General features: G+C 42.0%; 3 protein-coding genes and 1 long non-coding RNA gene across 7 annotated transcripts; all 4 read right to left on the bottom strand.

Moving 5' to 3' along the window:
• Positions 1-21993: 21993 nt before the first annotated feature.
• On the bottom strand, positions 21994-25552 carry hoxb2a (homeobox B2a). The gene is made up of 2 exons (XM_088316108.1): positions 24787-25552; positions 21994-23387 (listed from the first exon to the last, which is right to left on the bottom strand). Exons 1-2 carry the CDS (start codon positions 25268-25270, stop codon positions 22564-22566), a joined length of 1308 nt encoding a protein of 435 aa, XP_088172234.1. The 5' UTR covers positions 25271-25552; the 3' UTR covers positions 21994-22563.
• A 2867-nt stretch (positions 25553-28419) lies between these two features.
• hoxb3a (homeobox B3a) lies at positions 28420-58694 on the bottom strand. 4 transcript variants are annotated; one of them, XM_088316104.1, is made up of 3 exons: positions 58524-58694; positions 38002-38684; positions 28420-32157 (listed from the first exon to the last, which is right to left on the bottom strand). In XM_088316104.1, the coding sequence occupies exons 2-3, from the start codon at positions 38561-38563 to the stop codon at positions 31283-31285; spliced, it is 1437 nt and encodes a 478-aa protein (XP_088172230.1). In that variant the 5' UTR covers positions 38564-38684; positions 58524-58694; the 3' UTR covers positions 28420-31282. The 4 variants fall into 4 exon arrangements, with proteins under 4 accessions (XP_088172230.1, XP_088172231.1, XP_088172229.1 ...); XM_088316105.1 differs by lacking the exon at positions 58524-58694 and adding an exon at positions 45337-45359; XM_088316103.1 differs by lacking the exon at positions 58524-58694 and adding an exon at positions 41446-41559.
• On the bottom strand, positions 58689-67995 carry LOC148323048 (uncharacterized). The gene is made up of 3 exons (XR_015846585.1): positions 67863-67995; positions 67561-67750; positions 58689-58781 (listed from the first exon to the last, which is right to left on the bottom strand). It is a non-coding gene; the product is annotated as an uncharacterized LOC148323048 (long non-coding RNA).
• Positions 60376-63806, bottom strand: hoxb4a (homeobox B4a). The gene is made up of 2 exons (XM_088316110.1): positions 63299-63806; positions 60376-61988 (listed from the first exon to the last, which is right to left on the bottom strand). The coding sequence occupies exons 1-2, from the start codon at positions 63717-63719 to the stop codon at positions 61714-61716; spliced, it is 696 nt and encodes a 231-aa protein (XP_088172236.1). The 5' UTR covers positions 63720-63806; the 3' UTR covers positions 60376-61713.
• Positions 67996-72089: the final 4094 nt, after the last annotated feature.

Genomic DNA, 72089 nt, shown 5'->3' with positions numbered 1-72089 from the left:
CTTTATATAATCACTATTGAAACCGTTTTTTTGCTATTTAAAAAATCCTGCTGGGCCAGTCTAGAAGGAAGAGGAAGTAGTGCACAATGGAAGCAGTACACTGTGTACTGGAGCTGGAGACCACTGCTGACCTCGACTTGAGACTTCAAAGTCCACCGACATACCTTCTTTTGAGCAAGCAGAGTATGGGGACTCTAAGTTGGGCTCTCTTATCATGGGGTTGTTGTCAATTAGGTGGTTAAAACGCTCCTCAGTGGCAAAGCCTCAGGGGTGTATCAGTGTCAGGTTCGCCAATTTAACATTTCATAAACACAAAGCCCGAGTTTTTGCTTCGGCAACCACAGAAGCCGTATTCCGCTTGGCCAGTCGGTACCTGTCAGCTGCCTCCGGAGTCCCACAGGCCAGAAAGGCCCGATAGGACTCCTTCTTCAGCCTGACAGCATCCCTTACCGCCGGTGTCCACCAGCGGGTTCGGGGGTTGCCGCCACGAAAGGCACCGACCACCTTACGTCCACAGCTTCGATCGGCTGCCTCAACAATGGAGGCACGAAACATGGTCCACTCAGACTCAATGTCCCCCGCCTCTCCCGGTACGTGGGCAAAGTTCTGCCGGAGGTGGGAGTTGAAACTCTTTCTGACAGGGGATTCTGCCAAGCGTTCCCAGCGGACCCTCACAATACGTTTGGGTCTGCCGGGTCGGACCGGCATCTTCCCCCACCATCGGAGCCAACTCACCACCAGGTGGTGATCAGTTGACAGCTCCGCCCCTCTCTTCACCCGAGTGTCCAAAACATGATCGATCATCGAACTGCGGCCAAGGGTGTCCTGGTGCCAAGTGCACATATGAACACCCTTATGTTTGAACATGGTGTTCGTTATCGACAATCCATGACGAGCACAGAAGTCTAGTAACAGAACACCGCTCGGGTACAGATTGGGGGGGCCATTCCTCCCAATCACGCCCTTCCAGGTCTCACTGTCATTACCCACGTGAGCATTGAAGTCCCCCAGCAGAACGAGGGAGTCTCCAGGGGGAACGCTCTCCAGCACACCCTCCAAAGACTCCAAAAAGGGTGGGTACTCAGAACTGCTGTTTGGTGCATAAGCACAAACAACAGTTAGCACCCGTCCCCCTACCCTAGTGTACAGGCGCCAAGCCGGGGGGCAATAAGTATGCCCACACCTGCGCTGCGTCTCTCACCTTGGGCAACTCCAGAGTGGAAGAGTGTCCAACCCCTCTCAAGTGGACTGGTACCAGAACCTACGCTGTGTGTGGAGGTGAGCCCGACTATATCTAGTCGGAATTTCTCTGCCTCGCACACCAGCTCAGGCTCCTTCCCCACCAGAGAGGTGACATTCCATGTCCCAAGAGCTAGTTTCTGTAGCCGGGGATCAGAGCGTCAAGGTCCCTGCCTCTTGCCGCCGCCCGACTCACACTGCACCCCACCCCTTTGGCCCCTCCCACAAGTGCTGAGCCCATGGGCAGGGGGACCCACGTTGCCTTTTCGGGCTGTGCCCGGCCGAGCCCCATGGGTGCAGGCCCGGCCACCAGGCGCTCGCCGACGAGCCCCATCTCCAGGCCTGGCTCCAGAGGGGGGCCCCGGTGACCCGTGTCCGGGCAAGGGAAAACGTGGTCCAATATTTTTGAGCATCATAAGGGGGTTTGGTGAGCCGTGCTTTGTCTGGACCCTCACCGAGGACCTGTTTGCCATGGGTGACCCTACCAGGGGCAAAAGCCCCAGACAACTTAGCTCCTAGGATCATTGGGACACGCAAACCCCTCCACCACGGTAAGGTGACGACTCGCGGTGAGGACATGGAAAACGACTTCCAGACGGTTTCGAAGAAATTCTGGTCCACCATCCGTCGTCTCAGGAGAGGGAAGCAGTGCACCACCAACACTATTTATAGTGGAGATGGGGTGCTGCTGACCTCGACTCGTGACGTTGTGAGTCGGTGGGGAGAATATTTCGAAGACCTCCTCAATCCTACCGACATGCCTTCCTTTGAGGAAGCAGAGCCTGAAGACTCCGTGGTGGACTCACCTATCTCGAGGGCTGAAGTAACCGAGGTGGTTAACAAGCTCCTCGGTGGCAAGGCCCCGGGGGTGGATGAGATCCCCCCGGAGTTCCTTAGGGCTCTGGATGTTGTGGGGCTGTCATGGTTGACGCGCCTCTACAACATTGCGTGGACATCGGGGACAGTGCCTCTGGATTGGCAGACCGGGGTGGTGGTCCCCCTTTTTAAGAAGGGGGATCGGAGGGTGTGTTCCAACTATAGAGGAATCACACTCCTCAGCCTCCCTGGAAAGGTCTACTCAGGGGTACTGGAGAGGAGGGTCCGTCGGGAGGATGAATCTCAGATCCAAGAGGAGCAGTGCGGTTTTCGTCCGGGCCATGGAACAGTGGACCAGCTCTACACTCTACAGGGTCCTTGAGGGTGCATGGGAGTTTGCCCAACCAGTCTACATGTGTTTTGTGGACTTGGAGAAGGCGTTCGACCGTGTCCCACGGGGAGTTCTGTGGAGCGTGCTTCGGGAGTACGGGGTACCGAGCCCCTTGATACGGGCAGTTGGGTCCCTGTACCACCGATGTCAGAGTTTGGTCCGCATTGCCGGCAGTAAGTCGGATTCGTTTCCAGTGAGGGTTGGACTACGCCAAGGCTGCCCTTTGTCACCGATTCTGTTCATAATTTTTATGGACAGAATTTCTAGGCGCAGTCGGGGCGATGAGGGGATCCGGTTTGGTGACCTCAGTATTTCATCTCTGCTTTTCGCAGATGATGTGGTACTGTTGGCTTCCTCAGGCCGTGATCTGCAACTCTCACTGGAGCGGTTCGCAGCCGAGTGTGAAGCGGTTGGGATGAAGATCAGCACCTCCAAATCTGAGACCATGGTTCTCAGTCGGAAAAGGGTGGAGTGCCCTCTCCAGGTCGGGGAGGAGATCCTGCCCCAAGTGGAGGAGTTTAAGTATATTGGGGTCTTGTTTACGAGTGAGGGGAGGATGGAGCGAGAGATCGACAGGCGGATCGGTGCAGCCTCCGCTGTGATGCGGACGCTGTATCGGTCTGTCGTGGTGAAGAGGGAGCTGAGCCAAAAGGCGAAGCTCTCGATTTACCGGTCGATCTACGTTCCTACCCTCACCTATGGTCACGAGTTGTGGGTCGTGACCGAAAGAACAAGATCTCGGATACAAGCGGCCGAAATGAGTTTCCTCCGCAGGGTGTCTGGGCTCTCCCTTAGAGATAGGGTGAGAAGCTCGGCCATCCGGGAGGGACTCAGTGTCGAGCCGCTGCTCCTCCACGTAGAGGAGCCAGATGAGGTGGCTCGGGCATCTGTTTAGGATGCCTCCTGGACGCCTCCCAGGGGAGGTGTTCCGGGCATGTCCCACCGGCAGGAGGCCCGGAGGACGACCCAGGGCACGCTGGAGAGACTACGTCTCCCGGCTGGCCTGGGAACGCCTGGGCATCCCTCCGGCAGAGCTGGAAGATGTGGCTGGGGAGCGGGAAGTCTGGGCTTCCCTGCTGAAGCTGCTGCCCCCGCGACCCAACCCCGGATAAGCGGCGGATAATGGATGGATGGATGGATAAACACAAAGCAGCTGAAGATGCGTGAAGTTGATTTTCTATGTGTCTGCATGTCTTGAAAGATTACTTTATACATCTGATCAAAAATGCGTCAAAGCATTACTCAGCAGAAACACAACTCAGTCTCGTAACAACCGCTTAACTTGAAAATATTGCACTGCCACAAACAGATAAGTGAGGTGGAGGCCATCCTATTGCTATCTTCCTTTAACATTTTTATTGGGGTGGTTTTTATGAAGACCAATTATAAAAGGAAAAGCAAGTTTCTTAATTGCAAAGCAAGAACATTTCACCTAGATGTTTATTGCAATCTATTAATACTATTGCGCTAGTTTTGAACTACATGGGACATGCTTTGAAGATTACGGCACTGACGAACCGGGAAGGGACCTGCTCTGCCGAAGTCGTCTTCATGCAGCGCCTTTTCTGATTTCCTTATATTTCAGCACTTCATTGAACTACTTGTTGGCCTGTTTGCTATTTCTGTTCTTTCTTTTCTGTTCCCAATTCCCCGAATTAGGTGATGGCGATTCACTTGGAAGTGGCTGTACTGAATTTACACCAACTGACCGGTACAAGATCGAAGGCTCATCTTCGGATATGCTGCCATGGATATTACGGCCCTGGATGAGGACCCACTCCACTGAAGTCATCTTCCTGCAGCACTTCATTCAATTGACTCTTATATTATCTCATCTATTATTGCATAGCATCATTGTATGTGTCAAATGTTGCCCAGTTGGCATCCATTGCAGCCTGGTCATCCAGGAAGGGGGATTCCCCCATCTGTGGTCCCTTCTCAAGGTTTCTCACTTTTCCCCTAATGAGGTTTTGTGAGTTTTTCCTTGCCCTCCTGGGGGTTAAGATCGGGGATGTCGATTGTGGCTATGTAAAGCCCTTTGAGACTGTCTGTGATTAAGGGCTATACAAATAAAATTGACTTGACTTGACTTGAACTACATGAATATCCTACCAATAAAGCAAATGTGTGATAACTATTTCATAATTACTCTGATAATTGGATTCACCCAGAGCTACGAAATGCTCTGGATGTTGTCAGGCTGTCTTGGTTGACACGCCACTCAACAATGAGTGGACATCAGGTACAGAACGTCTGGATTTGCAGACTGGGATCGTGGTCCTTCTTTTTAAATCGGGGGATTGAGGGTGTGTTCCATCTACAGAGGGATCACACTCCTCAGCCTCCCTGGGAGGTTTATTCAAGGGTGCTGGAGAGGAGGGTCGAATGTCAGAAGAAGCAGTGGTTTTCGTCCCGGCTGTGAAACTATGGACCAGCTCTTCACCGGGTCCTTAGGGTACTAGAGCATGCACAGCCAAGTGTGAAGCAATTGGGATGATAATCAGCACCACCAAATCTGAGACCAAGGCCCTCTGTCGGAAAAGGGTGGAGTGCCCTCTCCAGATCAGTAATTTGGGGTCTTGTCTTGAGTGAGGGGGGGAAGTAGAGCGGGAAATCGACAGGCGGATTGGTGAATTGTCTGCAGTCATCGTGTAGAGCAGGGGTCTTCAATCCTGTACCTCGAGGGCCGGTGTCCTGCCCGTTTTCCACCTCTCCCTGGTGCAACACACCTGAGTGATCGTTATCTAGCTTCTGCAGACCTTGCTGATAATCTGATCATTTGAATCAGCTGTGTTGCAGCAGGGAGAGATGGAAAACCTGCAGGACACCGGCCCTCGAGGAACAGGATTGAGGACCCCTGGTGTAGAGGGAGCGGAGCCGTAAGGTGAAGCTCTTCATTTAGCGGTCAGTCGATGTCCCAACTCTCACCTATGGTCACAAGCTGTGGTCGTGACCGAAAGAATAAGATCATATTAAAGATAGGAATAAGAATAAGATCTCGGATACAAGCAGCCTAAATGAGTTTCCTCAGAAGGGTGTCCAGGGTCTCCCTTAGAGATAATGTAAGAAGCGCAGTCATCCGGGAAGGGCACAGAGTCGAGCTGCTGCGCCTCCGCATTGAGAGGAACCAGATGAGGTTGCTGAGGCATCTAGTTCAAATGCCAGATGGATGTGCCTCTGGGAGTAGTTCCCGAGGATGACCCTGGGCTCGCTGGTGAGACTATATCTTCCCGCCAACCTGGGAAGACCCTCGGATCCCCCATCACGAGCTGGCTAAAGTAGCTGGTCAGAGGGAACTCTGGGTTTACCAGCAGATGTTGCCCCCACGAACCGACCTTGGATAAGCGGAAGAGCATGGTGATGGTGAAAAATAAGATGATAGTACATTCAACTTTGATTAAGCTATGCAGCTTGTATCAGCATTTGTGACATGTTTATAAATGATGGCGCCACAAAAAGGGACATTGTATAGGATGTTTTTTCCCCCAATGTTTATTCATTTGAAAAATTTATTAATTTCAATAATATGCAAAAAAAAAAGTTCTATCACATCATCATATATACCTTACCTTTACACTTGTACCTTCAAAATGAAGGCAATTCTGTGCCCTTTACATTTTTATCTGTAAACATTTAGTCTATTTTGAAATAGAACCTACTACTGTACTCGCGCTATGAATAATTTGAAAGTAAATACAAATACAAAAACGAATCCAAACATATTTCACTCTTCTCAAGTAGCAGGAATTTTTAATGCAAACGTCGTTGTTAGAAAAAAGAACTGTGCTAATATAAATTCAAATACACTCGTATTTGGTTTTTCAAATGTTTTTAAGTCACATCTAATTATCCTGAGGGCGGCACAGTAGCCGACTGGTTCGCACGATGGCCTCACAGTGAGAGACGTCATCGGGCGTGGGTTCAATCCCGGCTCTGGCCATCCTGTGTGGAGTTTGCATGTTCTCCCCGTGCTTGCGTGGGTTTCCTCCGGGTACTCCGGTTTCCTCCCACATTACAAAAACATGCATGGCAGGCCGATTGAACACTCTAAATTGCCCCTAGGTATGAGTGTGAGCGCGGATGGTTGTTTGTCTCTGTGTGCCCTGCAATTGGCTGGCAACCAGTTCAGGGTGTCCCCCGCCTACTGCCCAAAGATAGCAGGGATAGGCTCCAGCACCTCCCGTGACCCTTGTGAGGAGAAGCGGTACAGAAGATGGATGGATGGATGGATAATTATCCTTAATGTTTTTCATAATTACGGCGGAAGCCTTAAGGTGGGGAGACAGGTGCTGTCTGTTATTTGTGCTCATGCACCAAACAGCAGTTCAAAGTACCCATCCTTGTTTTGGAATCCTTGGAGGGGGTGCTGGAGAGGATGGGGACTCCATCCTTCTGCTGGGGGACTTCAATGCTCATGTGGGCAACGACAGTGACACCTGGAAGGTCGTAATTGAGAGGAACTATCCTACCCGATCTGAACCCGAGTGGCGTTCTGTTACTTGACCTCAGTTCTCATCACGTATTGTCCATAATGAACACCAATTTTCAAACATAAGGATGTCCATATATGAACTTGGCATCAGGAGACCCTTAGCCGCAGTTCGTTGATCAACTCTTTAGTCGTATCATCGGATTTTCAGCCAAATGTTTTGGACCCTCGGGTAAAGAGATAGGCGGAGTTTTTAACTGATTTCCACCTGGTGGTGTGTTGGCTCTGATGGTAAGGGAAGATGCCAGTCCAACCAGGCAGACCCAACCTAAACAGCAAGCTGCTGCTGACCTTCTACCACTCGTCCATCGAGAGCCTGCTGACTTACTGTGTCTCCATCTGGTACGTCAGCTGCACTGAGGCAGACAGTGTGAGGCTCCAGAGGACAGGCAAAACAGCGCAGAGGATTTTTGGCTGCCCTCTCCACTCCCTGTCGAACATCTACACCACCCAGAGCCTCAGCAGAGCTCACAAGATCAACAACGACAATGCTCACACGAGCTCACAGGACCTGTTGCCCTCTGGCAGGCGCTACAGGTGCATCAAAACAAAAACTAACAGACTGAAAAACAGTTTCTTCCAGAGAGCCATCTCCATACTGAACTCTCGCGCAAAACTACCCTTACCTTATAAAACTGCAACGTAGCGTGTTTTATTTATGAATTTAATTTCATATTTATTTTATTATTTAATCTTTAATTAATTTAATTGATATCCATCCATTCATTATCTGTACCGCTTCTCCTCACAAGGGTCGCGGCGGTGCTGGAGCCTATCCCAGCTATCTTCAGGTAGTTGGCGGGGGACACCCTGAACTGGTTGCCAGCAAATTGCAGGGCACACAAAGACGAACAACCATCCACGCTCACACTCACACCTAGGGGCAATTTAGAGTGTCCAATCAACTAGCCATGTATGTTTTTGGAATGTGGGAGGAAACCCACGCAGGCACAGGGGAGAACATGCAAACTCCACGCAGTAAGGCCAGCGCCGGAATTGAACCGATGACCTCCAGCATTGTCATACACCGTGCCATCCTTTAATTGATATGTGTCATGTCTCATTATCCACACCGCTTATCCTGTACAGGGTCGCGGGCGGATGCTGGAACCTATCCCAGCTGACTACGGGCGAAAGGCGCACTACATCCTGACCTGGTCGCCAGCTAGTCACAGGGCAGACATAGACACCAACACTGAGTGGGAACTGAACCCACGCTCCCCGCACACAACTCGGGCGAGTGTACCACTACACCATCAGTGACCCTTTAATTGATATATTTAATTAAATTATTAGTTATATTGCACTGGTACCAGTTTGCATGCCGAGCAAACAGATCCACTGAACACGCCATCGAAACTGCTCTGCATGTTGTGCTGGGCCATCTGGAACAACAGCAGAGCTATGTCAGGATGCTATTTGTGGACTACAGCTCGGCATTCAACACAATCATACCAGACATCCTCATCTCCAAACTGGACATTCTCGGCCTCCCTGCCCTCACACACATCTGGATTAAGGACTTTCTGACCAACAGACCCCAGACTGTGTTGCTCGGCCCCTACACGTCCTCCACCCGAACGCTGAGCACCGGTTCCCTTCAAGGATGCGTGCTGAGCCCGCTCCTATACCCCCTCTACACCTATGACTGCATCCCGGCCCACGGTAACAACACCGTCGTCAAATTTGCAGAGGACACGACAGTGGTCGGTCTGATCTCGAAAGGTGACGAGGCAGCCTACAGGGAGGAGGTCCAGAGACTGACGGCTTGGTGTGAGGACAACAGAGTGCAACTCAACATTGCAAAAACAAAGGGGATCGTCATCGACTTTAGGAGGAACAAGACTGTGCCACCCCCCCTCTACATCAGAGGTGAATGTGTGGAGAGGGTCCACACATTCAAGTTCCTGGGAGTACAGATCTCCGATGACCTCTCCTGGACACACAACACCACAGCAGTGGTAAAGAAGGTCCACTAGCGTTTGCACTTCCTGAGGGTCCTCAGGAAATTCAACCTGGACAAGAAGCTGCTGCTGGCCTTCTACCACTCGTCCATCGAGAGCCTGCTGACCTACTGTGTCTCCACCTGGTACAGCAGCTACACTGAGGCAGACCGAGTGAGGCTCCAGAGGACAGTCAAAACGGCGCAGAGGATTATAGGCTGCCCTCTCCCCTCCCTGTCGGACATCTACACCACCCGGTGCCTCAGCAGAGCTCTCAATATCATCATCATCATCATCATCCACACCGCTTATCCTGTGCAGGGTCGCGGGAGGGTGCTGGAGCCTATCCCAGCTGACTACGGGCGAAAGGCGCACTACACCCTGAACTGGTCGCCAGCCAGTCACAGGGCAGACATAGACACCGTCACTGAGTGGGAACTGAACCCACGCTGCCCGCACACAACTCGGGCGAGTGCACCACTACACCATCAGTGACTCGCTCTCAATATCGTCAAAGACAATACTCACCCGAATTCACTCCTGTTTGACCTGTTGCCCTCTGGCAGGCGCTACAGGTGCATCAGCCTTTCCAAGATGGCGGCGCGCATGGACGCAGCGGCTAACAGCTCCCCCTCACAGTGCTCCTTTTTACTTTTTATTAGTGTTTGCTTGCTCTTATTGGCATCAACTGAGGCACAACATCGATATACCCGCCAGGACATCGTGAACATTGGATATCGATGCGAAATAACCATCACAGAGGAATTTTGCTATGATCGCAAAATTCCGAACGAACTGGCGAGGCTGCCCGGCTCACCGTGGCTGGTCATCGGGGGCCGGGAGGCGGCGCAGGCGACGCAGAGAGAGGAAGCAGAAGCGAGGCTGCAGGTCCGGTGTCTTGCAACGGCTGCGACGGCAGCCCCATAGGCAGCCACTACCGAGTCTGCACCTCACCAACGCCAGATCCGTGGTCCACAAAATCGACGACCTGGGATTACAAATCCTGGGAAACCGCTATGTGCGCGATAGCAGTGTGATCGTCGTCACGGAAACCTGGCTGCACGCAGACGTCCCCGACGCTAGCATCCAGCTGGCCGGGCGCTCGCTACATCGCGCGGATCGGACGAGGGACACCGGTAAGAGGAGGGGCGGGGGGCTCTGTGTTTACGTGCATGAGAACTGGTGCAGCGATAGCACGATCGTCGAGAAGCACTCTTCCCCCGACATCGAGTTCATGTCCGTTAAATGCCGGCCTTATTTTCTCCCGAGGGAGCTAACGGTAGTGATTGTCACAGCTGTTTACATCCCTCCCGACGCTAGCACTAGCACGGCGCTCTCGCTACTCGCGTGCGTCATCAATAAACATCAGCGGGCCCACCCTGATGGCGTTCACGTAGTAGCGGGAGACTTTAATAAGGCCAATTTAAAGACTGTACTCCCAGAGTTTCACCAGCATGTCAAGTGCCCAACGAGGGGAGACAACACTCTCGACCATGTGTACTCGAACATCAAGCACGCATACAGAGCCCTCCCACTCGCCCCTCTCGGCCAGTCAGACCACCTGTCCTTGCAGCTCGCACCTGCGTACACCCCTCTCAGGCGCAGATTCAGGCCTACCACAAAGACTGTGAAAACCTGGCGTGACGACGCCATGAGTGAATTACAGGACTGCTTTCATGACACAAACTGGGACCTCTTTGATCATCAGGACCTTGATGTCTACACGCATTGTGTACTGGACTACATCAAGTTCTGCATGGAAACTGTGTCCCAACATAAGACTATACGGACCTTCCCAAATGCGAAGCCCTGGATGTCCAGCAGGGTTCGCTCTCTCCTCAAGGCCCGTGACGCTGCCTTCAGGTCAGGCGACAAAGCCCAGTACAGGGTGGCTCGTGCTGACCTGAGCAAAGGCATCAAGCTAGCCAAGGCAACCTACAAGGGGAGGCTGGAGGCCCACCTTGCCAGTAACAGGCCACGGGAGGTGTGGCAGGGTCTACGGAGCATCACCAACTTCCGTGGCAGCAGCACGACCTCTGTAGATCCGAGTGCATCGCTGGCAGAGGAGCTTAACTGCTTCTTCGCTCGCTTTGACTCGCCCCAACCGTCACACCCCCGCACTTCAAGCTCCAACTCCCCCCCACTCATCGTAGAGGAACACGATGTGAGGCGCGCGCTCCTGGCGGTCAACCCCAGGAAAGCTACTGGACCCGACGGAATACCAGGCAAGTTCCTCAGAGCATGTGCCCACCAACTGTCACATGTTTTCTGCAGGATCTTCAACCGCTCCCTGGCTCAGGCAGCCATCCCCTCCTGCTTGAAAACTTCCACCATTATTCCTGTCCCCAAAAAGTCACCAGCCGTCCACCTGAATGACTACCGTCCTGTTGCTCTCACACCAGTCATTATGAAGTGCTTCGAGAGGCTGGTTCTCCAGCACATCAGGGACTGCCTTCCTCCCACTCTGGACCCCTACCAGTTTGCATACCGGGCTAACAGATCCACTGAGGACGCCATCGACACTGCTCTGCATGTTGTGCTGGGCCACCTGGAACGACAGCAGAGCTATGCAAGGATGCTCTTTGTGGACTACAGCTCGGCATTCAACACGATCATCCCAGACATCCTCGTCGCCAAACTGGACACTCTCGGCCTCCCTGCCCTCACACGCATCTGGATTAAGGACTTTCTGACCAACAGACCCCAGACTGTGTTGCTCGGCCCCTACACGTCCTCCACCCTCATGCTGAGCACCGGTTCCCCCCAAGGATGCGTGCTGAGCCCTCTCCTGTACGCCCTCTACACCTACGACTGCAGCCCGGCCCACGGCAACAACACCATCGTCAAGTTTGCTGACGACACGACAGTGGTCGGTCTGATCTCGGAAGGTGACGAGACAGCCTACAGAGAGGAGGTAAAGAGACTGACAACTTGGTGCAAGGACAACAGACTGCACCTTAACTCTGCTAAAACAAAGGAGATTGTCGTCGACTTCAGGAGGAACAAGACGCTGCCGCCCCCCCTCTGCATCGAAGGCGTGTGTGTGGAGAGGGTCCACACGTTCAAGTTCCTGGGAGTACAGATCTCCGATGACCTTTCTTGGAGTCACAACACCACAGCAGTGGTAAAGAAGGTCCGCCAACGTCTGCACTTCCTGAGAGTCCTCAGGAAATTCAACCTGGACAGGAAGCTGCTGCTGGCCTTCTACCACTCGTCCATCGAGAGCCTGCTGACGTACTGTGTCTCCACCTGGTACAGCGGCTGCACTGAGGCGGACAGAGTGAGGCTCCAGAGGACAGTCAAAACAGCGCAAAGGATTATTGGCTGCCCTCTCCCCCCACTGTCGGACATCTACACCGCCCGGTGCCTCAGAAGGGCTCTCAACATCGTCAATGACAATACCCACCCAAACTCACACCTGTTCGACCTGTTGCCCTCTGGCAGGCGCTACGAGACGACCATTGCACTGTCTTCTTTATATATTTGTCTGTATTATTGTTGTATTGCACTGGAGAGGGGAGCCCTCTAATCTCGTTGCACACTTGAGTACAATGACAATAAAGGGATTTCTATTTCTATTTCTATTTCTAAATCAAAGACTAATAGACTGAAAAACAGTTTCTTTTCGAGAGCCATCACCATTCTGAACTCTCACACACACACATGACCACCCTTACCTTGCAGAACAGCGACATAATGTGTTTTATTTATCCAATTTCGTATTATTTTCCGGCACATTATTTATTCTCTTATTTATCTAATTTATATATTTGATTAAATTATTGTTGTATTGCACTGGAGAGGGGAGCTCTCTAATCTCGTTGCACACTGTACAACGACAATAAAGGGATTTCTGATTCTGATTCTGATCTGATTCTGAAAGGGAAACGCTCAAATCTCGTTGTCACTTGAGGAGTAGGGTTTGGACCCAGAAGCAGACAGGAGACGGAAGTGGCGACGTAAAAGTCTTTATATACAAAAATTCCAAGTAACAACAAGCAGGCATGGATTCAGAACACTTGGAAGATGGCTGACATCCTCACACGAAGAAAGCCTGACATACTGACGATGTGTCACTGAGTAACTTGATCTTAAATACTCCAAGCATCAAGCCTATATGACATCATAAAAGAACAGAGCATAGCAACTGTGTAGCAACAGATACATGAAGACATGTCACACACTCGTTGTACACTGAATACAATGACAATAAAGAGCATTCTGATTCAGATGAATGAGTGAAATGTGCTGTATAAATAAAATAGTATTGTTTTGTATTTTTGTCCTAGTCATGGAACAGTCTCGGCAGGGGCTTCGAGGGTGCATCGTCCAACCAGCCTATATGTATTTTGTGGTCTTGGTAAAGGAGTTTGACGTCCCCTAATACGGGCTGTTCAGTCCCTCTACCATCGATGTCAGAGTTAGGTCCGCATTGGAGGCAGTAAGTCAGACTTGCTTTCCAGAGAGGGTTGGACTCCGCCAAGGCTGCCCTTTTTCACAGATTCTGTTCGGAACTTTTATGGACAGAATTTCTCGGCACAATCAAGGCATTGAGAGGGTCCAGTTCGATGGCCTCAGTAGAAGCATCTCTGCTTTTTGCAGATTATGTGTTACTATTGGCTTCTTGATGACGTGATCTATAACTCTCGGAGGAGCGTCGTATAGCCAAATGTGAATTAGTTGGGATAAAAATCAGCACCTCCAAATATGAAACCCTGGTCCTCAGTCAGAAAATGGGGAGAGCCCTCTCCGGTTCAGGAAGGAAATCCTGTCCCAAGTGGTATTTTGGGGCCTTATTCAGAAGTGAGGCTATGAAATCCACAGGCGGATTGGTGCATTATCTGCTATAATGAACCCCCTCTATCTGTCCGTCATGGTACAGATTGAGCTGAGCCAAAAGACGAAGCGGTTGATTTCGCTGTCAATTTACTTTCTTACCCTCATCTATGGTCACGAGCTGTGGGTCATGACTGAAAGAACAAGATCTCGGATACAAACGGCCGGAATTAGTTTCATACAAAGGGTGTATCTACCTTAGAGAAAGGGTGAGAAACTCATCCGTCCTCCGAGAGGTACTCAGAGTGGAGCCGCCGGTCCTCAACATTGAGGAGCCAGAAGAGGTGCCTCGGACATCTGATTAGGATGCCTACTGGACGCCTCCCTGGTGAGATGTTCTTGTCATGTTCCACCAGCAGGAGGCCCCGAGGATGACCCAGGACACGCTGGAGAGACCATGTCTCCAGGCTGGTCTGGGTATTGCTGAGGATTACTCCGAAAGAGCTGAAATACGTGGCTGGGCAGAGGGAAGTCTGCTCTTCCCTGCTGAAGTTGCTGCTTCCATGACCCGGCCACGAATAAGCGGCAGATAATAGATGTGGATTTGGATTCGTGAGTCATTTGTTGGACAAAGCCCAGCTGGTTGGATATGCAGTAATTTGAATTCTTTCTAGGTAAAATATATATTTGTATACCTTGCATAACTGCATGAACCCGTATTGCACTGTACAACTATGCTTACTTTACTAATGACTTGCACTGAATCATCCAGGAATCAGTCTGGACGGGGGCAGCTGATAGCGTGCCTTGCGCACACCTCCCAATGAGCATCAGTCATGTTGTAGCGGCACTTGAACTTAATGTTTTTATTAATGGCCACATTCCTTCCTTCTGTTACACCATCGCAAGGCTCCTGAGCTTGCACTGATGTTTGCGTGGACGTCTCCTCGGTCATGTGGGTCATTCTCCAGTGCTGCGGAAATCGCGAAAGTGTGCCTGAGCGGATCATCCGCATCCCCCTGGCCTGCCCGCTCTGCTGACAGTCCAAGACACCCTTCCATGTTCCCACCGCAAAACAAAAATCCTCCTCTCATCCTGTATGGAAATACTTGGCTTACTTGTTCCCCTAATAATTTTATACTTTATTATTAAGTTTAGAGTAGACGAAACAAAATGGAAACTGCTTGATTTGCCAGTTTTCACCCTTGTATAAGATGCAACAGGTGTATGACTACCTGCCTTGTATGTTAATGGAGTGACAAATTTCACAATGGATGATAAGAGCGAGTCTACTTCATTTTTAATTCATTCACTGCTGTTAAGAGGCAGCTATGTCAATTGCATAAAATTGGTAGGGATTGAGTTAATGCCATACCATCAACTGACGCCCCATTTGCGAGCTACTGGTCAAATGCGAACAATGCAATGGGCACCCCTGGTTTAGGCCTGCATGATGTAGAAATGAAAGATTGTGAGTTTTTGTGAAACGCTGTTGCCATGGCAATGTTCTCTTCGGTTAAAAGTGTATTAGTATATTCATGATATCAGTAAGATTTTGCATGTTTTCACAATAATGTCCTGAGTTTTTGATTTTGACTTTTGTGTTCCACTCAATAAATATTCTCAAAATTATATTACTGGAGAACTTTTTTTTTAATCAATTTAGCTTTGCCTTTAGACAAAAAAATACAATTTGATGCGATCCACAAAGTGAACTTCAAAGGCAAAAACTGTTGATTATACAACAAAGCAATTGTTTGTTCATATTATTGTAATGTTTTCATTTTAAAAAAGTAACCTGCAAAAACTAAAAATTGTTCCATAAATTCAGAAAATTGCTCTTCAAATTAAGTCAATATTTTCTCTGCCGTGCACACACAGAAAACACAGCGCTGAATTATTATTATTTATTTTAGGAAAAAAAATATTACGGGTCTTGGGTTCAGCAACGGGTGGAAGAAAAAAATTCTGAATATATGATTAAAAGCTAAAAAAAAAAACATTCATTCTAAGATGGTCTAGAGCTAAAACTCCCATTTATACAACAATGATTTGATGGCACTGACATCAACGGTGGATAATGTGTAAAGCAACAATGGAAAATGTGTTGATGTAATTTTTAAATTATTTTGAGCCTTTACCACATTATTATTTGTGCCACGATGAAGAAATAATCACTCTTTAATTTTTAAGCTATGCAGCATACCCATTTTAAAGGCAGTTATTATAAAACAAGTAATGCGAGGTTACTTCAAGTAATTTTGACCTATTCAATCCAGTTTATGAACAGGCAATCAAGTTTGCTTTTCAAGACCAACCAGTGCTGATTTACATTGATTGACAGATTTAATCAGGTGTTTCACCAAAGTCTCTTCGTGTCTGAGTGTCGAATGTTTCCTCTTGACATTGTCAATGATAAAAATTCACTGCTGATTTTTTTTGCCACCCCTGTTAAGTGGGTTATCTGTCACACCTGAGTTATGCAATAGCACACACCCAGGCTGAAATCATAACAGTGACGGTGAGTCTGATACAAGAGATAAAGGACAACTACATATTACACAGTGGCAGCTCGTCGACAAACGGTGACAGCTAGAAGAACGATATTATTAAAACACACAACAAATCTCTCTCAGTCGATCTCTCCCTCTCTCTTTCTCTCTCTCTCTCTCCCTGATTCTCTCAATCTTCTTCTTGCTCTCACTCTTCCCTACTCGCTTCCATTTCTCTCTCTCTCTACCACTCTCCCACCTCCTGTGCTTCTTTGTCAATATATATATATATATATATATATATATATATATATATACATACAGTATATGGCGGCATGGTGGCCCGACTGGTTAGCACGATCGCCTCACAGTGAGAGACAGCATCGGGCGTGGGTCCTGCCATCCTGTGTGGAGTTTGCATGTTCTCCCCGTGCCTGCGTGGGTTTCCTCCGGGTACTCCGGTTTCCTCCCACATTCCAAAAACATGCATGGCACTCTAAATTGCCCCTAGGTATGAGTGTGAGCGCGGATGATTGTTCGTCTCTGTGTGCCCTGCAATTGGCTGGCAACCAGTTCAGGGTGTCCCCCGCCTACTGCCCGAAGATAGCTGGGATAGGCGCCAGCACCCCCCGTGACCCTAGTGGGGAGAAGCGGTACAGAAGATGGATATATATATATATATATATATATATATATATATATATATATATATACAGTGAAACCCCGCTACTTCGCGGTTCACCTTTCGCGGGTTCAGTGCTTCGCGGGTCTAAAAAAAATATTCAAAAATTAAAAACTTTTTTGCCCGGGCACGATCCGGGTTCTCCATTCGCTCCGCTCCGCGGGGGCATTGTAGTTTCGCCGAGCGGCACGACGGGGCGCTGGAGCAGTTAGACGGCCGGCGTGCGCCGAAGAAGAGCGTGGGGCAAGAGGAGAGTGGACGAAGAAGAGCACGTTCCCGCGGGCACGATCGGGGGCGACGTTTCGCGCGGTTCGGACCGTACCAGAGCTCCGGCCGGCGTGCGTGGCAGTTAAGCCGAAGAGGAGCACCTTCCGCCCGGGCACGAGCGGGGCGACATTTCGCTCCGTTCGGGACCATACGAGAGCTCCGGAGGAGGCCGGCCGGCGTGCGTGGCAGTTAAGCCGAAGAAGAGCAGCTTCCGCCCGGGCACGAGCGGGGCGACATTTAGCTCCGTTCGGGACCGTACGAGAGCTCCGGAGGAGGCCGGCCGGCGTGCGTGACAGTTACGCCGAATAGGAGCACCTTCCCCGGGCACGGGCGGTGTCAAGCGGCCCCTAAGTTTAACCGAATGGAAGCTCCGGGGGAGGAGGGCGGGCGTGTGTCACAGTTAAGCCGAATAGGAGCACCTTCCGCCCGGGGCACGAGCGGGGCGAAATGAAACCGAGTTCAACCGAACGGAGACACGCTTCGGGGGAGCAGGTCCGGCGTGCGTGACAATTAAGCCAAAGAGGAGCACCTCTTCCACCCGGGCACGAGCGGAGCGCGAGGCTGTCAGTTATGAATGAATAAATGAATAAATAAATAAATGAAGAATGCCACCTTTCATTTCACAGGGCACACCGGACGGCGTACCAGCAGGTAAAAGTCGAAGTAATTAAATAAATACAAAAAGAAGTAATTGAATAAATACAGAAATAATGGCTGGGGAATAAAAAAATAATTAGTTTTAATAATAATTTGGGTTTTTTTGTTATAACATGAATTTCACTCTCTCTCTCTCTACCCGTATTCTATATGGTGTACTGTATACAGGGGGGTATACTGTATACCTGTATAGGTTTTTTTTTAAGCACTTTTGAAGGGGCGCCGCTACTTCACGGATTTTCAGTTTTCGCGGGTGGTCTCGGTCCCCATTAACCGCGATAACCGGGGTTTCACTGTATATTTTTATATATATATATATATATATATATATGTATGAATAGACTATGCAATCAGGGTTTTGGGGTTTTTGGGGTTGATCATCAATCTGCAGATTTGAAAAAAAAAAAAACGATACTCGATCAGCAATTTGACCAAAAAATGGAGGAATATAGGTATTAAAACAACTTGTATATTTATTCTCCACTCGACACCCGCCATCATGAAAGTGCATTGGAGAAAAATAATAATTTAACCCAAAAAATGATTTATAAAAATGAACATTAAATAGAACAATGTTTACATTTTTACAACAGCTCCTTCTCTGATAATGTAAAAAAATGCATGAACGTCGGCAGTCATTCAGGACTTTTGCTAGAACTATTAATATGTTGGTTCAACAGCTATAATCAATAATCAATCACATGTACTAGCTATGCAAAATAGCCTATGCTTGCTCATTTTGGGATTCTATTGGAAGCTGGCTATATTGTACAAATCCTCATGGCCACAGACCACAATGATTATTTTGTCCCACATTGTTTCTCCACATTTTAAATGGCATTTATTGTATTATCTCAAGCACCTCAGTAATGCCGTCCTCCTTTTGTGGCAATACTGTGTTGATAAAAACGTCAGTTTTGGCTACATCTGGATGGCAATGCCTCTGCAGTGTCTTAACCTCTCAAAGGTTATTCTCTTAGGCATGGCACTGTGCGGGATTATTGTCATCCATTTGATATGGGTTTTCCAAAGGCTCATCTAATCTCATCTTCGGCATGTCTTTTTTTTTTTTTTTTGCCCCCTTTTCCCCCGGCTGGGGGATTAGGTGACGGTGACCCACTAGGAAGTTTAAGGCATTGACCAACTGGGCATGCACCTGTTCCAGTGATGTCGTCTTCCTGCAGCGCGACATTTGATCAATTTATTTATATACTTTGGCATCTAATTTAATTATTTGTTGGCCTGTTTACTGCCGGTTCTTCTCTTTTCTGCCCCCTCCTTCCCCTGCTTGGGAATTAGGTGATGGGGACATGCTTTGAAGATTACGGCACTGACGAACCGGGAAGGGACCTGCTCTGCCGAAGTCGTCTTCATGCAGCGCCTTTTCTGATTTCCTTATATTTCAGCACTTCATTGAACTACTTGTTGGCCTGTTTGCTATTTCTGTTCTTTCTTTTCTGTTCCCAATTCCCCGAATTAGGTGATGGCGATTCACTTGGAAGTGGCTGTACTGAATTTACACCAACTGACTGGTACAAGATCGAAGGCTCATCTTCGGATATGCTGCCATGGATATTACGGCCCTGGATGAGGACCCACTCCACTGAAGTCATCTTCCTGCAGCACTTCATTCAATTGACTCTTATATTATCTCATCTAATATTGCATAGCATCATTGTATGTGTCAAATGTTGCCCAGTTGGCATCCATTGCAGCCTGGTCATCCTGGAAGGGGGATTCCCCCATCTGTGGTCCCTTCTCAAGGTTTCTCACTTTTCCCTTAATGAGGTTTTGTGAGTTTTTCCTTGCCCTCCTGTGGGTTAAGATCGGGGATGTCGATTGTGGCTATGTAAAGCCCTTTGAGACTGTCTGTGATTAAGGGCTATACAAATAAAATTGACTTGACTTGACTTGACATGTGAATAAGGACCCCCCCAAAAAATGGTCTGTTGAATTGACTTAATTGTAGTTTGTAGTTGAGCAAAATAAAATGATCCAGACACATTTTTCAAGTAGATGTAAAGTCTACCTAAAACATGTAACTGCATCCACATGATTATACTTCAGGCAACCATTTGACAAAATAAAATTGAGTAAATTCAAATTTTTATTTTTTCAATGTAGGTGGCTAACTAATACTTCCTCAAAGCCATTTGGCTTCGGTGTATTGACTCTACATGTAATTCCATCGCAAGAATAGCTCAACTCACATTCAGCATGACCGCAGTATGTGAATGTGCAAGGCTGGATGTTCAAGTAACTTACACTGCTATCTTGAATTAATACTTTTTTTCATCATTAAAATATTTATTGGACTTTTTAGCAATAAAAAAAACTACAACAGCACTATTACTTTCTGATAGGATGGTTTTGGTGAAGGAGGGGGGAGGTTCTGCCTCCCTATGCAAAGGCTTTCCACGAACACAGCACAAGACAAGCCTAAAACTAGATTTGCTTTCGGGATCACATTTACACTATGGCAGCAGACAACAACCACAAAGTGAACAAGGTTGTGTTTGCTGTAATGTTTTATTTCGAGGATCCGATTAATGACAATTGATAAATGGTGTGAATGATGACATTATAGTCAATCAGCGATTTTAAATACAATGCTAAATATTGACAGATTTTGATCTCCCCAATAAGATCGGTGTAAAGTCTAATAATTGGTCAATAATGAGCATGCACATGTGAGAACTGACCAATAGATAGGTAAAAGAAATATTACATTTACCAAATGTTGACTGTTTTAGCCTGACACCAGTGAATATATCAATTGTATTACCATATTGTCAAGTAATTATACCCAGTTTGATGTATTAGTTAGTGTAGAATCACAGAGAAGTTGAGTACATATAGGGACGGGCATCTGCTTTCTAATGTTTTCTTTGATTCTCAAGAAGGTCTGTTCAGTATACCCACCCAGTCGAGCTAAAGGATTGTTGAACGGTATTTTCTTATTTTGTTTATTATACTGATATAATAGCTCTAGGGGAAATTCAACAAATATAGCATTGTGTTGTTAAAACGACACAGTTAAGGTTCTGAAATACACAAATACTGTTAGAGGTATAGCTTTTGACTGTGCTTCATTGTCTCTTGTTACCCTGATGGATTGCATTCCTAATCAAATTGCATCAATACGTCATACTACAGTTAGCTGGATATACTCTGAGTTCTTAGTGTGCACTGAATAGTACAACTATTGGCTATTATGCAGTATATTCTTAATCATTCGTTTAGAACAATAAATTGGCATTACAAAGCAATCCAGTTATTATTATTATTATTATTATTTTAGATTCTTTGTAATATTGTAGTGGTGATTGTTGGTGGGGCGATTGTAGTACAAGTAGTAGTAAGTCAATGCAGCTGTAGTAAAAATAACAATGACGTTTTCTCTCCCTGGCTCTCTTTCGCTCTCCCCCACACCCTAACGCGGACTCATAGACATTCACAAACGCACGCACACTCACAGCGCACACAGCTTGCCCTGTAATGGCTGCCATTGCTCATTGTTTGCATCCTGCTTTGTCTGCAGCGCCATTTTAACTCTGCAGGAGGAGGGGAAGCAGTCAAGTTAGCATAACATTAAATTCACAAAGGCTGCAAGATGTTCCCATACCTCGTGGATATCAATACATTCAGCTTTTTATTATTATACAATCAATATACTATGTAATAATATATAATATCATTATATAACCGCGGTATTATTATTATTACTTCGAAAAACTACTGTACTATAGAGAACACAGCCAAGACCAGTGTTCCAATGATTTATAGCATAGGCTAACAGAATTCTCTACATTCAAAATCACAATGCAGCAGTTAGTTGGGGTTTTCATGGCTGCATCTGTTTATTTGACTCCCAAATCATACCGGACAAAATTATGGTAAGAAAATTAGGACAAACCGTGTCCTCACTCTGTTATTTTCAGTCTATAAATCTCCCATGAAAAATTATCATTATAATTGTTATTATTATTAAAAACAATAACAATAATACTAATCATCATTATTGTTATAATTATTAGTAATAGCAGTAGTAGTATAATTAAATAATAATAATAATCATAATCATAATAGTTGATTTTATTATTATTAGCACAATAATTTCAATGATACTTTACCTAAAGGGTACAAAATGTAAATGTTCAAAAAAAACTTGCTCATATATTACCAATAGGAAAGAATTTGAACCTATAGACACCTTAGAAACAAAAACTACAAACGCCACTTTGTAAATGTATTTGTATTTTTTATTATCATATTAGTATTTCACTATGAAAATATGTATACAATAAATAATTTGGATCTCACTATTAAAGAATCTTAATAAATTAACTCGGGTTTCAAAACTCGAATCATCAACACAGCTCCCCTCTTCACTCGGGTCACAGTAAGAGATTTTTCGTGTTTGTTTCCTCAGTCGAGATTTTCAAAAAGCAGTCCTGCGATACCAAGCAGTTCCTGAGAAGTTTGGATGAAAAAAAAACACACGCATTCTAAAAAAAAATCTAACAACTAATAAATATCCATATAAGTTCGCATTCTTGTAACGAGAGCACACAAAAAATGCATTCAATATTTAAATTTAAAAAATATTTTCATTTTTCTTAGTAGCTCTATGTGGTATGAGTCAAAAATAATACTGGTGAAAAGGATGAAAACTTATTTTTAAATATCAACGTTTAAAAAAAAATCACTATTGAATCATTCAGGAATGTTGTCGTGTTTTCCCCAGCAATGCAGTTCTTCTTGTGAGCCCTCGTTTTATTTGCGGTAATTATGAGAACGAAAAAAAAACTCTAGAAGTTAAGATGTTGTAGGTCCATGGTGCACAGTGTGCTTGTGAACAAGTTGAAGTCCTCTTCCGAAAAATCCACCGGGCTGTCCATTGAACTCTGAAGGCTGGGTGACATGCAGACGTCCCCGGTAAAGAAAGTCAGGTCGGGTAGCTCCGTGGACGCCGAGATTGACGCGTCTGGTTGCTCGCAAAATGGTGGATCAGATGCTGATACTGTGCTCATCTCGTTCAAATGCCTTATGCTCGTGTTATCGTTGGATTTTTGAGTGGTGAACGGCTCCGGGGAGTGGTATTTGGCTGCAGAGTCACAGGAGCCAGCCGCATTCGACAGCGTTGGCAGGTCCGAGCGGCTCGATAGGCCTCCCTCCTCCAGCGTGGGATGCACATTGTCCCCGCTGTCAAGGGTGTGGGCGGTAGGTGCTGCGGCCGAAGATGGATTACTGCTCCCCGCCTCGCCATCCGATAACTCCCCGGTACCAGATGCCTCAAGCGGCTGGCTTGAGTATGGTGACGAAGCATCCGCTCCTTCAAGCGGCTCGATACAACTCGGCTCGCCGGATTCTTGGTTTCCTTCTCCCCCGTCGCCGCCGCCATCACGGTGGTGTGTGGTCTGCCGCTTGTGTTTCATCCGCCGGTTCTGGAACCAAACTTTGACCTGTCGCTCGGTTAAGTCCAAAAGAGCGGCAATTTCCACTCTTCTCGGTCGGCAAAGATACTTGTTGAAGTGAAACTCCTTCTCCAGCTCCAGCAGTTGCGTGTTGGTATAGGCGGTGCGCAGCCGACGGGACCCAGCTCCTCCGACGTCCACACCCGCCTGATTTGGATCTGATAGGAAAAACGCATGAATAAATGGCGCGGGTTAATTATTTATTCAAATGTGTTCAAATATATTGATTTCACCATTCGTGCCGTATTACAATGCGCGTCAATCTTTCTCCACTGGGATTGGATGAAGCAATTAAAATATTATTATTACGTGCACAATTTCCTCCCTTCAAAATAAGCCGTTTCAACGTCTGGCAGGAATAAATCCCACCCAGGCCCTCACCCCTGGGGCTCCTGTATTAAATAAAACTGTCATAAAACACCCGAATGTATCATAAAATACGCCCTCTAGATATATTCTTGGACTAGGACTAAATGATAAAAAAAAATGCCGACAGGAAAACGCAAGCATAAAGCGAATCATATAGCTAACGCTCCTCTGTCGCCAGTGGGATAATGCGGTCCACCCATAATGTGATCAATCGTCTGTGTGCAATCTACATCCAAGAGGGATAAAATAAATCAGAGTAAATCTGAGAAAAGCAGATGCAAAGTGAATATTGTTATGAATATTGTATGTTTAAACAGTCCAAAACGGGAAACCATTACAAAAAATGCGGAAATTTGTACACATACAATAGGATATAAATAGTGTGTACACGTGATTGTGGGCGCGCGCGCGCACGCTTATGTGCGTGTGTGTGTGGGGAGGGGGGATTGGAGTGCGTGTGGTCGCGCGCGCCCGAGTGTTTGTGCGTGCGTGATTTAGGTGTTGATATAAAATATATTAATTGGATGATTTCCAATGGGGTTTAACTGAAAGCCAAAAAACATAAAGGACTTAAGGATTCCCACATTTTATTTGTGTGGATAGCACATGCAGACAACCCCACCCACCATTCATGGACGGAATATGCGTCGCATTACATCTCCATTCATGGCTATACCTTGAGCACAAAATAAAGGTCATTTTCGGGATGAGTATCTCTTACTAAATCACAACATATAATGATTGTAATTATTCGAAATGATGCACGAAGAAAATGTACAGAACATTTCGCTAACGTTTACGTGCGATATGTAATAAACCCATCCCATTTAATTATTGACAAAACAAGAAATATGATTATATAATATTTTCAACGCTAAGAGTAATCCCTCTCTTCAAATAGCCAACGTGGCCATATAAAAGCCAATGAATGACAACGTACAAGGCAGTGCACAGACAGCATAATGCAGTTGTCTAAAATGGCTCCCCTGCTGCTCCAGCATCACTGCAGCAATTCACAAGACGCACATTCACACAACACTGCTTGAGACAATGCCATCTTCGACTGATATACATCCGAGGCAATTGCTTCAGTGGAGATTAACGGTGATCAATCAATCAGTTTAAACACATGCAAGTCATCCCTCACAGCACGGGCATAAGCACGTGCATATCTCAGCATATACCGACCTGTGGGTGACTCGATGCCCGCCGAAGCGTACCCGGAGGCGGTCGGTGACGGAGACGAAGAGGCGGATGGGATGATGGATCCGCCACTACTGGAGCTGCTCCCTGATTTCTGGCATTTTTTGGATGACTTCTTCTCCTTCATCCAGGGAAATTCGGGAGCCAGCGGTCCTGCGGGAGAGGATGCGGTCGGGGCGGGGGAATGGCCAGGCGGGCATGGCTGCTGGGTGAGTCGGTGGTTTGTTTGGAGGCCATTGCTAACAGAGGTTCTCCGGTTCTGTTGGTTCCTTGAAGCTGGTCTTGGCTGGCTGGCTGTGCAGGGGCTGAGGCTGGGGATGGTGTTCTCGAAGGGAGGCGGAATTACTGTCGACTCCTTGATTGATGAAGTTTGAAATGACTCCAGGACGGCAGGGAAGGACGTCAGGCACTCTGCTAGCGACGGTTGGCTGTTAATAAAACCGATCTCTCGTTCAAATTCAAAATTCATAGCTCCTTCAAACAGATATCACTGTCTAACGACGAGACCCCTGAAAAATTCCTTCCCCAAAATAAAAAGCAAAACACACACACACGCACCCACACACGTACACATTCATGCGGACTCCAACATCCCTGAAACAGCTTAAAATGAAACAAAAATTAAAAAAAGCACAAACACGCAAGCTTCGGCCGCGACGGCGTAAATTCGTGTGGCAATATAATAATTGTGTATATTGGTGATATTACTAGCATGGGGACCGGGGTAGGCTAAACTGAACAACTATGGGGTGAAAATGTAGCCAATTCCTGGTCACGTGACCCCACAGAACCAATTAGAAGCCTAGGCCTGGCGGCGGCGTTGACTGTGGGAAGCTGCATAATTATTTTGTACAAAATGTGGCAAACGGGGCTATACCACAACATAATGCCATTGTTTTCAGCACGCCGGGGGGTAATTCGGAGGCGAGGAAGAAGCCCGAAGGCTACCGGTAGCCATGTGGACAGTGTAGGCGACCTGTCGGTGGATTTCAACCATAAGACCCACACAATAGAGCGTCGCATTTTCCTGATGGTGGACGACGGTCAACATTCGATGATCGCCACACCGTTTACAACATGGCTCCTTCAAAAATACTACCTACACGAAGCCCCGGATCATTAATCTTATTAAGCGTGACAGACGCCGAGAATTCCCGTTATTGATATGTTGGGAAATGCACTTATTGCATTTCATTTTGCATATACAGCAATATGGCAAGATCTAATTATGCCGAGAATGTGAAAAATGTTTACGTGTAAATGGGTCACATTTGCTCTGTTTTTTTAAACAAAAAACAAAGAATATTAGAGATGTTTTATTACTCAGCTGTTTCCAGGGCGCAAAATTGGGTGGGTGTTTTGATTTTAGAAGTCATCTTTTCGCATCCTTCGATAATTTGTAGTGAGATACAGAGGTCCCCCAACCCCCTCCACACTGTGAAGTGTGTGTTAAAAAAGGTTGGTGTGTTTACGGAGGGAGAGCGAGTTCACAGCGAGGTCGGTCTTTCATCGGAGGGGTGTGCACATGTCCCTGTTCGGTATGGAAACATAACATTTTAATATAGCTTTACCGAGTCCATCACAAGAGTAAAAATGCCATTTGAAAATTTGGCTGCAAATTGTGACAGTTGGTAAAAATTGGGAACTCCAAAGATTGCTTGGGATATTTCTGTAGGGCCAAGGGAGCCCCCGGTGGGTGGCGGTGATCAATCTTTCTCTGACTGCAAAGAGCCTGACGCAGCTACTTCTTTCCTTAAATCACGTGCAATCGTCCCTTTCACTCCACATATTTTTAAAAATATTATAAGCATTCACTGCGAACATATAATGCACGTTTTATCCTTATATTGGGTATAAACTATAAACCTTGAAGACAACCCCCATTCCCTTGTCTTCACCTCTTTATCTGCGAGGGTGGGAAAAAAAGAAAGAAAGAAAAGCAGAAATGTGTGTGGGCGTGAGGGCCACTGAGCGAAGCAGGCAACGAGTACGCTGCATTTGACGGCACATCCACAAAACACTTGGATTTCGGCAGAAGGCACACATTTTTATCATAATTAAATTTGTTCATATAGTAATGCATTGTTTTTTACAATAATGGTAAGTTGATCATGTGAAAAGATCGATTCGGATCATAGATTATAGGTCTCTCTATATCAAAACTGCTATTGCTTAAGAAATTTTTGGTAAAGAAATAATTCCTGCGATAACTTGTTTGTATAGCTGCATCATGAAAACATTTGGTTTAGCGCTGGTTTACCTCAGATAGGTAGCCTATGTATTTGTATTTCTATTAAAAGCAATAGGCTTGCGCGTTAGTCACTTGTGTGAGACGGATCGGCCTGTGAGCGCACGCTCGCGGCTCAGCTCTCCTCAATTTTCAACAGCAGCTGCGCAGCTGAAGCAAGTTGCCTCTCTGTTTTTATGAGGCAATAAATTAGATCCAATCTCTGCTTATTGGTGTTTTTATTGTCTGTTAGTCCAACGAAAATGTAAAGGGAAGTACGGCCGTTATTTATGGGACGCTGATTTATGTCTCAAGTCTTAAGTTCTCAGAAATGGTGGGGTGGGGCCCAAACCGAGGGAAGGAAAGATTCCTAGCTGCTGTGAGGCACCAAACCACGTGATCACGTCTAGGCGTGCGCCAGTTTTTTTCCAAACAGATGAGACAGTGATACATCCAGGAAGAGCAGCATGGATATATATTAATATAATTATTATTTTCACTTAGCCAAAAATAAGCAAAATCGTGAATCTATATGTGAGCATTTTGATAAGTTCTATATTGGTCCTTTTTTTTTGATAATTTATGTAGTACAGTCACATTCTCTGCTAGTGAAACAACAATCCGTTTGATATTAAAACGAATGGATAATAAATGTCAGAGCACTCAAAACTATTAAGGCATCTTAAAACAATTATGACAGCTACATTACATAACGGGAAACCCGTTGCAGCTTTTTTTTACGTAACATCAACAACAGATTGTGTTCACTTGAATCTTATTGGACAAATAAATATCATATAAAGGCAACTTCCTTGTGGTGAGTATATCTGGAGCTAATTTCCTCGGATTCAGTATTTAATGTTAATCGGCTCATTATCAGCTTCTCATATCAAAACTAGATGCAAGAATCAAAAGATCAGACGTAAAGCGGCAGGAGAGGAGGGGAAACGCAGTCAAAGCAACAACAGGGTTGCAGTGTGAATGCTCCTGTAAAAAAATCTCTAGAATTAGATTATTTTGTTGATTGTGAAGTTACCTTTTGTTTTTTTCTTTGGTTGGTTGGTTTTACTTACACATAATCGTTTTAAATTATTGTCTAATAGGCTGCTTCTGGACTTTGCTGACCTGACCATATAGAGTTCCTACAGAGAAGTACATGTGTGATTTGGGGTATTATTATAATTGTGCTTCAAAGTCAGCAGCTCAAGTTTTCTGCTTGATTTGATGTCAAAACAGTCAATGAAACACTTAATAAAGTAACATTTTATTAAGGAATTGTTGGACAGACAACTCTATAAACAATTAAATAAAAAGTTACTAAAGGGCAAATTAACAAGTAATTGTTCTCCAAAAAGTTCTCTTCTTTTTTCCCCAGCTAATATGTTGTCAATACTACAGTATGCATGGATGAGTTACCAATCTCAATCCTTGCCATTTCCTTGTACATGTCAAGACATTTATGTATAAGGGTCACTGTAGGAACTTAAAAAGTACTTATTCCCTATCAAAATACAAGAACTAAAAATGTAACTTCAGTACAATCGACAAAGAAGAAACACAATGCTGTTTTTCTTTCATAACAGGTAAATGCTAAAAAATTACAGGATTCTTTTCTCAATATAAATACATGATGGATAAATAACGATAATGCAGAGAGAGAATTCTTTTAAACTGGCTATAACAAATAAATATTTTATATGAATGTTCACTTGAACGCACATCTGTGAGAGACTCTGATTGGAGACCCTTCCTCAAAATAAAAAGTTTGACTTTTTTTTTTTTTTTTTTTACTTTAAACTTAAAAATGTAAACTCTAAGTGCAGAATGATGCCCATATGCGAAACGCATTTGTGTAAATTGCACTTTTAAAAAACATGAATATATTTTCAAAACATCAGGGAGTGTAGAGTGGGAACTGAGTTAATTATTTTAAAAAAAGGTTCCTTAATGCTTTGTCCCAAACTTCTCCTTACAGATGTTTCAAACAAATAAACCATTTTTTTCTAAAAAATGTGCACACATTTCTGGGACTAACATTTTTGTTCAAATATATACCCTGTATCCATTTTAAAAGTTAAGACGTGAGGAAAAAAAACAAAAATGATGCCCACTTATTTATGTAAACCCTTCCATTAGAGAAAGTGAGTGAGAATGGGCATAATCATAAATAAAAATCATTCTCAACTTTATACCCTGTATCGATGATGTGCGAAAATAAGGGAATTAAAAAAAAATGTAACAATGTCATCAGCGGGTGTTACCTGACTGTACATTTACCAACCATAGGAAACTAGCTTAGCATTGCTGTGTGTACAAGGGGTGGTCTGCTAAAGTACTTAGAAAGACACTGTATGTGTATCATTCTCGGGGATCAGTATAGCCTTAGAGCTTTCCAAACACAGTTGGAGTGGGAGAAGAAGTGATTGTAGGTGTTAAGTTTGTGTACAGAGACATAAATAGAATCAGAGAAAAATGTGGCTCTCTTTTAAGGGCATGTGCTGTTGTGACATATAAAACACAATGGGTTAGTGATTAAATCTGGATCCACACTGAAATTCATGGCAGGAGGTGAAAAGAGACAGAGGATCACGAATCAGCGTTTTTATGCACTTTCTGGAAAGGCGAGAGTGAAGAGTGGCAGCTATTCTTTCCTCTCTGTAAGAGCTCAACACACTCAACTCAGATGACAACAACATGTGTTGCCTGGAGGGGAAGAAAACTCACTGTCATTAATCTAGCCACCTCAGTAATTTCCCATTAAACGCTCCACTATTTCATCTGGAAGACCTGTTCGATATATAGGTCTTGTGGGGTATTGGTTATTTTAAAGAAGTCTCAATTGATGTTATTCAAAAAGAATATTAATCAGTATCCTTCATCGTGAACAATGATCTGTAGAAATCAGTTGATGTTAGTTTTGAATTTGAATGTATTTAAATAAATGCCTCATTTTTCTGGTTGTTATATCGTCATTAAGTATAGACTACACTTACGACTTAGGCTCTATAATACTATGCATGTTTTTTTATAACTTTCATTTCCTATACCGCTTGTCGGCGTTGGGGTCATAGGTAACTGGAGCCGATCCAAACTGAGTTCGGGCGAGAAGCAGGGTAACATGCTAGACTGGTCACCAGTCAATACCAGGCAAAAATAGACAGCAATTCTAACTAAAATTCAAATTAGAACAGTGGTCTCCAACCACTGGTCCGCAGACTGGTATTTGGTACCGGGCCGAATTGAAGGCGTAAATGAAACCGTTGTGCAGGGTATTTCTTCATAAACGGACAACACAACAAGTGATATTGAATCATTTGAACAAGTACCACCGGCATGATGATGTGGAAAGCATGAAAACGAGAGTGGAGTTTGCACAGCCTTTTTCCAAGTAGCCTTAGCCATTTCGCCGCTACTCACTAGCTACGGGATAAAAGCAGCAGTAAAGTGAAGATCTTTCATAAAAATTTACAAAAAGCAATGATACCAAATTACAGATCATGAATTCAAAAATGTTTATTTTTAAGGCATATTCATTCCTGAGGGCTAATTTTTTTCAGTTTTAGTCGTCCACTGTGTTATTCTAATTTTTCTGTAATTGTTGTTTTGGTGTGTAAAAATGTTTTAATAATAGTCTCTGTTCACATTTTCTTTGAAATATGTACTTATGTACATAAGTTAATAAAATGCTGAAGTACTCTCTAGTTACCTTTAGAACAGATGTTTTAAAACTGGCAATTTAAAAACAAGGTAAGATCGTAATAATGACGCCTTGGGGGAAAATACTGCTGGTCCAGGGAAAGCATGTAATTGCTTCACCTGGTCCGTGGGACAAAAAATTAGAGTATTCAATTTGCCTAAAAAGCATGTTTTTAGAATGTGGGACACCAGCCAAACTCCAGACAAAGACGTGCCACCCACTGTGCTGCCTGCTCATTACCTACTGCATAAATGTAAGGATAAAAGGTCCAAAATGTGTTCTTGTTTGAAATTAATGAATCCAAAGTCAAATGAAGTGCTTTTCTATGAGTAAAATAATTACATTGACATATTGTTGACATCAATGACATGAAGAGAGGGCCAAAACATTGATTACCCACTTGAGTGGCTATAAAACATAAAATACTGAATTGCTCCTCTGTCTCATTTCTGCCTCCAATGCCTTCCTTTTTTCTGCAAGTCGTCAAGTGTTAGTTCGGCCCGTTAATGAGTCACATTACTTGTTTTGTGGGATCTTCCTTCATTTTCTTCCCAATGCTACAGATGAGTGAGCTTGGGTGCCTCCTGGATTCTGCCCTGAGTCGAGGTATGGTGCGCCGAGAGCTCTGTGTATGTTGCATGAGTGGGCGGGTCACAGGGACCTGGGGGTACCCCTCCACTCACATGATGCTGGTTAGTGGATGACATGGGCCCTGCACCATTGTATTCAATGGTTTGGTGATGGGATGGTGTGGGCCCCAGGTGATTTAGGCCATACATGGAGGGCCCAGAGCCAGGCATGGGTTCCACATAGCTGCCACCCCCCACATACACTGGACTGGCCTGCATGTTACTGGGAGTTCCAAAGCTGGTACTGTTGGCCTGTACAAGGCCGTGGTGAGGATGTGGCTCACCGTAGTCTTGATCTTGGTGGCTATACTTCTGTTGTGGAGGGCAACCCTTCATTGGGAGGTTGGAGTAGGCAGTGGACATGGAATATGAAACTCCTTGGTGAGGTTTACCAAAGGACGGGGGAGATGGAGCATCATAGGCTGACCCTGCTCCCCCACCTCCCCCAATCATTGGGTGCATTGAGTTGAGATAACTGGCAGAGGATTGCATGGGCAGGGGCGGTGAGCTAGTTGGTGAAGGCCCTCCTGAGCTGGAACTTAATCCCTTGGACTTTTGGTCCTTTTTGTATTTCATGCGTCGGTTCTGGAACCAGATCTTGATCTGGCGCTCAGAAAGGTTGAGCAGATTGGCCATCTCCACACGCCGGGGACGGCACAGGTATCGATTGAAATGAAACTCCTTCTCCAATTCAACAAGTTGGCCGCTGGTGTACGCTGTACGTGCTCGCTTCGATGATGCTGATGAGCCACCAGTAGGACTCTTCTCCCCGCCGCTACCACTCTCACCTCCACCTGATGCTGCTGGGAGAGGAAAAAGTTATCAGCGGGAGCTAAACAGGGTAATAAGAGTGGGATTGAAATACAAAAAATAAGGGTTGAATGGAAGAGGCAGCAGACAAGCAAATTAATTCTGAAATTATTTCTGACTCGAAGTGGGTAATAATGCGCTACAATTAGTCCGTTACTTACTTACTGTTATTTACTTGCGTGATTTTTTTGGATAACTTTTACCTGTCTAAGTAGTTTTAATAGACATACAACATACTTTTACTTGAGTAAATTTTTCAAGAAGAAACACTATTTTTACTTGATTCCATTCAGTACATTATGTCCATTACAGACTTTTCATCTACTGTACTTATTATTTCTTTGTGATCTATTTGTTTTAGTTCATCAGAGACACTCATGCCTTCAGTGCTACCACGAGACTCTGTTTCACCAATCCAACGGAACCATGAGTGACGTTCAACTCCATTTCACCAATAAATTGGAACCAGGCAGTCACACAGTCGCCACAGTATAACACAATAGCACGTGTTCTAAGTGACTTATTTAAACGACGCATGGCAGAAACAACAAAGAAAACAACACGTTATACAAAATCCAAGGCCTCGCAATGAATCTATGTTTACTCCACTGAATAAAAAAAACAAAAAACAGCTATGTTATGCACTGGCATCTGTGTCTGCCCAAAAAGGTCAACGTTTCATCCGTCAAGAACGGCCTCGTGACCTACTGTGTTGTTTTTCTCGTGTGTTTTCTGGGGCGGTATTAATTATTATTTTTTTTTTTAAGATTTGATTTATTTTTATTTTTATTAAAGCAGTGGAAGTCAGGGTTCATTCATATCTTTAAGGGCGGAACAGTTCAATTTGGTTACGTTTGGGATGGCGATTTGGTATTGTGTAGAAGTAGTGCAATTATTAACACTTTTTGATGCAGATCTACGTCATAATGAACTCAATTATACAAAATGGCATTTATAAAGTATTTTCAAACATGTAAAAAAACACATATCGCCCCGAAATTGTAGCTTTATGGTACAACAAACGTAAACAACAAAATCCCATTATGTGTACATTTAAAAAAAAAATGATGTGCACGTAAGGTGCAGGCGCCGTTCTCTTCAAGCAAAAGCCGGTAATGAGCAGTAAATAAAGTGTTAAGCAGTACAATCAATGAAGCTCATCACAGCAGTGTATGACCACCACTTCTGTTAGTTGGCCTCTCCTGGTTTCATAGCAACAAACGAAGGGATTTTCCAAATTTGGACACCAGACCTGATAGACTAACTCACTTAAGTTAGCTTTGACAAACAAGCTGGAACAACATAACACGAATGTATTTGAAATTGGACCACAAGCACATAAACAAACAACAACAACAACAACAACAAACACCCCGGATGCTACTGTTGGCTAGGACACAGTGATCTTGGTTGTTTTTAAATAAAAAAGGAACACTTTTTGAATGGTGTCACAGCAGCGTCAACGTTCCAGTGTACAATGTCAGTAGGTTTACAAAATAAGGCTTTGTAAAGTGGAAACTTTGGAAACCATATGGAGTAGATAAAGTGATGTATAAGTGAACTTCATTTTCATTTTTGAAAATGTTGATATATTATTTGTTGGACGATGATGTGTTTTTCGGGAACAGTACAATGAGTAACCCATTTGATTAATTTGTTCGTTTATGTCAACATAAATTTGAGAGTCCATGCTATAATATATGTGCATATGTGAATACAGTACATAAACACAACAATATATCATAACTACTTCATCTTATATTTTCGACTCATGATGTATAATACGACAGAGTAGATATAGTATAGAGTATAAGGTCTTGAAATCCTTCCAACTCAACTACACTGAAAGATCCCAAGCAGTTGCAGCTGTGATTTGCCAAGATTTTGCTGAATTGTGGCCAAGTTGCCAAGAATAATTAGGAATAACTGTGCCCACTTTGGTGAGAGTAATGTTAGCATGGTTCTACTTGTTGCTCGATTTTAACCGCATGAATGTCAACAATTGTTTTTATACTTCAGAGCTGATGGGCAGAACTAATAAATGTTGTCTTTCATATTGAGTTGTCTGTTTCTTTCGTGAAATCATATAAAAGACGCTCCAAACTTTAGGTTTTTGTTTTCCTAGTGCGTTTAAACTCATTCCGTGTGACTCTTTCGGAATCATCTGTTCCACCTATGCTGCATAAGCTTTGGTGTTGTTTACATTATGAAGCATGCAAATAAGAATCATTGTGTGTGCTTTTAGAAACAAAAACTGTAAAGCCTCACACAACCGACACCTGGGATTCTCTGTTTGTGACCGGAGCAAGTCTATCATGGCAAGCTGTCAATCTGTAGTGGCGGATTTGACCATGTTAGTATTTTTGCATACACACAAGTAGATTTAAAAAAGGTGATGTGCACCGGTGTGGATGTGAACACATTCAACTTGATTTGACATCCATCTAAGCGGCTCCTCTCATTCACTCTAAATGTGGCGTGTAAGGAGCACACTGATAGTCAATGACTTGGCGGAAGAAGAAATTGATTTGCCCTATGGCAGGAGGTCAAAGTGTACAAACTACATTTATGAGGAATTTAAAGTACACCCCCACGAGTGGATGAGGTAAAGTTAGCCAGTGAGAACACATAATTGCACTGTGAAGTTAGCAATTGAAGACTGCCTACCGCCCCAAATATTCTTGCCCAAGTCAAATTTGAGAACATCCACCACACGTGAGCAGAGCGCATAATCGAGCTGAATGGGCCCTGATCAAATACACCAACATTGCATTAGACTACCAGTGTAAAAGCAGTGATGTGGTTCTGGCGGGCAATAGTTAAGAAAGTTTTCGTACAACAAAGTATCCACCTGGAACGCCCAGCATGGGGCAGATTCCCCTCAAGAGGCTTGCATATGCATGAAAATAAAGATTTGCCAGAATTTTGGCATCTACCAGCAATGAAAAGAAAGACCCAAGTCTCGCGATAAGCAATCAACAATTCCAAAATAGATTCTGCTGCAATATTACCAACATTTTAGTCATATTTTGGTTGTTTTTTGGGAGGGTAAAAAAAAGAATGACAGTGTGGGTATAAGTAACAACAAACAGGCACAAACAAACACAAATATGCACACAGTTAGGGCTGGGCGATATGACTGAAAAATATATTACTATATATGTATTTTATATTGATTAATATCGATATATATTGATTTTTCCCCCCTTTTTTTAAATATTGAAAATAAAAACTGTAGGTTATTTTATTCTAACGTACTACTTATCCTTTAATAAGAGGCCAATGAAACTGAAATAGAGTAATAAGCTGATCAATATAAAGATTAAATAAACTCCCATTTGAATATATGTTTAGTAGGGCTGGGCGATATGGCTTAAAACGTGCACGTAAATATTTCATATTAGTCAATATTGATAATGATTGATTTTCTTTAACCTATTTAAAAAACAGCAGTTTTTGAGTACATCGTTATATAGTGTAAAGTGCAGTTTCACTCCACAAGTGCATTGTAAATGCTTATTTTCATTAGATGCAACCACAAAACTGCGTTAATGATGCACTTATTGTACATTAGCCTTAATTCTATGTTCATACAATGCAAGTGTCGTGAACTAATACTCTCTTGAACTAATATGCATTTCAGGTGAGCAACTGTTTTAAAGTTACTTTATCTTTAAAGCTCATTCTTGCCATTGTACATTCATATTTTATTTGGTTGACATGGCTAACACTGGCACTTGCACATCAGAGACCAGGAACGCCTTTAGAGGACAACACATCTTGATCGGAAGGTCTTTAATCAGGTTAGTGTGCATGAAGTCATTTTATACTAATAATTGTACTCGCCACTCTATCGCTGTACGCAAGTATGCCACACGCCTGTGTCATTGAGTTAGCTGCTTCTTCTGCGTTGGTCAGTAGGCCTGCACGATATGCTGTTTGAATACGCGATTGCGATGTGCACATGCGCAATAGTCACATTGTAAGACGTGTGATGTTTCTATCTTTTTTTACATTTTTTTTAGAACACGGAAACTTTTGATTTGTTTCATAAAAGCAGCACGCTGCACTATTCTCTACATTATAGAGACTACACAGACCGTCTTGCTCAGCCCCCCGCTTGAATCGCTATTCCGAGCCCCCGTATAAGCAGTTCAGACTCATTAGTGGGACCCGATGTGAAACCATCTACTCAAAAAACAATGACAGACGCCTTTATTATAACACCTTATGATAAGAAGTCCAAACAGCGTCGACAAATCACGAATGCAACAACTTTGTACGTGGCAAAAGACACTGTGCAATCAACTCTACGCCGTCACGAAAGAGGGGTAAATGATGCGCACACTCGACAAAAGGTATAAAATGCCGTGTCCCACGTATTTCTCGCAAGTGGCCATCCCAGAGCTGCATAATAAACAAAGCAAAGTCTTCTCAAACAGAGCTATTTGAGTCATCTGGTGAAATTTCTTCTAGTTTTAGTATCGCAATGTACATCGGAGCCTCCCCAAAAATCGCAATGTCAGTTTTTTCCTATATCATGCAGCCCTATTGGTTAGTGACTGCTTCTTCGTTGGTTTAACTATTTCTTCGTGTTTGTATCATCTTATTTTATATATATATATATATATATATATATATATATATATATATATATATATATATATATATATATATAATTAGTCAATATTAACTCATCAACTCTGTGTTCACTCTATACTTCAGTACTAATTTTTCACTGAGTACTTGCTCTAAGTCAAATAATTGTGAAATAACTGGCATATTACTGTCTTCAAAAGTAAAAGGACTCCATGTGTATTTTTTTTTCACTGCATTCTTAGGTAGGGATACTGTGAAGCACAGCATTGTATTACCTGATATTCGTTGTTACTGCATGATAACAGTGGCAGTTATTAAGAGACAAAGGCCCTGTTACTGGTTGTGAGCAGCTAGATTCCATTTTAGCGGACAAGACAAAGCCCCTGTAGCAAAATCTGCAGCAGAAAGCAAGTGAACACAAACCATATAGAGGTGGTCTCAAATCCCCAATCAGTTCATTTAAATATCACATTACTGGAATGATATTACTGAATCTAAGAGAGGGAAGTATTTTAGGAGCATGTTGATTGGCATAAAAAGAAGGCAGGCTTGTTAAAAGGCTTGTATCTTTTCTGATTCAAACACAAGAAAAATGGCAATGGTGTATTACTAAATAGAGAATTGAATAAAACTGGTGTAAAAATATATTTTTTTTTTATTTTAAAGATTCAAGGAGACTTTTCAAGATTAATTTTCTGCGCTGATTCTGAATCTGCCCTCCTTTTACTCTCTTGCATATCAGATTTTCATAGTAATAGCAATAATAATAATACTAACAATGATAAAATATGTAATATAATATTATACAGCATTTAGTAATATGTATTAATTAAGGATTAGGTCCAGCATCAGGTGGATTTCTTTTCTTCATAGCTATAAATTACAATGCATGGTAAAATCATGATTGTGTAAGTGATTAAATAAATTGAAAATATATCAAAAACCTAAAGTGCTAGGAAAAAAAGTAATGACATTTTTAATTACATCAGCGGCAAAAATATGCTTAAATCATCTCTAATTCAAATTTCCTGTTGACCAGTATTATTGATATGATTGAGTGAATTTTTCTTTATTTTATTTTTTTTCAAGTTATTTTAGAATACGTATTGCCAAAATAATAACAAATTAAAAGGAAATAATTGTGAGCGAAGAGTGGACTTTGAAAGACCAGAAGAGATACAATTCTTTAGTTGCTAATTTGGCGGAATGTGACAATAAAAAAGATGGGTAAAACACACCGTTGCCCGAGTTGCTGGGTGAACAGCTTTTCTGCTTGGTTGCCTGGCGGGACTCTTTCATCCAAGGAAATATCTGCTTGGCCAAAGTTTGGTTGGAGGGCAGCGAAGAGGAAGTGGAGGATGATGTAGAGGAGGAGGAATTTGAAGACCTACTGGGGCCTGATTTGGTGACAGATGAGGAGCCAGCACTGCCCCCTGGCTGCTGAGATACGGTACTGTCGTCGCTTGGATTTGGGGCCAATGGTGGGGATACTTGGGACCCAGTGAGGTGCTCGGGAGGCAGGGTGGGTCTCATGCAGCTGCCATTCAGCTCCTTGTTTTTGGCTAGCTGTTGCTGTTGGTGCTGCCCACTGCTACCACCCAGTGTCTGCAAAGAGCAGGCAGATCGGTGGTAAGAGTCAACATCCAGATGGGTTGCTGACTCAAAGGCTGGCTGATGATGAGACCCAGGGACTTCATAGCCCCCAAAGCCGTTGGCAGGTGCAGTTGATGCCCCCTGCACCTGATAAGATGCGTAGCCACCAAAAAGTGTTGAGTTGTCGTAGTATGTTGTTTTCTGCATGTCTGGGAAATGCGGCAACGTCTTCTTTAGCTCCGGCCCTTGTTGAGAACCACTGCCGGAAGACCATTTGGCACCAGGGGTCACGTGACGGTGTCTCTAGAATGGCCCCCTGCAATCTGACCTAAAAGGTTACGAAAGGCAGAAACAAGAAATGAGAGAGATAAATCCATCTTCTGCCACTGAAAGGCGGCATGACATGAATAGAAACCAGCGCTTTTCTTCCCTCACCTCCTGCCCCCCTCCCTTCTGAGCCCCAGCACAGGCTGCAGATGCTCTTCTGGAGGGGGCATGAGGAGGGCAGACCTCTTTCTTTACACATGCACACACACGTCAAAGGAAGACATACACACACACTCATACACACACACACACACACACCCCGACATACAGTATGTAGGCTGTGACTGAATGTTAAAACAGGGCGACAACAATGTAAAAGCAAGGAGTAAAATGTGATACAATATTAGTGAAATAACATGTAGTAATGTAGTAATATTAACAATACATTACAATAAAATAACAAGAAAATGAAAACTAATAATTGCACAACTAGCTATTAAATCTAAATAAACAAGTTATAGTTAAGTTATTATGAGACAAAACATTTGCTATCGGAAGCATTTCAATGCATTTTTTATTGTTTGCAAATACAGTTTGTGTGTGTGCGGGGGTGGGTGTGTGCGTGTATGTGTGTGTGTTATTTTTTATTTTTTCAGATATGTCAAAAACTAGCAACTCAGTTGTTAACCTCAATGATCGTGGCATTTGTTTTTGTAAAGTCGAAGGTAAACTGGTCACTCTGTAGCCTGTGTTCTAACGACTAATGCAGGTAGCCTATTTGTGTCAGTGTGGTATGGAATTTGAGACTTGCCTCTTGTCTCATTGCTGCTAATTTAAAGGCTGCCCTTGTCACACTTTAACAAAACGTAACACATACATATTCACTCATGTTCAAGCATCCATAGCTTTTTGGCTTGTTTTTGTATTGAACACTCCATATGATATATTTTTAAAATATATATTATCAAAATTTAGATAAATAGGTATTAGATAGATAGATAGATAGATAGATAGATAGATAGATAGATAGATAGATAGATAGATAGATAGATAGATAGATAGATAGATAGATAGATAGATAGATAGAAAGATAGATAGATAGATAGATAGATAGATAGATAGATAGATAGATAGATAGATAGATAGATAGATAGATAGATAGATAGGATAGAACCGGTGAGAACACCTAGGATTTGTTCATTGTCCTGCTAACATTTTAAAAGGACGGATGAATTTTAATAATGCCCCTCTCACTGCTCACGGAATAATAAAGAAACCACCTCGATTTTGCACATGAAATATAAATCTTCGTTCATAAAAATGGCTCTGATGTTCTCAGTGATTTGTTTAATTAAGTGATAAATGACCTCTAAAGATAATGTAAATAGTTCTTATTTAAATAAGTAAACTAAATTGAAACTAAGCAACGGAGAGGGAATGAGTCTAAAGTACACTGCACACCAAATTATGAAAAACATGAAACTAAATTAAAAAAAAATACATTTTTTAAATTTTATTATTTGTATGCTTTTTATTTATCCGGGATGACACAGTCCAGCCCTTCTCTAGCTCTCAGCACGTCACACATGTCAGCCATTTATCTTCCGCTAGACAAGCTGGAATCCTAATTATTTACTCAGAGGAATAGTCGCAAGCAGAGATGGGGGAGGGAAAAAAAGAAGAGAGCGAGACCATGGCAATGAGGGTAGGAGGACGATGTTATTAAATCATAACCATTCCACCATTAAAACAGGCCATGTAATTTCTATGCCCCTGGCTTGTAAGGGCTACAGCATAATACGATCACCAACTTTCTTAGACGTCTCCCTGAATAATCTACTGACACAAGCACCCAGGCAAAAACAAGAGAGAAAGAGGTAGGGAGAGGTCGGCCTTGGTGTCCAGTGACTGCTTCATCCTGTGATATAAAATTACAAATGGCGCCTGCTGTGACACACCATGCAAGCTGAGAGACAGGAAGCCAACACACACATACACGCACACACACGCACCCCCCCCCACACACATACATACATACATACATACATACATATATATATATATATATGTATATATATATATATATATATATATATATATATATATATATATATATATATATATATATATATATATATATATATATATATATACGTGTGTGGGGGTGTGTGTGCGTTTGCGTGCGCGTGTGTGTGAGTGTGTGTAATTTTAACATTACGGAATGCTTATAAAATATCAACGGGGGGGAATTCAAGTTAGTAAGGAAATAATAAATAATACTCTGCAGATTGATGTTGAGATGATACGATGTATGCTTCTGACATGTCAAAAAACTATTTTTAATTAAAGTATACATTTGGGAGTAAACACCACGTGCAAAAATAAATAAATAAATGAATGAATGAATGAATACATGAATAAATAAATAAATAAATAAATAAATAAATAAAACTCAATGTGGACCCTTGAAACCCTAAGAGAAATTTTATGAATCATCACTGTTTAAATCGTCAGCCATTATGTATTTCTCAAAAGAAAATAATCGTAGGGAGTGAGGGAGCCGACGATAAATACGAAAAGAGAGAAAGGCCAGACAGAATAAGGTAGAGGGGGTCGAGGCTGGGGGCAGCTTTAAGACAGTTTAAAGCATAGTAAACTTTAAAGCACAGTGAACTCTCGTTGAGCCGGCATTGAAATCATACGAGTCATAAATAACCGAGCCAGCCCCTAACTGCCCAATGCGCAAACACATCAAATTTATGCTTTGTTGTTCGAGCTTGTCCGTTAGCGCCTGGCCTGCCCGCTGGTGGGGGCATGCTTACCTTTTTTAGCACCGGCGGTCCCGGTACAACCTCGAAAGGAGCCAGCAAGATCGTCACTGGGACATTTCATTTATCATGTTCAAATAACGAAATAGATCCTGGCGTTTCTCGGTCCTCCTCTATTCTCTCCGCAAGCTGCTCCGATATTTTCTCGCCAAGCGAGCGTCTGTTTGCAGCCGCCACCGCCGCCACCACAGCAACACCACCACCTCTAGGCGCCAGCGGCCGCGGAAGGCGGCAAGCCGGACGCCTTGTGACATGAACGGTCAGCGGATGAGAGAGGTGGACAAATTCAAGACTTCGGTGATGGAAGTGAGTCGGTATACAGGTGGAATTGACGGACAGGCTATAGCTAGCTCACAGGCTGAGCGAGCTTACCGGGAGCCCGCCTGCTGCCTGCTTGAGACCCCCGCTCCCCCATCCCCCCCCCCCCCGCTCCCCTCCACTTCACGACCAGCGCTGCCTGCCTGCTTGCACCGCTGCTTCTTGATAACAATGGCCTCAAATGTCTTTCTTTTTCGGTCTGTATCGCTGCATGCTCGGACTACCCAACACAGCCATATAGCCCCGAAGGAACAAATGATGAGACTGCTAAAGATTCAACGACCATGGTTTTTCGTCTTAGTTTGTTTTCCTTTCTCCTGTATCTTGAACGTCTCACTACTTGCTTGTTGGATCTGTGCTCCATATTGACGCTCATAAAAAGGCAAGGATTGCGCATTATCCCACATGTAAGAATAAGAAACAAATCGAAGTTGCTGTCGTGGTGATATAATTCACATTTTTTACATATTGTTGCTGACCCTATGTTAGGTTTAGAGCGCGTTTTCTGAAATGAATCAACGAATGTGCTATGCCCATTCCAAAATGTAGCTCAATTTCGCTCACACAAAATGGTAATTTACACCCACGCAAAATGTCATGTAATTTCATCTGATTCCAAGAACGATGAGAGATCCCGTGACCATGCCACGTGAACATACAACTTTAAGGCGAGAATATAAACGCATTCAGCGGTAATAGTTACTCCTCTGTAGACTGATTGCGGGAAAGCTTTTTTGCTGGTAAGGATTGTTCGCACTCAGCTGTCTGTATTTAAACTGGTCTGTGAATGCAATAAACGGAGAAGGGAACACTTCCATTCAGGCTAAAACGCAATCTAATTAAATACACTCAATGCATACAAATTATGTCGTCTGATTCCTATATAATCGGATTTCAAAAGTTATTTGAATATATGTATTGTTTGAATCATATTTTTTATTTTGAACAAAACGTGAAAATAATGAATCAATGGCATTGTTACGTCATATGACGCAATAGCTATACTATGAAAAAAAATTAAAATTCACACACTAGACTTACAAAGTCAGTCAAAGAAGTAATTATCTTTATTATAATATGTTCTATGTGGCCCCACTGGTCTAAACACAGCATTCGGACTAATATTACGTTTGTGGTATATGGCGTAAGCAACAAAATTCAATTGATTTATCCATCTCAGGGGGCAGCAATTTTGCCACTCGCTGTCGACTGCAACTGACATCACAGTGGCTCAGGGTTCAGGTGACAAGCAATAATGGCTTAGGTTGCAAATGTCACATGACCAAACCAGCGCCCTGAGCAACTGCAATGTCATCTTCATTCCACAAACACAATATTAATCAGTAGGCTGTGTTTAGACGAGTGGGGAGGCAACGGACGTATTTTTCTTTATTTATATTCTTTACTGGACTTCCCTTTAACAAGGATAATGACAGTCCGTTGTTATTGAAACAGAACGTGACTTTTTTATGTTTTATGCGCACAGTACAGACGAAATGTCTAATAAATTAATATTGTGTTGTATCCCACTGGAGACTATACGTCAAGTCAGAATTTTGAGTGTATGACTTGAATCACGTGGTGCGTGGTGGTGGCTGCGTGGTGTGCAACTGGCCTTAATGTTGTGTGGTGTTAGTATTTTCTTTGAGCAGTCATGTGACAAACAGATGTGATTATTGTTTAGTTGGCTGTGAACATTTATTTGCGAGTGTTTGGTGACTCAGAAGCAATAGAAAAACTCTTATGGAGTTTACAAGAACCCTCTTTCTCTCGCTCCTTTGGAGATTGTGCTCTTGATTTGTTTGCATTGCATTGTCTGCAACCTATCCCAGCTGAGATTGTGCGAAAGGCCCTGTATTTGTCGGCAGTCAATCACAGGGCACAAATTTCCCCATTGTGGGACTAATAAAGGACATCTTTATCTTTAGATAGACAACCATGCACACTCACGTTCAGAACATCAGTGAACAACATAATCTTATAAAGATGAGCATAATACATAAATCAAAATAATATATTATCAAAATCATTCAACTGATGTCATGTCCATGTTGACTTGATGCCCACCGTGGACAGTTTGAATCTACTTTTAAAGATAACAGCACCAAAATGAGTGTGTTGAAAAATAGAAATAAAAAGGAACATTGTATACCGCAAATACACGTTGTCACACAATATAGCAGAAAGTCATTCGCTGCAGAAAGAATCTCACCCTCTGCTCAGCGTCAGAATGCACTGCATGGTCTCTTTCCTCTCTCTCTCTCTCTCTCTCTCTCTCACTCTTTCTCGCTCTCGCTCGCTCGCTCTTTTTTATTATTTTGCAGGGCGTTTAGACTTACGTAAAATTTATGAGATCTCTCGCTTGCGCGCGCGTGTGTATAAGTGCAGACCGAGTTAAAAGCAGATATCATTCGTTGTTGGCAGCTGACATGGGAGGATGACCTCCATGTAGGTGGAAGAAGGTGGGTGGCGAAAATGTGCCAGTCTGCAACATTTTTTATTCAACGAAGTCTTTTGTGTCACTTGAAGGATCTACTAAGAGCACGTTACTTATTAACCAAATATATAATCAGCATTTTTCCACAACGAGCAACGACGTGGGAGAGAGACGTGCACCCAGAGGGGATTTACTGCTTGTGCACCATTGTGAAAATACGACATTGATTACGAAGAATGGCGCTTGTTTTTTACTTTTCTTGGACAATTCCAATATTTCCGGCTGCGTAAGAATTTTTTCAAGGACCTCACAGAAGGAGATGCATCGATATGTAATCTAGCAAACTTTCAAGTATATTGATTAAAAATGAATGTTTTTGCCCCAATACACCGCTCAAATTTGACTTAATCACACAATAATATTTTCTTGTGTTTTTAATTCTAGCAAATTAATCATCCCAGTGCTGAAACGTCATTCCTAATGTCAATAACTGTTGGGTAACAATTAATAAATTTCAGTAGTTACGTGGGTCTGTTTTATTACCCATCTCATGTACACGCTTCCCTTTTTCCTGTTGCATTTCCGGCTGTCACATTGCAACACTTATTAATCAGCACATGTCCGTTTCATCTCATAAAATGTGTATGGATAGGTGTTAAACTGGAAACATTTAATGTGACTATATTTATAGAATTTATCTTTTAGGTTGTGCCATATTGTATATATTTACAACAAGCATATCGGCAATCGGGAACAATGTTTGAATTCGCTTTTGTTTATTTGTAAATAAATAAACAAATAAATTAAATAAAAATGATTTTTTGTGTGTTTGTTACATTTCATTATCAATATGCAGTCATCCGGCAATCTTGCTACAAATAAAGGCTTAAACACATACACACATTTATAGCGCAAGTGATGAACTTCGAGAACCAATAAATAAGATATAGGAAAGCTTTCTGTTTTTTTTCTTTGTTTTCATTTTAAATGGGAAGTCATCCAGAAATTGTACAATCATCCAAAAATTGTAAATGTTCCTGCGAATAACTTAAACGGCTTACACACACACGCACACATTTATAGCCCAAGTGATGAACTTCGAGAACCAATAAATAAAGCGTGAAACTCACCGCGAGAGTTTCTTCTATGTCGTAGTGTTTTGGTGGAAAGGGGCAGCCTCCACAAAACTCCTAAGAACTTTTGTTGGCGGCAGATGGTGGAGAAAAAGAGGAAAAGGAAAACAAAACATACAACATCATAAGGTCTTGCAAATCCAATAGCGAACAGAAACCCAGTGTTGTCTAATGGACAGGTATCCGGACCTTAAACGATTCCCCATTGCCATATCCCGGAACGAAGCAACATGAGCTGCACCACTGAAGTGGACCTTATTGATTGTGAACATTGTATTAATTACATGGAACAAGTGACGTATCCCAGTATTTATTTATTCATTCGTTTTTTTCCTCTCAAATATAATTTTGTACGTGTATAATTGTGCAGTATTGTCCACGCCTGTTTGTGATGTTGCATTGTAGATATCAAAGTGATGAATAAAATTACGTTTCCACTTTGAGTATTTCGGCTGACATCTTTTCCAAAAGTGATGAATAAAAAGCAAGGCTTTCCCTACCTTCATGGAACAAGCACCACTAAACAAGCACTTCTGTGAATCACAACCTCGACCTTAAAGTTATTTATTGTTTCCGCCCGTGCACTCACGCACAGCTCTGGCTGTCGTCCTTCCCCTTCGCATCATAAGCCGCCTTTCCTCACAGTGTGTCGCCACACTTAGCCTCTCTGGTACGCCGCAAATTTAGAGATACGGAGCAAGCTGTGCGAGTAGACAAGGCAGAAGTTGTCCAGCGAATGATGGAGGCCCGACGAGCTTCGCAAGATAGCATTAAGGCCGAGACAAAGGAATGAGGCCGCCTCCGCAGTCACAGAAAAGCTGATGAGCCAACATTTCAGCAAAAGAGGACAACGAGGTTTTTGTATGCCTGTTCAAATAAACCTTTTAAATAGTTTCTATTCCCAAACGTAGAAATTTTATCGCCCATCTTAGGTCATTTTATTTCACAATATGCACTTTTTTCTCGTTCTATTCTCTTGGTGATGTGGTGTGATCACATTTCTCCGTTATTGTTCAAAATATTAAAGGGGTTATTTTTTCTTTTGTAAAACATTTATTTTGGATTTAAGTCAATACTTTAGAGGGATACTTCACACATGTACACAATTCGCAAAATTATATTTTTACAATTATTAATTTGATAATTGTATCTTGGAAATTTAATAGCTTTAAAAACCTTTTTAAAAATAATTTGGCTGGCCGCCATGTTCACTTTACACGTCACAAACTGTCACGTGTGCAAACGTTGAAATAGACTGCATAATGATGTGCACAAAGAGTTGTAGTTAATCCTGAAAGAATTAAACCATATGTGGTTGCAAATTTTTGCCATGTATTTTGCCATTATTTTTCTTTGTGTACACCTCATGTGTCCAATATGTGTCGTCTGTCCAGCCGTATATTGCACACAACAAGTCCAGTTGGACCCAACATGGAAGTACCTGTGTGTATTGAAAATGTTTCCATAAAACTGAAATATATTAATATAGTGGTGTGTTTTTTCAGCTCAAGTGTATACTTTTACTTCCAATCAAGCCACATATGGAACTTTAAAGAAGTGTTCCTTTAATTTCCTATATTTTTCTCAAAAATCACAAAGACAGCCTCTTAAAAATAGGAAATCCATCAATCTTAACATTTTTTTAAATCAACCCCTAACACCTTTGGGATACCAATAACCCTCTATTTACTATACCACAAGTTAAGTCAGTATTATTGTTTTCCCCTCCAAAGTAACACTCATCAAGTCCATTAAAAATATTAATTGACGTTTAATTAGGTTGAACATGTCATTCAGCATCACCACCATGATGCAGACACTGACACACTCACTAAATAGGAAGCTACAACAAGCCTGGCATTGTGATACATTTCATCTCCGTCGTTCTTCCCCCTGCAGGTATAGATGACTCAAACACACCTGTTTCAACACTACTTTTCAAAAGTCATGTGCGCCACAAATAGAGTATATGCATGTTTTTGTTCCTTCTGTCAGTTTCTTCCACTATACTTCTGATTGTAACTCAAAGCCGTATAGTTTGTTGTTCTTGAAGTGGTTCTCTAGTCCATTCTTTCCATTACTTGATCTTTGTGAATAAAAGAAACACATAATTCGGAAATTCTGTATTGTTAACATATGTGGACATTTTGTGAAATTATGCTGTAACAAAAACTAGTGAGGTATTTATTCCTTCCCACTAGTCTGAAATAAAAAACATCAGCACATCTTTAGAAAAATAATAAACAAACACAAACATGGCGCAGCAAAGTTTAAATCTGCTCTGAGGTATGGGAGTGCAGGTGTTGGAACTTTCGCAAACTTGCTTAAACCAGCGTATGTTGTGAATGAGAGCACAGCAAACCTAATTCCACGCCAATCAACGGGGCTCCTCACATTCCCTTTAAATGGAGACATCATGAAAATCTCATTGCAAATATTGCGCTGAATTTTAAGATGAATATTTTACTCTCAATTTTGACTCTTGTTTACTGGGACCAAATATCATCTGAGCAGAGTTGTCTGCCAAATCGGCAAGCGGGTGCAGTGAGCGAGCATTTATTCACATATGCACTAAATATGAAAATAGAGCCAGTGTGTCAACAACAAAAACTATATTCTTGCATTGTGAAACATTTCAGCTCAATTTAGCTTAAGTAAAACAACTCACCAACTCAAATGGTGACCACCTTGAAGTTGCATTTTGCACTCCGAGGATTTTACATTACACCTTAGGCTAAGCAATCAGTTGACCATCATTCCAAATGACTTTAGCTGTAGGCAAGACACAACCTACCAACAATTGTGGGCCAATTATTCACCCCATCAGCACCTTCCATTGACGGAGAGTTAATCTTTATCAGAGATGGTAATCTTTAACCTCAAACTCAAAGGAAGCCCTGACATCAGGGGAGATGGAGGGAAAGAGATTGAAAATGATAGAAAGAGAAAGAGTGTATTGGGGGTTTAAGAAGGAGGAATCATGGTCTTTATACTTGCACAACATGTGAAGTGTGTGATTTACCAATCATGTCAAGAACACAGCGGCAAAGGATAATTACAAACATTAAGTTTTGCACTGATGAGCCAATCTATTCTTGGGAGCAGGACATTAATCTAAAGGGAATGCTGTGTCATTCATAAAAGAAATGAAAATATATATTTTCAATAAGGGCTTGAACAAGATATTAATGTGAGTTTACTACACTTTTATAAAACAGACACGACCAACACAAACGTCATTTTTTGAGAGGAATGACCATCTGATTTTGCATTAACCCAGAAAGAGTATTCTGTTAAGCGCAGCTTTTTTCTAAACCTTCAAACTGTCGCCTCACTCAAGTAAATCATCAAGCTGGCGCTTGTGGCTGTTTTGTCTTTTGAAGAAACATCACCCAGAGGGAAGACGAAAACAAAAGCGAGGATATTCCATGCAAGTCAAGCATGTTATAAACCACAGGAGCACTATTAATTTTTTTAAATTACTTAATGTATTCATGTCAACATATAGTAATGGTAATAGTAATGGTATCTGGATTTATTTTTAATATTTTTACTCACAACTGCAATGTATTTCCACCAGCATGCTTCGAAATTGACAAATGAATTGGAAAAAAAACATAATTGTAATGTGATCAAATCATTAAGCCCACTGGCAGATGGTCCAGCTTCAGCAATACAGTAAAAGCAGGAGGAAATTGCTGCAAGTGCGAGGTCAATTCAGGCCTGTCCTATTTCACACATCGCAGCACTATTTTGTATATGTTACCTTCCAAAGGTATTCTGCCCATATATTGTAACCAATCACGATGTTTAGACAGAACTATACCAACCCGCTATAAATTGTAATTGTACGGCACATAAGAGCCCCTAAAATGCAGCAGTGCTTGAACTTGTGACCCCTTCACACATGGAAACACATTGCTGAAATTTGAGGATGGACGGAAGGAGAGACAAAGGCAAGACAAGAGTGTGGTGCAAGTTGAGAGTAAACAATCTTTTCACACCATCATAAATCATTGTGCAGCTACAGATCTTTTTTCCTTACACCTGGCTGCCAGGTCCCATTTAATACTACATGTTTTCTTTCTTCCGCTCACCCTTGTTCTTCCTTTCTCATGTTCTTCCAAGAGAGAGAGAGAGAGAGAGAGAGAGAGAGAGAGAGAGAGAGAGAGAGAGAGAGAGAAAGAGACAGAGAGAGAGAGAGATAGAGAGAGAGAGAGAGAGAGAGAGAGAGACAGAGAGAGAGAGAGAGAGAGAGAAAGAGAAAAGAATAGCGAGACTGCAGGGCCCTTGTTTGTTGCCCACTCTGGGGCATCTGTCTGAAGGATTCACTGACACGCATAGAAGCTACCAAGTTTTTTGCTGTCCACAAGTGGCGCGTACACGTGGGGACGACGCTTGGACCTTGCAGTGGGCTCCAGAGCACTGGCACGCAGCATGTTTCGTGACAGGGTGTGGGATCGGCATGCTTCGGAAATGCACCCCGGTAGATTAATGACTGAGCATGCAAAACGTACACGCGGGGACACAACATACCTGGATCTCTATTTGGTGAAGTGGTGATTTCCTCGGATCAAGTCTATTCTGAGGACAATTTGAAAAACAGGGAGCTCGTTGTTTTCTTTTGGATTTTCAGTGCGTATTTCAACGCTCACGCTGCTGGCTGGCATTACTATTATTCCCGATCGTTCACACGCAGATGTGGTCTCCTAAGTCTGGGCCCCTTTTTCTGCTCCCCTAAAAAAAAGTGCGCAGGCGCTCTCTCCGCGTTCTTTCCTGCACTGCGCTACAGGGACTTCTCGCTTCTTATTCCCATGCAGAGCATTTGTGCACCAAAGAGACAAGATGTGATTATGACTGAATCTGAAAAATAAAACGATTACTTATCATTATTCATTCTGTATCATTTTTTATGACAATATCGTCCACCTATTGGCCATTGCATCAAATTCATACTAACCTGCTTTTCTCCCTTCACATTTGCTGTAGTGCTTTGAATCTGCGGTTCCGACGTTGCCTATGCGCGGGATATACCGGAATGACTGAGTGAACTGTTCCTGAACCAAGCAGCCGACTGAGAGCCATGCAAGAGATGCCGAAGTAGTCGGGGAGAAGAAGGGGGGTTCTGGTTCTTGCCCCTATCCAATAGGGTAGTCTGGTTGAGCTGGGCCAGGGGGTCAGTGAGGTTCGTTTTGACCTGCCTGTCTGTCTTGCCTGCACGCGGCACAGATGTTGGATATTACATGGCGTCAAACTGAGAGCAACCAGCAGTGGAACAAGGTGGTGGCGAGAGGGAGGGGGGAGAGCGGAGTTGTGTACATTTAGCAAATTATTGGCGTGTTCCTGAAATGTACGCTTAAAACAACACCATACAAATTAAATACTTTTTTTTTTAATATAGGGAAAAATAGTATTCAACCAAGACCAAGGAAAAAAATAACGCGCGGGAAGTATTGGCTTTCTTAAATGAATGACCAAAATTATTTTGGGCTATGTGAACTTTCACGTTCAGTGACTGACCAAAATTTAATATCACCATTGTATGTTCGCTTGGTAATTACGCCATAGTCCGCAGCTAAAAGCCAAAAACGAAATTAGGAGCAGAAATGTGCGCTTGATTTCGTCAGTCCGTCTGTCTTTGTGTGTTTTGTATGTGTTATCGTCCCACGCGTATAGACTCGCCCACGCAGCCAATGTTAAAAAAAATCTAGACACGACGATAAGCGCAAGTATAATAATAATAATAATTATAATAATAATAATAATAATAATAATAATAGCGCAAAATTCAGACGTATCCCCAAAAAGAACAACTATAAACCAGTTAATGTGTGTATTTAAACAAAGCGTAACAAAGACTTTTTAAAAATCCTGTCCACTTACAACTCTTAAATCGTTTCTCATGCACAATTTAAAGAGCCCTTTCATTGATTGATTTATGTTTTCACCGTTTCAAAATCGGATTATACCATTTTCCGATATTTTGAATCCAGACCTACTTTCTTTACTTCCATGAAATTGTTTTTATATATATATATATATATATATATATATATATATATATATATATATATATATATATATACAACAATGCTTTGTGCCTTAAAAAATATTCGTTCATTTTCAATAACCGCGCATGATGCGCTAAACTTTAATTGTAGCGCTCATGATGTTAAAACGGTGTTGTCCATTAATTCAAATTTAAGTCGTACTCATAGCCGTTTTCGTGAGGTCTGCCAGGCGTTGGCTCACAAATGACAAAATATAAGTCAACATAACAAAGGTTTTAGAATTATTTACGCTCTTCTATAAATGATGTCCCGTTGTGCTAAAGCATTTTGCAGGCAGTGCGACTATTAGTTTCATTTCTATTGTGTTGCACGGCAACCTAGACTCCAGAATTTGCGATTTGTTGATGTGAAGAGTTGTGAATGCCGATAGACCTTGCGAGATTTGATAACACCCTTAACTGTTTGGTGGATGACGTTTCTAGAAATATTTGAACTATTTTACGCGGGTTTGGCTTTATCTTTCCAGACCAAACACACTTAGAAGCGGTCACATGCCTCAGGATAAGATAAAACAAGTGATCTGATGCCGCGTAATCTGGTGTGTGTATACTAAAGTGGAATTTGGCCAGCGTTTGATTCGAAAACATAAACAAATATAAAATGTCCCAGTTACCATTTCATATAGCCAATAGTTGCACGAGTATACGTAATTTCAACTTTCATGTTGTAAAATATAATACGTATGTAACATATCGAACGATAACGTGCTGGATTATATTTTACACGAAGGCAGAATGGAGCATTCCACCTTGTCAAAAGAATCGTCTCAGGCTACCGTTGCCGTCAACGTTTGACGGGAAATGGCGGATCAACTATAATTCGGTTACACCGAGTTTTAGAGTAATGGGATGGGAGGGGCGGGGATTAAATGTAGAAAAATCCGCTAGAAGTGCTACCATGACGCTATATTCCACACTCATTAGTATTATTATTATTATTATTATTATTATTATTATTATTATTATTATTGTTGTTATTATTATTATTATTATTATTATTATTATTATTATTATTATTATTATATTATTATTATTGTTATTGTTATTATTATTATTATTATTATTATTATTATTATTATTATTATTATATTATACTTGTTATGCTTGCTATGTTTTATTATGAATGCGGTTTTTTATTATTACTGTGAAATCCTAATAATAAAACAACCTGATTTTGAGCCACTTTTTTTTTTTAAATCACTGTAGATCCACACATTAACATGGGCAGCACCTTTTTGTCGCACATTTAAGTATGAGAATAGTTGGATTGAAGGTGTGGGATTGAGAAAAAGCAGAGACACGGAGTACTGACATGAAGAATGGATACCAGCCTCAGCCTCATTTCGAAGAATTTACTTGGGAGTAAACAACACGGATATAGTACGAGATTGTAGCTTTCAGTCTGAGTAGGTGATTTTGATAAATATAACATTACACAGGTCTCCTAGTGTATAAAATGCTTATTGTGTATCTTATTTAATTAAAATTTGCGGTCAGAAGGCTTTGTACAGCTTTATCACTAACTTGGACTATCAAACGCCTCCCAGCAAGATGGATGAAATACTCTTTCCGCTGTGTGTCAAATTTAACCTAATTTTCAGTTAATTGCTCGCCACAGAAATTCAACACTTGGAGCTACAGCTCCCAAGCAAAAACAAAACCCTTTCAGCAAATCAAGTGCACGTTTAAAAGGCATGGGTGTGTGTGGTGGTATGGAGAAAATGAAGGCATATGCAGGGAGAGGGGAAAGGGGAGCCAATCTCAACTGGTCTCTAGTGTATCGTCGCTCCATCGGCCGTCATTTCCTCCTCACCATCTCTTCACGACTTATCGCGTATAACGCCATAAACAACAACACTCCCTCACAAACACACAATGGCAGGCGCGGCCGCACGCTGACACCCAGCCTCACTATAAATCAAGAGAAGTAGCTGGCTGCTGGCTGACATGCAGGGAGAAAAAGCAGAAGGAGAGAGAGCGAGAGAGAGAGAGGCTGTGAGGGAGGGATGGAAGTAGAGAGGAATGCAGAGGCAGACAGGAAGTGATGGGAGCAAGATGGAGAAGAATATAAAAGTGATTGTTAAGATACAAACAGCCACCGGCTAACATTGATTTCAAATAAATGATTATGATTATGATTATGATTATGGGCAAGGTGATATGTGTCAACAACACGACAGCAACATGCACGATGAGAATATCACATCACTATTGTTATTTGGGGGGGATATTTACCAAGGGCTTAAAAAAAGCTTATAAGCCAGTGAGATGGATGCAGGCGAGGACAATGCAGCGTCGTTGGAGCGTGCTTTCTTTTCCCCCAACGCAGGTCCTCTTCCTTCCGCAATACTCACGCTGTGTCCACAACGACCCGAAAGACGCACACCCGTCCAAATTTGTTATATTGCAGCTCCTTTCTCTCTTCTATCCTCTCTCTCTGTCTCTCTCTCTGTCTCTCTCTCTCTCTCTCTCTCTCTCTCTGTCTCTCTCTCTCTCTCTCTCTCTCTCTCTTTCTCTCTCTCTCTCTCTCTCGCTCTCTCTCTTTCTCTCTCCAGTTATCTCTCTCACTCTCTTCTCTGTTCTCTCTCTCTCTCTGTTTGGGGAACCTCACTCGTGTCCCCCTTTTTTGTTTGAAAGGAGAGTTTAAATTTTCACGACACTAACACACTAACACACGAGACAACTTTTCTTGGCGCTATATTTCTGACAGATAAATATAGATTTTGCAACCTCTGCAATTATGACATAAAGTTATAAGGTAAAGAAACGGGTGGGCCAAGAAATTAAATATGTTACATGGTGCTCTTTAAAAATGATGGTACGTTTCGTTATTTGATACACTTCAGCATCCTTTTCCACTGTTCATATTGGTTGAATTCCTTAAAAATTAATGACTTTATGCCGAAATATGAGTATGAATGGGAAATATTTGTTTGTGACGTTGCTGTTTTTCATCTTTGTCTTTTTCAGACATCCGGAAATTCCTTTTTTACTGTCACAAACACTCCATCATATTTTGCTGAATTGTGAAATATTCAAAAAAATGTACTGAATAACATATCTTGTCGTTAGAATACGTATCCCCTCTCCTGTGAATATAATTATAAATGCAAACTACATTTTCAAGAACATTAGCTACTGAAAGACACGATAAGCCGCTTAGAGGCCGTGAACTACAGTTATTTTCTTAGAGCGAAGTGGTAGGGCATATAAAAAAATAGCGAGCAAAACTTTGGTGTTCAGCAAATAGAAGATTGTCGGAGAATGACAAAGAAACAACAGGCAGACAAAGGTCTCCCGTCGCGTGGCCAGGCAGGGCCGTAACAATAGAATCGGGAAACAATTTGGCCCCCGTGTGTCCGTATGGTTTCAGATCTCTAATGCATGAAACAACGGAGCATGGAAGAAGAGCTAACCTCGCTGCTTCAAGCAACAACTTCTTCAAGGTCAAACGTGAGAGGATATACCGAGGCTACCATATAAAAGAAACATATGTCAAACAATAAATGTGAACTGTTTTATAGAACAAATGTAAATTCAGAAGGGGGGGTGCATTGTGCATTTAAAAAAAACATACATATTCTGATAAAGGGAGTTATCGTTTATATTAATCCTTTAATTAAATTCACACAAAGAGCAATATGGCACGTTTCTGTCCTGCCCACAAGAAGATTGAAATCAAACATTTGCAGTGATGATGATGGCGTTTGTAATGATGGCCATAAATTACAGCAGTCGGTGTGAACAACAGCGAAGATAAGCTTGCAGCAAAGGAACCTGGACGTTCTGACAACAGTTTCACGAATTTGCTTTGCAAATGTGCCACATGCATTGAAAATACAACAGAAATCAAAACAACCCCCCCCCAAAAAAAATCCAGTAAACACAATGGAATTCTTGATTGGCTTCAATAATCCAGCACTGCACTAAAGAGGATCATAGTGGCCTTGTTTGTATATGTTAGCTCACTGCCATGTTTGAATTCAATTTAAATAGATATTAAAATATTGTCTGCATCACCATTTCGTTGTTTGAACACGATGAAAAAAAAACAATAATTATGGTTCTAATATATGTTACAACTGCGCCAGTGGTGGAAGTGATGTTCAAACGTTAAGAATCATGCGGTTTTGTGGAGTGGCCTCTGCGTGATGGATTAGGGCAGGTTCAGTCTTCCTTCTCTTTAACCATTAATCTGTCATTGACTCTGAACTGAAAATAGTGTTTTTTACTATAAAGAATGAATCAAAAAAATATTGCATGAGATGATTGTTGGATTTGTGTAGAAATAATAATAATAATAATAATAATTATTATTATTATTATTATTATTATTACTATTATTATTATTATTATTACTGTAGTTATTGTTATTAATAATAATAGTGTTAATAATAATAATAATGTTGATGTTATATAATCATAAGAATAATTATTATTATTACATAATATCAAATATTATTATTATTATTATATAATATGTATTGTTATTATTATTATTATTATTATTATTATTATCCAACAATAAAAACAGTGTGAACAGAGGAAGATTGATTTACCAAGCTCTGTCATTTTTTTTTTTTCTTTACTGCCGCTCGTAAATCTGTCTCGAGTTTAAAATATATTGCAGAGCGCCACACGTGAGGTCTTCCCCCGGCCTCTTTCAAGACTTGTGTGGTTGGGTGGATGTATGGAGAAAAAGCTCAGTCCGACTTTTAATCAAATTATACTGTTTTGTCATTGCAGATTTTTATTAAATATCGGTTTGTGGGTGATTTAAAGCATGAGTCCGTGAAGACTGAATGCAGTACAAAAATGAATATAATGACTACTCATCCACATACTGCTCATTTCACAGGCATATTTAACATATTTGAAATGAGCAATGAGCCCACCTTTCCACTTCTTCATTCGAGTCAAGGGTGAGCATGGAGCCTATCCTAATTTTATGTAATTATTTATATATATATATATATATATATATATATATATATATATATATATATATATATATATATATATATATATGTATATATATATATATATATATATATATACACACACACACACACGTGGGTCTCCGGTTTTCTCCCACATTCCAAAAATATGCATGGCAGGTTTATTGTACACTCTAAATTACTCCTAGGTACGAGTGTGAGTGCAGATGGTTGTTCGTCTCTGTGTGCCCTGCAATTGGCATGTTCAGGGTGTCCTCCGCCTACTGCCCGAAGACAGCTGGGATAGGCTCCAGTGCACCCGCAAGCCTAGTGAGGAGAAGCAGTTAATATAACATATATATATATATATATATATATATATATATATATATATATATATAGAGAGAGAGAGAGAGAGAGAGAGAGAGAGAGAGATAGATAGATAGATAGGCTAACAAATGATGATATGATAAAAAATGGTGGATGAGACACGCATGCGGAATGAACAGACTGAAAATACATTTTCACATTGAATTGGGTGTTCCATTGTTACACATGAAGTAAACATTATATATACATATATATATATATATATATATATATATGTATATATATATATATATATATATATATATATATATATATATATATATATATATATATATATACACACTTGTGTATATATATATATATATACACACTTGTGTATATATATATTTATATATATATATATATATATATATATATATATACACTTGTGTATACTCTTAAAATCATGTATAGTCCTTGGCTTTTTCAACAAGCACATTAGACTCTGCTCATGTAGTCTTGTTATTTGTTGCTATTTTTTCTATTGTTTTGTTTATTTCATTTTTAATTGGCTTATTTTAGTAGTCTTTTAATTTATGTGCAGTTTCAAGTAAAGTGACTTGTTTCATCTGCATTGTTTTTAAAGTAATTCATAAATAAAATCAAGTTCAGTATTTTATCTCTAAACCATAAAAGACTATTTTTTATGAACTGCGTATCTCTGTGTATAAAACTAGCCCTTTAACTGTGAACTGAATGCGACCCCTCCAAAGGTGATTGGCTTCCATGGCAGTTTGTCTCTGACTGCCTGCGGTTTACAGTGCCCTAAACTCTGCATGTTATGACTAAGGGGCTAGGGGGCTCGGGAGGTCTGGGAATGTCCGAATGAGCGGAGGATGCAGGGCCCTTGCGAGGTCAAGGCGGGTAACATAGGGAGGGGGGGATAACCACAGGTCAGCCTCTTGCTTCAGAGTCACCCGACCTCATCGGTCAGCAAAACGTGTCCCCTGTATGAACCCATTCTGGCCACGGCCCCCGTACAACCATCAATCCTCAACACACTGTGCTGCCTTTCGTGATAGCAGCTGCATATTTTTCCGTTTGTTTCTTTCGCTTCTACGAGCATTGAATGTAGCCATGGCAGACCAGAGCTTTTGCCCTTTTTATTTCTAACTCTGCCCAGATTGATTTCTATAGGTGTCAAGGGGCAGCTCTGGTCAATGGATAACAGGCCCAAGAAAGACGAAACCGCAATAGTTTGCAGTCATTAAAAAAATACTATAGTTTTTTTTTTCTTTCACAGAAAGTAGCCATTAACCAACATTATTTTCACCTTGCCCACTACATCTTTATCAATTTAGAATCATTTAAACCACAGATGCTCCTGGACATTGACACCACACTTAATATATAAGTGTATAAATGTGAATTTCTGAGTATATAAATATAACATATGACATAATATAATGGTAAAACAAAAAACACTAAATTCAAATGCGCACGTGCAATAATTGCCATGTATGCACGAAAACAGATGTTCAACCACCTCGAGGCCCAGTGAGTGACAAACAAACGTAGAAGTGACGTTTTGGTGCAATGGTGAGCGGACACAAGTTTCATAAACACTGAAGGAAAAAGAACAGAAAACACAACATCAACACTAATCGTGATCTGTACCAGAGACGCGCGTTCACGCACACTATGCATGTTCGCGCACGCAAACCCAAAGCCCCCACGGCCATTTGTCTAATTCCACCAAATGCGCATAGGGCAATAAAACCATTAAAACGCCACGGAGCCGTCACTGAACAAGCAAGGGAGCCAAAATACAAACACGGACATGTTACAATTGAATTTCCAGGCCTTACCTTGCAAGGCACCTTGTTTATGAAATCCGTCGCCATCTTCTCGAGTTTCCTATCGGTGTCTTCTTTCCAATGAGCAGGAAAAACTTTTTTTTCTTTCTTATACTCTCGAAGGGCGTAAAAATAGCCCTTGAATGAGTGGGTAGAAAAGAAAGTTCTTTCTTGAGTGTTAAGTGTGTGTTGGAGGAGGGGGATGTCTTCCAAGACGTTTTCTTTCTTTTTTTCTTCTGTTCCTCCTGACAGAAGGGGCCTTGCAGGAGACTGTGAAATGACAATAGAAAAAGAAGAAGGTTTAAGAAGAACAGGTGATTAATGGTTGTTTCATGTATAATTCTCACATTTTTCTTGTCTGAGCTGTCGTCTCGCTCCTGTTTCCAAATAATGGTCTTAAACTTTTCACAGGCCGAGGGCATCCTCACGATAATACTCCCTCATTATAAGAAAGCAACAGAAGGTCCGGCTGATATGAGGTTGAAAACTAAACATAAGCTTCTATGCATCTTAAATGGGTAACCATGGTACGCAGGTGGTAATTTATTTCAAGATTTAATAAAACACAGAGGGGCAGAATTAGTATTTGGACTATAGGGTTTATTTGAAATGTATAGCTAAAATTTTATTTTATCAACAACGTTTAATAATGCACGAAAAGTATTTGAAGCGAAGCGCTATTGTTAGTTAGTGCGTCCAATCCATGTTTCATGCATGCGCAAAAGATGGAATAGGACAGGTGCCTCAAGATGCAAACAGAAGCCAAGCAAATACGACACTGCTAATTTGTTTTGTTCGCCATTCGAACACATGCGTGCTGGTTGATACGAGGGGTGTTTTTTACGGTGCCATAGGCTTTCATAAATGGAAGAAAATAGATGAATGGACAAAGGGAGTCTCTTTGGCAAGGGGCCCAGGGAGAAATCAGCCAACATGTAATGGCGAATCTTCTCTGGGCCGAGGAATACGAGTGGACCAATTTGGGGGGCACATTTTTAGTTTAAAGTTCATCGAGAGGAATGCTATTTTCTTGCCCCACACCCTCTCTTGCGCTTTATTTTTCAATACCTGCTCTAGAAGAAAATGAAAATTAATACGGGAGCCCAGGCTTACAAAAGAAGTCATTCGTCTTGTTGATTATCTATTTGCTTGTCAGGGTTTGAGCTATGGTGCCGACCCTCACCCTTTTTACATTGTAAGAGGGAAAAAAACACACATGCGCACATGCCGCTTATGTTGGGAACAAGAATAAAGCGTTGTGCAGAAATCACATTCATTAACGTATTCAAAGACCACAACTAAGTCTTTTTTTTTAATTATTATTCAACGATGAATGGAAAATGTTGGTCGGCCCCATTCAGTGTCAATGTGCTGCACAATGCCGTTAAATTAACCGGGGAAAGGGGGTGAAACGGAGGGACGGTTTGTGATTTAAAACGAGATTATAGGACGTAATGTACCAAGATCACTAGCGGCAAGGAAAAATTAATCATCATGAGCCCCTGATTTCTCACGACAACTCCCATTTTGTGTGTGTTGAGAACACTGAAATCATATTGAGAAATGCATTGTGCAGTATGCATTTTACACACATCTTTCAGCGTTGGGTTTGCTTGAGATGACAGTTGAGAAGGCTAAGTTGAATCCATTTTTAAAACTAACATGCAATAATTATTAGGAAAAATATCAGCAAATAAAATAATTTCTCAGTGGAAAATATAGGATATTGGAAAACAACGCATTTTCAGGAGTGATTTTATTTTGTATTGACAAATATTTAAAACAGCATATAAACACAGATGCAGCATAACACGTTCCACACTGTTATTACTACTATTATTATTATTATTTAATATGTAAAAAATATCTTTGGAATGTAAATAGAATAACATCTTAAAATAACACTTGGAATATTTGTCATAAGATAAGGGGAGTGGCGACATGTTATGCGCGTATTTTATACAACAAATAATTCTGAAATGCAATAAAAGTTTCCCTACGTGCGAGTGCGTGTGCGCGTGTGCGTGCGTGTGCGTGCGTGTGCGCGCGGGCTTGTGTGTGAGTGTGCGTGTGTGTGTGTGTGTGTGTGCGCGCGCGTGCGTGTGGGCGCGTGCGTGTGTGTGTGGTGCGTCTCAATCGAGCAATCAGACATTATTAGACTACGGTTTGAAAATAACAAAGGATCTCAACAGAGCATTTTATTGCAAGTAATATTTGATACACTCGTCATATAATGCTCCAAATTAGAACGCTTGAACATGCGTCACTTGTCACTTCAACGGTCTGAAGAAAACGTTTTCAAAGTGCAGCCGAGGTAATATTGTATTGAGTGCGTACTTGGTATATATTACAAATACAAAAGAAAATCCTTTGGATTGACTTAATTCAAACGTGCATCGGTTTCATGTGAATATACGTGTTATCATTTCGTTATTTTGAGAAAAAGAGGGGAGAGTTACGTGAATTTACAACATTGTAACATCAATATTTTTGGGGTGTTTGTCTGACATCTCTCCGAACACTAGTTTGGCCTACTTGGTTATTTAACTTAGCAACCTGCGTTAAATATCAGCAAATAGCGCTCCTTGTCATTCTCGGCGTCAAAACATGCATCATTTTGCGAGCAATGTTGAGTATCGAAAATGAAATTTAACATTAAAAAACCTGGATTTGGTCAATAAATAGCCGATTATATACACATTCATTTCTTTGCATAAAGGCCTTTCATTGCGGTTACATTTAGGACGGAACTTACACAATTTACAGTATAGTGTGATAATATATCTCGATAGAAAGATCGCTGTCACGTTGCGGTGGATCGGAGCGTGCGAGTGGTTTGACGAAACTACTAAAAAGGCAGAACCGCCTTTAATCCATTCCTCCATTCACTCATCTTCAGGCACAGAATGAATTTGACTAATTGTTCCCAATTTGGTGTTATTATGAATGAAAACTGTAAATTAAGGGTGAACGTGGATTTTACACAAAATATAAAAATATTATGTAGTGAAATTTGAAGGTGGGCATCATCCTTTTGCATCTGCTTTCAGTCAGGCTCTTAGTTGAGTGTTTTTGTGTTAAGAACGGTGACCGCCAGAATGTGTAACATCTCCGATAGATCCACAGTTTTTATCAACAGCTTCGTTGTTTGGGGATGGCAGAAATGTAGCAAAGGGCAGATGAGCACGATTTCTATGCGTGGTCAGGTGGAGCCAGTTAAAGCTTGGGCGTTTGTATTATTCCCACAGCGGACCTTGGTGTTGGGCAATTTATGGTCCTTCTTCCATTTCATTCGTCGGTTCTGAAACCAGATTTTGATCTGCCTTTCCGACAGACACAGTGCGTGTGCTATCTCCACCCTGCGCCTGCGCGTTAGGTATCGATTGTAGTGGAACTCCTTCTCAAGCTCCAGAACTTGCTGGCGGGTGTAAGCTGTCCGAGAGCGCTTCGGCTCGCCTCCTGTGTAGTTTGAACTCACTGTGAGAGAACAAAGTAACGTATTACTATATTTACAACAACCATAATAAAAATACAAATAATCATCATAGTAACAATAGCCCATTCAGGGACGAGCACGGAAAATTGGCTATGATGCACACATCTGACTTGGTGTGCTGTTGTGTGCACGCCACTATAAAAAAATTAAAGGTAATAGGTAATATATAATCCTCAGACTCTGGTGCTTTTAGAGCCTCATGCGCAGTCACCGCGTGCATTATGTGTGCTTGCTGCAAGTGATGAGTTAAATGCAGATTGCCACAATGCGCATCCTAATAACGTTTGAATTCTTGGCAATTAAAATATTACGATTTTAAATACTATTAGCAGCCTCAGTGGTCACGATTATTTTATCTATTACGAAAAAAAAGAATGCTTCCGTGGTCATGCGCTTGTTAATGCCCCCAACCCCCAGCAAGGACCCCCCCACCTCCACACACACACATTGACAAAAGATGTGATTTGATTCCAAAACGAAGGCCAAATTTTGACTACATTTTGTAGTTGAGAGCTGCGACATTTGGACAGGATACTTCAAAACATGCTAAACGTTAATTGGACCGACAAAGGAAGCAATGAGCGCATTAAATGGGGGAATGCTTCTTTACAACGTCTGCACGCCCACGACACACTGGAAGTTAGGGTCGTAGATTGTCTGTCTAGTATCCACATCGAAAAGACGTGATTGAATAAACTCGCGATAGCAACAGCAAACATTGAAACTCCCATTATACTTGCAACCACGCCGTTTCCAACATTCGGGTGGACATATTACTCGTTACAGCTGTCTTCACATCGTCGTCAGCCAGGCAACGACAACACTGAAAAGATATAATAGATGGCGGTATTTGCCTTTACATTAGTGTTTTACGGCACGCTCTATAAACAGAAATATTTCAGCTGCCATAAAACTTCCCCTCCCCTGGAACACAGAGAGGGGAAGGAAGGCTCGGCAATGTGGAGCGCACGGTTTATACAAACCTACCACTTAAAATCTAATTACCACAGCATAAAACCTAACTTATGAGTTCAGTCTGGGTTGTCATAAAGCAAGGACTCGAGCCTGAGATCGGACTTCAAAAAGGCACCTCGGCGTAGAGGTGTAATAAAAATTTATGGAGGGTGTAATTATGTTGGCCGTGCAAACAGACGATCGTAAATCTCCGAGGACTACCAGTCGAAGTCCAAGCGAGAGGAAGCTGTAGATTGTGACCGTCGACACCAAGACAACGGCGTGGATTTGACTGCATGTCAAGCGAGCGAGACGGAAGTTTGCATGCAACACTCACCAATGTTTACATGCACTTTCTTCATCCACGGATACACCACGGGGTCCTTCTTTGTGTTTGCGGGGGAAGACGTGTTATGACTGTGAAGCGGCTGCTCACACGACTGAGGCGGGCTGGGTGTCACCGAGTCCCGGTCGAGTTCTTCTCCAATCTGGGGAATGACGAGGCCGCGAGAGGGCATCTCCACTGAGGGGGGCTGCCCTGCTCGCTGACACTGCGCGTACTGCGGCTCCGCTGGCTGCTGGTCTTGCTGGTGATGGTAGAAAGTCGAGTCTGGTTGAAATGCGGCGGCCTCATGCCTTTGGGAGCGGTAATAGTCCGGAGAATGACTAGGCAGATAGTCACTATGTGAGTACTCATCGCAAGGTGGAAATTTGGGGTCCACATAGCTGGAGTTGATCAAATAGGAGCTCATGGCCATTAATGCCACTCTTTATGCGTAATGGAACCTAATATATGACTAAAATTCATATCGCATCCCTTTACGCGGCGTTCATTCCTGTTCCGCTGAACCCTCCTACTTTTTCTGTCAAGTGAACAAAGTTAAGCGGCCACGTGACGACAGCGAGCCAATGGAACGTGAGCAGGACGCGCCGTGGACAAGGAAATGGGTTAAGTGTACACTCGCCCCTGGCACGCGCACGTCGTCGTGTGCTCTCGTTTTGTGTGCAGTCACAAACAAGTCTTCTCCCTTCCTTTCACTCTCCTCTACATGCATCCCTGCTCCCCAAATCTCACGCATGCCGCCTATAGGGAAAGATCGTTCTGCTCTAACGAAATCATGAGTTTACATCAAATTCTTGGAAATCAAATGTGTTCAAATGAAACGTGAAAATAATCCCTGGAATATTACTTGTGAATTGCCCCCCACCCCAACTGCCCATCAATTATTTTTGGGGTAAGTGCAGTGAGAGCGAAAATGCCAGCGGACTGTTGTGCGGCCACCCAACTACTGTGACAGAGACAAATCTATACCCAGTTTGGAATCGATGGAAAATCAACCAGTAACGGTTACACTGCCTCCTTAATCACTATAAGAGAACTTTCCATGAGCAACAAGCAGGCGTTCGTTCCATATTCACCTACAATACTTAAATAAAGCAATAATTTCCCTGTTATACTCGTGCGTACATACACACACTCACACACGCACGAGCAAGTATACGCACACTTTCATGCACGGACGTAGTCAGTCACCTCAATTCAATGTCAACAAAGCTTAATATGAGTCGTAAATTTCGTAAATGGCCTAAAACTGAATGCCCATGTCAACGAAGATAAACACAAAATCATACATGTAGTTAAATACATACATACAATGCAACATTTAGGAATAACATTCTAACGGCACAGGCCTATACCTATAATAATAAAATAAATTATAGGAACGTCAGTAATTGCAGAATAGTAGGCTGTACAGTGTTAATGTGTCTCCAAATGCTATTTCATTTCACATCCGAATCCTTTGTTTTAACGAAAATTGACACACACACACACACACTCGCGCGCGCGCGCACAGGCACGCGCGTTCAGACACACACTCGCACACACGCGCGCGCGCGCAATCGCACACACTCTTCACCCGATGAGCAGCAGTGGAGTCGACCGCATCATTTTTCAACTAGAGAAATCATTAATAGAGTCCAAGCCTACTACGGGGATGGCCTTTGGAATGCTAGAGTAGGTATAATCGAGTTTTTTAAAGCAACAAGCAAAAAATGACCCATAATTTAAAGCTTTTGTTAAATGAAAACGCTGGCCAAATAACACCGACAACTTTGCCTTTAGGCCTCCTTTGGTGGCAAATGATGTCCAATCCATGCTAAAAAAAAAAAAAAACTAAACTCTTGTTGTGTCCATCGGGGCCGTCGTTAATAAATCTACTATATACTCCCCTAGAAGCGAATTTGTGATTGCTTTCAAGATTTGGACACAAATCCGGATCTACAGGGTAGATATAGAAGACAGGGTCTCTCAGGTTAAAACGTTAAGAGAAGAGTGGTAGGGATTGGGGTGAGTTGTTATATATTTATATATATTTTTTTACTGCAAGAAGGAGACATTTTACCCAGCTGACAGAAGATGCAATAATATGTCACAAGCGTGCAAAGCAGGTAAGGGTCCAACAAGAAAAAAATCATTATCATAATAAATGTTAAAGTATTATTAACAAACATACCTCTGTACATATATTGTGTTACAATAATAATTATAATTGTATTGAACGCATGCAAATTGAAATTTGAATTAAACTGGCTAAAAAATTATGAGATGTCCTTTTGAAAAATGTTCATCAAAGTTAGTTTTTACTAGAATAATTGTGGATTGTTCAGCCTTTTTGTTTGCAATTCTTTCTTTCTTACGTCCCACAAACAAACATTTTCTTCAATTTGCAATGTATTTATCGCTGCGTAAGCATGGGATATCAAGTAGAAAAAATCCGTGGAGTGTAATGTTCTGCACTCACATGATAGTGAAACTGATATTACTGGTATAAAACTGGTCCTTCGCTTTCGGCAATATAGCTTCTCTTCCGTTTCTTTCTATATCACTGAATTGAACTGAAAAATAAGCAGCTAGCCCTCCACTTGAAAATAAAGCCACAGTGTTTGCAACAAACTTCGTTGCATTGTAAAATTATACACCGCACCAAATATGCTATTCTATTCTATTCTATTCTATTCTATTCATTCCCAGGTGTGGGCGCATTCAACTTGACCTCCCGCTCTGCCATCATCCCAGGTATCGATCAAGGTGTGTTGAGTGTGACTGTGACACTTCCTCTGTCTACGTCAAGTTTGTCAGCAGCAGCCTTTGTTTAGGCTGCTCAACGTAGTCCACACGAAGGTCAGTTTGCTGCCATGCAGTCACTCACCAAGCTGGTCAACTAAGACAGAAATATTCCCATTCAAACATACACGAACACAAAGAAAAAATGAAGAAAATAACTTCGTTCAATTGCGTTCTCTCTGTGTGGGGAAATAGTTATATTAGGCGATAAATATTATATTGAGTGTTATTAATATTATATAGATTTTTTAGTTTCGTGTGAAAAAGCAAAAATGGAGTAATAGTAAAAAATAAAATACGGCATCAATATATCATTACATTTTGCTTTTTAATGCAAACAGATGACCGTGTCTCCTTTACATGAATAAATAAATAAATAAATAAATAAATAAATGCACATTTGTGCTAAAAAATCACTGTATGTTTTATAAATAGATAAAGATCTATCTCGTAGGTCACATACCATAAATAGCATATTTCATATTTCAATGTTTTTGTAAAACAAGAAATACCACAATTTTCAGAACAGACGTTGGTATTTTTTTAATTAATATTGTAACCAAAAAGCGGAGGGAAAACGCACCACTAAAAATATCAATGGAAGGATGTATATATATATATATATATATATATATATATATTATTTTTTTTATTATTTTTTTTTTTTTCAGAGCAGACGTTGGTATTTTTTTAATTGATATTGTAACCAAAAAGCGGAGGGAAAACGCACCACTAAAAATATCAATGGAAGGATGTGTGTATATATATATATATATATATATATGTGTGTGTGTGTGTGTGTGGGTGTGGGGGTGTGCGTGTGTGTGTATATGCATAGAGAGCTTTTTTTTACATAGACTGGTCTTGTCAAAGTGTTGAAGTATTATTCAGATGACAAAGAAGTGGCAACAGCAAATAAGAAAAATGTATAGTTTGAAAAATAAAGCTAGGCTCATTCGCAGTTCTTTTGTTATGCAGAGTGACGGACAGGATAAGAAAAATTTTCCCATTATTCTCAGGCCTGACCGTGAATTGGGGCAGTTGGAGGAGTAATATCAAGCGCAAAGTCATAGCTGCAAAGTTATATCAGGAAAAAGGTGAACAAACAGTGATAAACAAAACTAAACAAGACAAAACAAAACAGTGAAATTTAAACCACGTGGATTTATGCGTGTACAATTATCGAATTTGCAAATACAAAGGTATTTAAATTTGAATTCGTCTGCAACACAATGGTGTTTGCCAGGTGAACTTCACGCGTTGACAAAAATTAAATTGGGTATTTTTTGTGATAAAATCACCAGATGCAATAAGCAAAGGAGACGGTACATTTGAGACAGTTGCATAGCACGTGGTATCACTTATCCTCTCACCACCTGCACCACCTGATACCCACGCACGCGCAGGCACGCTCGAACGCTAACGACAGGAGGGGATATCCCCACCCTCCCAACTCAAATCTGTATACTCACCGATGTGCCGCTCTCGAATCCGGCTCAATCTTTAAGACAGTCACCGTCGTCTTCTTATGTCCCACTTTTATGAACGCATCATTTTCGTTGAGTTGATTCGCCAAAGCAACTCTAATATTCTCAGTATGCGTTCTCTCCTATCCATTGCGATGCCACGCGTCCTTCGACGTCTCCACAATGTGTCTACAAACTAGAAAAAGAGATGCGAAGTCGCTGTTATTTTCCACTCACTCAGCCCCTTAAACGTACAAGAAAAGACTCTTCAACAGCAGCCACTGCAGACAGTAGGTGTTAAAAATAACCTTGAAATCGCCTTGGTGGTGAAAATCCAGAAACACAGCGACACCACTCTCCAGTGCACAACCATCACGTGATCGCCATGAGATACCCGACACACGAATGGCAGGTCCCTTGCAGTATTTCCCTGTTTGCGGCTTGGGGCTGCCGAGGACAGCTTGCTCTGCAAGGCATTTACTCATATTGTGCACGCGCGCGTTTCGTGCGTGTCCGTGTGAGCGTGTGTGTGCGTGCGTGCGTGTGTGCGTGTGTGTGTGTGGACTCAAGTTTTCCAATTAATCGGCGACTAAGATACACGCTTTGTTCAACGTAAGAGGCGCGTCCACTGTTTTCAACGTCATGTCGTGACTATACTGACCTCCCTTTCACCCCGAGCAAAACCCCCTCTATTGCCCCCACCTCCCTCCAGTCCTCAGCCCTCGCGTTCCCTCTTCCGCACCCTTTTCTTTCGGCCACTTACTCTCTCTTGCCTACTCTCTCGTTCTGCATTGTGATTTTCGCTCCCTCCGTCATAGCAAATTGAGTTGGGAGTCATTAATTTGAAGAAAAATGGCCGATGGCTACGGTAGGGGTGGGCTGGTCTTTATATCGCTCTCTAAAACAGATTTTTCTTTTCTTCGAATGTCATTTCTCATTTCCTTTTGTCGTGGAACAATTAATGAAACCCTGCGGTTTTACAATCCTTCAAGACAGTAAATATTTAGAACGAAAAAAAGGGTTGCATCAAAGTTGCAAGAGGTAGAATCTCCAGAGGATTTTACATTTTTACAGATCTTCAAATGCATTTTAATCTGTTGCCAGATGTGCTAAATGTTGCATTTTTAAGTCATTGTCGTCATAATTTGCTTACGCACTCTTGTACAAAAAAACGTCACTGTGCTTTAAGCGAGCATGTAAGTACCATGCTTTAGCCATTAAAAAGGCAATATTGATTGGTTATCACTCAAGTTGCAGACAGAATGCGAGCGCTACGACCTAAACCCAATCAATGGTGAACTCAGGATGAACCAAGAGGAAAGACGCAGTTTCCTCTTTTGATGGTGTTTTTAGCAAGGTACCCGACAATTTATAAATGAATAAGTACACTTGGGTTGGGAAGGGACAAAAGGGGAATACAGCGATGCAATTAAGAATTTTTCTCCCCTTAAGCATAGGAAAATTGCAACACAAAATTTAGATATTATAGGAGAATGGAGCTGCCATGTGACTATTTAAACTGTGTCATGAGAAATAGACTTTAACTCTTTCAATAGGCTAATTAATCAGAAGACAAGTGCATGTTTGGCGTAAATGCTTGTGGCCAGCAATTTAGAGTGGTATATAATTCTTGACTGATGTCGTCCAATTTACTTCATGGATCATAATTTATTATGTAATACAATTTCTTTATTTAATAATACGTAATAAGAAGCAGCCACCATAACTAACTTAGCCAACAGTCTCTATATTCACAATAAAATGACAAAGGATTAGACACCTCTCTGTAGCATGGTGCATATCCTGAATAATAAATCTAGTCATTTTCTGTACTGCTTTTTGGGCCACTGGGCAGTGCCAGAATATTCCAGCTGGCTTTTGGGCAAGGCTTAGTACACTCTCACCCAATATCCATGTTTTTAATTTGGACGGGAAAAAAATCCCAGAGGACAGCGAGAACAACCAACCAACAATGCAAACACCACGCAGGTGTATACTACTGCAGCAACGACGTCTACTATGTAACTATACTACTACTACTACTACTACTACTACTACTATTAATTTTAATAATAACAATAATAAAAAATTATAATAATTATAATTATTATTATTATTATTGATAATCAACATTTTGTGTATATATACATATATATATATATATATATATATATATAAAACAATTCTTATTATTATCATTAATAATAATATTATTATACTTGTTTGTATGTCGGTGAAAAATATATACATATGCCTATGAGTCATGTACATTACAGATGTAAAGGTGATAGCAAAATCTGCAACTCACACCAAACCACCTCGATGTCACCCAATACCCTCGATCTCCACATCCCACCCCCCAATTTTACCTATTTTACTTTCAATTCACCCCACACACAGTCAGCCAGCCCTACGCTTTTGTCTCTCGAAAAAGAAGGTCATGTATTCACCTCTCCTTTGCCTCCTGTCATCATTTCTCTAATCTACCTCCTCCATATCTCTCTGCTGCCCTCCCATTTTTGGGTTTGACTTATAGCAATTGGAGAAGAGTGTGAGGCGAGGTGAGGGCGTAACCCACGCACGATGGTAAACTTTTGACCCTTCAACTCCTTGAACCTTCCGCTGCGGGCTGTGTAGTTGACACCCAAGAATTCAGCTCTGACAATAAAGCTTGGCATTGTAGTTCTTTCCTCGGGCAGGAAGCAGGGACTTTTGGTGTTGCAAGGTTTTACAGTGAGACTATCGCCTGATTGAAGTCCATTTAAACGAGTCAGAGTGACATGCTCTCATGTTTCACACTATATAAGCAGCATGTCTCAGCTAGGGGCAGAACAGTCGTCACACAACATAATGTTTGCAGGTTTGATTCTCAACACTTGTGACCATATGAAGTGTCCTTGAGCAAGAACTGATCCCTAATTTGCTCCGAGTGGACCTGGCAGAGCCCTGCATGGCAGCCTCCAATAGTACAACAATGCATGTGTGAATAGGTGAATGTGAGGCTTTGTAAATTGCTTTTTGCACCATATGGTGTGGATGTAGTCCATATAGAACACTCTCTTTCCACTCCAGGAGCAACATTTAAGAATTCTTGTGGCATGCAATTCTGAAATGTACAGATTTAAATGGTAGGTTAGTTACAGGGTTTATGGACCCGCTCATGTGGTCCTCCTGGTCTCAAGCGGTCTCTGGTGGCAGAGGGGGAGAGCTGCATTCTTTGGATAATCATCTGAAGCAAGAGACAGACATATTCCCACGTGAAAATCCCACCCAAGTCCTTGTATTCACAAAGGATTGGATGGATTCCCAACAAGGCTGTTGTGGCAATGAGTGGGAAGTTTTATTTTATCAGGGATCACGCGAGAAATTGTCCAATTTCATGTAATTTGTCGAAAAATTATTAGATATTAACTGCAAATATATCTTTCTTCATCTATGTTGACCAACAGCGTTGTGACAGGCAGAACTATGAAATACACTTCCATTATAACAGAAGGTACACGATATACTTGAGTATACACCTGCTGTCCTCCGCACAACGACATTAAGTCATGGCTTCCTGCAAGTATATCAGCTTCCTGTTCAATGAAGATGTCAAACTCCGGTCCTTTAGGGATATTATCTTGAATGTGTTAGATGCTTCCTCCCGCCAACATAAGTTTGAATGATCAGGATCGTTATCAGGATTCTGAGTGCTTGCTGATCATTTGAATCAGGTGTGTTGGAGGAGTGGAACATCAAAAACATGCAGCATGGCATGGCGGCTCTCAAGGACCGGAGTTTGACACTTGTGAATTAAACAGACCCAAATATTAGTTTGAGTGAGTGAATTTGTGAGAAAGTTGACAAGGGGTCCTCAGAATTTTAGTATTCACAAATATTGTATACCATGAAATGTTTCTACTGTGGTGCTTTGGATCTAAAAAGTGTTTGTTTATTACTATAATAGACATTGTCTTGTATTGAACATATCCCCCTAAATTGACACATATTACCACCAGTAATAATTACCCATTCACTATTGTTGTCCAATGCCCTCCTTTGTTTTACCAATCTCTGTGCTATGTATTTATCCAACTGGCCTGCAACAAATTTGTTTGCCTGTGGTAAACTTCCTTTCCCCGTGACCTGGAAATTGGGACATTGATGCACAAACAAAAACAGTGAGTTGTTAGGTATTTTCTTTCCTCCGTGTAAGTGGCATAAACAAACAGACATGGAAGGGGGCTGATGGGCCTTTCCTCCCACGCTCACGCATGAGCGGTGTGGCTGTAGCCTGTCTGGTGACCTTGCAATGACTCCTGGATGGCACATTATTCATGAGCCGACATCAATATGCACAAGATACAGTTCAAAAGGAAATCAATTCTATGAGGTTCAAGTAGAATATTCAGAGCGAGGTGTGTGTGATTGTGTTGGATTTTAGTGAACACCAAAAAGAATGAGTATGTGCCTCTGATAAATCTAGACTGTTTTATGTGACTATGGATGCTCAAGCAAACTCAATAAACAACTACAAAGTGACCTAAGTCATG

This window comes from Idiotropiscis lumnitzeri, chromosome 15 (genome assembly GCF_059441095.1).
Source record: "Idiotropiscis lumnitzeri isolate Australia: NSW breed Sydney's pygmy pipehorse chromosome 15, RoL_Ilum_1.0, whole genome shotgun sequence".
Classification (NCBI taxonomy): Eukaryota; Metazoa; Chordata; class Actinopteri; order Syngnathiformes; family Syngnathidae; genus Idiotropiscis; species Idiotropiscis lumnitzeri.
This window is presented reverse-complemented; position numbering and strand designations above follow the sequence as displayed.

Bases quoted from the DNA above. Each gene is read 5' to 3' on its own strand.
- hoxb4a (XM_088316110.1), bottom strand. From the start codon at position 63,719: ATGGCCATGAGCTCCTATTTGATCAACTCCAGCTATGTGGACCCCAAA. The intron at 61,989-63,298 runs GTGAGTGTTGCA...GTTCTCTCACAG, and splicing joins GAAAGTGCATGTAAACATTG to TGAGTTCAAACTACACAGGA.
- hoxb2a (XM_088316108.1), bottom strand. From the start codon at position 25,270: ATGAATTTTGAATTTGAACGAGAGATCGGTTTTATTAACAGCCAACCG. The intron at 23,388-24,786 runs GTCGGTATATGC...TTTTCCTATCAG, and splicing joins GGGCATCGAGTCACCCACAG to ATCCAAATCAGGCGGGTGTG.
- hoxb3a (XM_088316104.1), bottom strand. From the start codon at position 38,563: ATGCAGAAAACAACATACTACGACAACTCAACACTTTTTGGTGGCTAC. The intron at 32,158-38,001 runs GTGTGTTTTACC...TTCCTCTCCCAG, and splicing joins ACCCAGCAACTCGGGCAACG to CAGCATCAGGTGGAGGTGAG.